Source organism: Motacilla alba, chromosome Z (assembly GCF_015832195.1).
Source record: "Motacilla alba alba isolate MOTALB_02 chromosome Z, Motacilla_alba_V1.0_pri, whole genome shotgun sequence".
NCBI lineage: Eukaryota > Metazoa > Chordata > Aves > Passeriformes > Motacillidae > Motacilla > Motacilla alba.
The window spans coordinates 69,678,219-69,749,233 of NC_052046.1; the positions used below are offsets into that span (position 1 = coordinate 69,678,219).

General features: G+C 46.7%; 1 protein-coding gene across 2 annotated transcripts; it reads left to right on the top strand.

The window, feature by feature from the left end:
- The first annotated feature begins 19,208 nt into the window (after positions 1-19,208).
- On the top strand, positions 19,209-41,082 carry LOC119695650 (serine/threonine-protein kinase PAK 3-like). 2 transcript variants are annotated; one of them, XM_038124560.1, is made up of 14 exons: positions 19,579-19,681; positions 26,698-26,735; positions 27,191-27,322; positions 30,745-30,879; positions 31,157-31,294; positions 32,415-32,595; positions 34,206-34,269; positions 34,563-34,611; positions 35,334-35,446; positions 36,111-36,228; positions 37,074-37,173; positions 37,602-37,798; positions 39,502-39,639; positions 40,989-41,082. In XM_038124560.1, the coding sequence occupies exons 1-14, from the start codon at positions 19,639-19,641 to the stop codon at positions 41,073-41,075; spliced, it is 1,533 nt and encodes a 510-aa protein (XP_037980488.1). In that variant the 5' UTR covers positions 19,579-19,638; the 3' UTR covers positions 41,076-41,082. The 2 variants fall into 2 exon arrangements, with proteins under 2 accessions (XP_037980489.1, XP_037980488.1); XM_038124561.1 differs by lacking the exons at positions 26,698-26,735; positions 27,191-27,322 and adding an exon at positions 19,209-19,346 and having other exon boundaries at positions 19,622-19,681.
- The last annotated feature ends 29,933 nt before the right edge of the window (positions 41,083-71,015 follow it).

The window sequence follows — 71,015 nt, forward strand, 5'->3', positions numbered from 1 at the left end:
TCCTGCACTCCAGCGAGCTGCAGGATCAGAGCCTATTGTTCCCACGGTCTGTGACAAATGCAATCATACTGTCTGGATTGGGAAAAGAATGGAATCAGTATTTATGGCATACGCTCAAGTCAGTGAAGTATGTTATGACCACAGCCAATTAAAGGTGTGCATTATGGATGGCAGATTATACTGGGTTGGAGAAAATTTAAAGTATGGTAAAATTGTCTTTCCCAATAATGAACCCGTGTTAGCCAACTTTCTAAAAGACAATGATGAACGAATCTGTATACGATATGCAAAATTCTTTTGTTTAGCAAAGGATAGAGATGGAATGGACCCGGAGACTAGAATGAAACAAATGACTCAAAAACTAAAGAGACAAGATTCAGAGGGGAAAAAGAAAAGAGTAGAACAAGAAAAGTTAAACGGGTTAAGTGAACAATACAAACAATTAGAACAGCAGTATGGTGACTGGGGTTTTCTGACCTCCAGCAAAAATCTTTTTGTAGAATTAATGCAAGAAATTGCCACAGAATTAGAGTTATCCAACTGTTGGATTTGTGGGGGATTAAAATCAGCTGAAAAATGGCCATGGAAAGGTGAGAGTCTAGCTCCAGAGCAATTTCTAAAATGGAACCATACTCAAATTTCTAAGACTTTAAAACGACCTGAGGGATGGATTTTAAATCGTCGAATAATTGGGACAATTTGCATCAGTAGAGAAGGAAGGAAATATACTGAAGCGGTAGGATATACCCCTTGCATGTCAACCTTAGCAGTAAACTCAAATAGTAATACCAAAACCTGGCAGCCAACACCTCCTGCTGGATATTGGAGCCTAATACAAGGGAAAGATTGTGAATGGAATGACCAGATAAAGTTGTGCTGGCATAAAAGTCCTGGAGCTAACCCTTACCAATCCTTAGATATCCTAAGAATTTACTGGGAAAAACCTGAGGCTATAAATGACCAATGGAAAGCCCCCAATGGGATATATTGGATTTGTGGACAGAAAGCTTACAGTGAACTACCCCGTAGATGGAAAGGATCCTGTACTCTAGGAATTATACAACCCTCCTTCTTTGTGCTACCAAAGTCCAAGAGCAACCTATTAGGAGCCCCCTTATATGAAAACCTAAATAGGGAAAAAAGAGAATTAAAACTGGAATTTCCAAGGGCAGGGGGGGACCAGAAATGGGGCGAGGAAGAGTGGCCAGCGGAAAGAATAATAGATTATTATGGGCCGGCCACGTGGGCTCAAGATGGAAGCTGGGGTTATAGGACCCCAATTTATCTATTGAATCGATTGATTAGACTACAAGCGGTGGTAGAAATAGTTTCCAACTATTCCTCAGAGGCCTTGGACTTGTTAAGTCGACAGCATACACAAATGCGAGCCTTTGTTTACCAGAATCGAATTGCATTGGACTATTTGTTAGCTGAAGAAGGGGGAGTGTGTGGGAAATTTAACGAGTCGGAATGCTGCATTGAGATTGATGATTACGGAGAAACAATCAGGGGTTTGGCAGCAGAAATCAAAAGGGTGGCTCATGTCCCAGTTCAAAAATGGAACTCCATCCTTCAACCCTCTTGGTGGGATCAGATACTTGGAGGGGGAACTTGGTGGAATAAAATAGGGTTCATGATATTGTGTTCCTTAGCTGGGTTGTTGTTTCTACCTTGCCTTATTCCATGTTTTATTCGACTGATCCACTCAGTTATTCAAAGCATGCAGGTTGCTGTGCTGCCTGTAGACCTGGAAGTGGCTACAGGAGAAGCTGGTCAATTTGAGGAAACTACTAAGATAGCCAAAATAATGAAATTAAAGAAAGAAGACAGGAAAGGAAAAGTTTCCCAAGTTTTGGCCAGATTTGAAGCCCAGACACGAATGAGTAAGATAAATGAAAATTTATACAAGCAGAGGGGGGACTGTGAGATACAAAGCTGTGTTTCGTGTCAGGTACATACAGGCAGCGTGTGTACTTGTGATTGTGATATGTGTGGAAACTGATCATGGGACAATTAGAGGATGAATTCTAATAAAATAACTGAGGTAGTAAAGCATGGAAGAAGGCCTTTGAACTTATCCTTTGTTTGCAATTAACTGTTATAGCATCTGAATTAAAGCTTTAAGGATGTTGCTGCTGGACAGGAACTTTCTGCACGTAGCTAAGCATTTAACAGCTTTGCAATAATAACCTTTTGAAGTATAATTTTAGAATATTGCTTGTAGTAAGGAGCTTTGAAAATATAAGTTTAGAATATATGTAAAGGAAATATGCTTATCTCAACACCTTAGCAAAACAGTAAAAAGCAGCTTGAGAAAGGAAGATGGACATCAACCCAAGGATTGATGGCTTCGACCAAGGGAAGCTGGACATCACTGTTACAAGATTTATAGTCTTTGTAATTAAAAGGTGGACCCACATCTGGAGTCCGGACCGCACCAGCTGGGAGGCCTCTTTCTTCTTTCGGAAGTCGGACCCCACCATCTGGGGATACTCCTTTCTGGGGTACATCCTGAGAAAACTAACTCACAATAGTGTATAGAATTGTGACGTAAAAATCGGGAATAGAAACTGCTGAGAAAAGCTTATGTGTACCCCTATAAATACCTGTACGCCACAACCATCGGTGTGCAGTTGGAGGGAAAACTTCCCCCACTGTACCCAGCGCTGTTTTGCTCATACTTTACCACATTAATTAATAAATTGGTTACTGCTTGAATATTGGCCTAGTCAAGCCTCTTATTTATAACACATGGGAAAGTGTTGCCCTTTGTCCAGTGAGGATAAAATCACTCTTATTTCTGCGTGGCTGAAGGGACGGGAAAGATGTCAGGCTGAGTAGCTTCAGTATTGTAGTTGAGTTGCAAACAGAGTTCCCCACTTCAAAGCAGACAGGTCAAATCAGAGAAGGGGAAATGGTGAAGAGAAGAAAATATACATATTTTTGCCCCTTTATCTGCCAACTGGTTCTTTCTCACTGTCTCTGCTTGTCTTCAGCAGATTTGGCACATTTCCGATTCTTTGAAGATAGAAGCAGCAACAGGAAGGGGCAGCAATTTTGTCAGCATTTTCATCAAAGCTAAAATCCTGTGCCTGGAAGGATGTTGCTTTACTCGAGGGATTAATTGCCTACAGTTAAAGTGAACTCCTTCTGTTGTTTTCACCAAGAGGTTTTGCATTTTTCTTTCCTCAGTAAAAATTTCTTCTCTTTTTTTTTTCCAATCAGTGGAGAGTTCCAACACAAAATCCATTCTGCAGCCAAGTCTTTTCAATGTAAACTAACAAAGGCGGTCTTGCAACAATCTGTGCTTAGTGTCACTTGTTCTTTTTATTTTAAATTCTCTCTTGAACTAGAAACAGTTTTCATAGCAGGAAAAAATAGACCTTTCATCTCATGTAGTTCATGCCCTTTTTTAAATGTCTTTACATCGTTTAACCATGAGGGCTCATGTGAGTGTGTTTGCTGGTATGGCAGAAGCTCATCCCACACACACAGTGGATGTTCTCCTTACATCCAGCTTGTCTTGAGTTGCAGCTGACACTGCCTTCTCTGGCCCTCCTTCCAGGTCTCCTTGTGAGGAGCCCAGCCCTGTCACTTAGTCGCTGCCCTGTGGGTGACATGCTGACACGAGGATTGTTGGTCTCATCACATTCTGGAGTCATTTTTTGGACTGATTGTTTTAAAGATGCTCTGTCATCTCTGTGTGCTGGCTTCCTCAGAAAAATTGAAACCCACTACCTAGAAAATGTCTTCCCAATTCATCTTAAGTAGCTTAAAACTGACCCTGAATTTCGAATGATCCACCTTGGTGGGATGGAATTTGTCTTTCTTTAAACACAGGGTAACAACCTTCACAAAAATTATCCTAGCAACTGAATTACAACACATTTTCTAATGAATAGGCAAAAAGGAGAAGACGGGAGTTCAGAAAAGATGACATCTTTCTTCATGTTTAATGGCCCTTATTTCCCACGTGTCCGTCTATGTGGTGCTTCATCAAGAAAAGCCTAATTTTGAAGACCTCCTTTGTAATCTCTGTGACTCATGAGGAACACATGAATACTAGCCATGTGCTCTACTAGGGATGAGGAAACAGGTGGCTGAAAAGTGGGTTGTCTATTGGAATCTTTAGTCACACCTACAGTATACTTTTGGTTACATTGACTTTTCCATCATACTCTGTGGCTAAGAATGAGAAGCTACCCTTAGCTGTGTTTTAAGGATACTGAAACTTTAAAAGAAATATGCTTATCTCGTGTCTGGCAGCATGATTCTTCCCCATGGCTCTTTTCTGTGGTACTGGTAGAATTTAATGTCAGTTACAAACATCACAAGGTAAATAATGGATGTTACATTTCAGTGTTTGGGCCAAAAATTGGTTTAAAAGTTAGCAACAGAAAAGGTTGTTACTTTTTAGGAAAAAAAATCCGTAAAACTGTGGTATGTGGCTTTAGATTAAGACTTTTTTTTCTAAAAATTACTTCTTTCCCCTTTAAAAATAACTTGTAAAGAACATAACTCAATGTACAGGCCTGATCATTTTAAGTATTACTGTTCCATATCTTTCCTTTTTCCCTATTTGACACTGTAACTTTTGAATCACAGTTTTTACCACTTTGAAAATGCAATTTTAGTGTTTTTTCTACTGGTGAATATTTACGAGTTCCAAGTTAAAGAACAGACAGTTCTGAAAGTGAAATATGTTTTATGTAAGTTTTTTTTTCACTAGTCTCCTGGTTTTACGTGCAACAGAGGCAACATTGAAACAGTCTACACTGACTAATTTTTGAGAAGCTGTTAGAAATTATTAATATGTTCAGTATATCTGCCATACATTAGTGTGTGTTTCAGCTGAAACTCTCCTATGGGCTCTGCTGCTAGCATGTAAGGTCTTGCAGTGTAGGAAGACAGAATTTTCACTTTCTGCATTGCACACAGCTATGTCACTGCCTTCACCTTTTCACCTCACATGCTTGGACAAATTTTGCTCCTGTAGTAGCAGTATCCCTTAAGATGATGTAGGTGTGGACATGCAGTCCCAAACACTTCCTGATCTTGTGGGAGCTGGTCCTGAATCCATCCTTTCCTGTTTATTTCTACACTATACTGAATCATGATTTTAAAAGGGTTAAGATTTTAGCTGAGGGTTAGAACCAATTCATAGTGAAGTTAGATACACCAACGATAGGTTAATGATTATTAGATGCTTAAGCTAAAGCTAATAGTTATATTATGAGCTCATTTGTAGAAGGAAGTGGAGCAAGCAAATCATTCTAGGAACATATTGAAACCAGGAGAACAAAGCCCAGCACCCAGACTCTATGTCAATCCATCATGAAGCAGGGGGCCTTGGATTGTGCCAGAGGGTCGCAGAGACCTGACAAAGACGTTCCTGACTTCATCACTGGGACCACTGACCCAATTTGAGAGCACCGACCCAATTCAAGAGAAGAATTGTGCACACGTGAAGGACTAATAACCTCATTTTAATACAAAGCGGGGATGGGAGGTGCTGGAGTTGTGCACATGTATTATTTTGGGAAATAAATAGAAGGCAAAAATCCTTGTACAGCACGGTCACGCATTTCGGGAATGACACCCCCGTGCCGCCTGCTGGTGTAATGAACGTACCACTTTCTAACTTTGGGTAGTTAGAGAGTCTCTGTCTGTGATTTTCAGTTTTAATGATTCAGTACTTGTGGCAAAGGGTGTTCCTGCCAATGTTTTAGGTTACTTAGTCTAACCATGTGAATAGTAAAAGCTGAAGAAATAAATGTGTATTTTTTTGACCAATTTATGTGTATTTGGACTTAACATAGGTGGTAAAAGAGAGAAATTTCTGGCAAACAGATTCCTGGGAAACAAGTAATAAGTAATTGAATTCAGCATATATTACTTGGATTTAGCATATATTCCTTGGATTTAGCATATATTCCTTGTCTACAGAATGGGAAAGAGAATCTAGCTCACTCTCTTCCTTCTTAGATGTGTGGTCTTAACCCAGTATAGGAATACCTAGACTCCAAATTTTACTTTTAATAACTAAAAATATTTGCATAGGAGGTAGAATCCCTCAGTCAAAGGCAGTCTTGCTGAAACACTAGATACAGAGTACCATGCTTTTGACTTCAGTGAATTCAAAACAGCTTAGTCTCTGGACTTTCAAGTGTAACAAGAGAGAACATGAAGTCTTTTATACAAAAAACAAAACTGCAAAGCAAAAAATCATTGTAACTGCCCTGAAAATGCACCGCAGTTTTGGGATGAACTCGGTGTGAAATGGTTCTTTGCTGAACTTCACAAGCAACTCCTGCCTCTTTCTCTGCATCCTCACCTGGGTTTGTTTTGTCTGCAAACACCACTTCAGGCTGTTCTGTGGTGCTCTGCCCTGACTAAAATCCCTGTACATTCTCCAGCCTCAGCTGAATATATCCATGAGCTGGATAACTGCACAGGTGTTGCTAAAACTGAAGTTGTGATGCCCTGGTTTGAGTCACTCTGTCTGCTGCACCTGCTGCTCAGGTCTGCCAGGACCATTATTCTCCCTCAAGTGAGCTGAGCTGGCGGAAGCGTGTCAGGGATATTTAAGAGCCCAGGTAACTCAAGTGGGAGAAATTCTCATCATCTGTGCCCATTCAGGCTAGGCTGTCTGTGACACTGCCAAGGGAAAGTGGCATTTGTTGCTTGGGTAGCTTCAGAAGGACTAAAGGTCATGATGAAATATTCTGGTGAGGACTGTGGCAAAGGAACAAAACTGGGATTAAGAGAGTTTTCAGTAATAATCACATCTCGTTCTGGCTGCTGTCACAGGTAGTTTAGTCACTACCTAAGGTAGCTCAGACGTGATTTTGGAATACTGCTCTTGGACTTTAGGTGGTATGGACTATTGCTCATCCAGATGTGTGGCTGTGAGCCTGTGTGTTTTTCAGTGACATACAAACTGAGAGAGGCAGACAAATTCCACAGGGCTCCTGGAGTTCAGGTGCCCTCCCACATCCTTCTGCTTGCTGGAAAAACTTCTTGCCAACCAATGGAAGATACATCTCCCTCTTCTTGTGCAGGAATATCATCTTGGCCATCTGCTGTGGGGTCTCGTGCCCTGGATTGGGGTGACCCCGAAAGATGGAAAAGTCTCTCCTCCAACCCGTGCCTTCAAAGAAAGACTCAGTAGTCTTCTGTTGTCTGGTCTCAAGGTTGTTTATTGTTGGTTATCTAAAAGATTCTTCTCCCGAACTGCTGTGGCCCGTTCAGCTGGTCAGACAAAGGCACACTGCCCTCCCAGGGGGCTGGTGCTATCTTTTATATCATATATTACGTGTTACGTGTTTATACTTTTTCCCCAATGCCTACTATCTATATTGAATGGTGACTTTCTACTCTAAACCAATGTGTGAGTGCCAACATCACCAAAGACATGGAGGTTAGGAAGGAGAAAGAAGGAGGACAGGGCACACCCAAATCCCTCCATCTTAGACCTCCTGACCCCCATGTACAAAACTTGGACCCCTGCGTACAAGGCTTAAAACCCCCCTGTACAGCACTCAAAAATCCTTCCTTTCACTTCGTGACTACTTCTACTACAATACCTAGACTTGTGTGTGTGTGGCTTGTAATTCTTCCTACAGAGTTGGTAATTTGCTCCACGGGCTAAGATCAAAACCCCACGTGTGTCTTTGGCTGCATGCCAGGGTCTCAGAGCCCCCTGCCAGCAGCTCGGGCCATCCAGGGCACCCAGAGGGATGTCCTGGGTTCCCACATCTCCCCCTTCTCTTTGCACCAAAAACACATCTTTGGCAGCCTTATTCATGGCCTGCCACACGCACTGAAGAATGCATGGCTGAATGAGCAGAAGAATTACAAGCCCTATTAAAATGTGAAAGCTATCATCTAACAAAAGTTCTATAATATCACTGATTCCCACACCTATGCAGAAACCCAAAGTCTGCAATCTTCTGTGGACTGGCGAAGCACAAGGTTTGGAATCTCTGTGCAGTCCACTCCTGTGTGTCTTCTTCTCCGCTTGTCGAGTGCTCAGCGTTTTCTTGCACTTGATAGAGTTTCACATTCTTCACTGAAATCTACCTGTGAAGGAACCCGTGGGTTTCGGGCTGTAAATCCCCCCAGCTAGCTTAGGATTTAAGCCCGCACGGATCCTACATGGACGAAGTAAAGGACGAGAAGCGCTCTTTCTCCACATGGTTCTGATGTCCTGTTTATTAGCTGGAAGGGGACATCTGCATCGTAGGGTTTCCAGGTGAAGAAGAGAGAGAATTCCAATCTCAAGGGACATTTATACCCACGGAATGGGAGGCGGGGATGGAAGGCCACAGCTAAGGGGACACAGTGAGGAGGGGCGAAGGGAGGGGCTTCAAGGGACAAATCACCTTACCAGGGGGTACCATGGGAAAAGTTCACCCAGTGCAGAACATCTAAATACCTGTATAGTGCATCACAGCACACCTGGACTTTGTACCTGTTAAAACACAAACAAATTCACATCCCTGCAGGAACTGGAGGATCCTCTCAAAATCCCAGAGATGAAGAATGGGTCTTGATGTGAAAATGAAACCTTGATCTGTTCTGTTTTGCAAAATTGCATAGAGAAATGTAATATAACAGTAATTAGAAATCAACCAAATAACACAGACAATCAGTAATACATGTGAAATCACACAATTATCAAGCACTGCAACATTGGACTGTCATCCCAGAGTCTGCGACAGCTGATGAACCTTAAAACAACAGAGAATTGAAGAAATGATGTCCGGATTCATGTTTCTCCAAGCTCCCTTTGAAAACAAGCTCAGCTGTCATATATGGTCAAATTGCCAAGTCAAAAGGACTTGAATACTCTTTGATGCAGAAAACTTCTGGGTTGATTGTCAATCACTCCATCCAAGTAGAGCTAGAGCTTGGCCAGAGCCCGAACTCTAATTGGTGAGTATCACTAAACACACTTTCTAAAACAAGACTCTTAAAAACAACACTTATGAATAAGAAACCTTAGGATTAGAAATCATTCACACCATGAAATAACAGCATAGGGATTCTTCAAATAGAACAAATCTCTTCTTCAGAGATCTGAATTTGGTCACAGTCAGGATTGTGAACCTGGATCTGGACACTGAGAGTGGAAGTGCAGCTGAATGAAAGACTGACTACCTAATACAAAATTGAAACCCAAAAAACCAAGAACTTAATGTTACAACTGAACTTTCTGCTGAAGTACTTCTGTAATAATGACTGAAGAAAACCATGAGACTGGCAATCTGGATAGAAAAAACCCAAAAACATGAGTAGTTAAGAAATCAAAAGACAGGATCCTGAAGAGACACGTGTCTTGCAGATGATCACAAAAGAGGTAAAAGATGATCACACAAAGACATGAAAGCCGGCTGTAAATACTACAACAATACCTTAATAATAATTTTTATCACAAGACAATCTTTTTAAAGCATTCATGTAACATCAACAACTATCATTATTTATCACTATTACTTATAAAAATCAAAAATAACGAAGGTTACAAACTTAATACAAACAATTCCTAAAACTCTGAACTATTGGGAAATCAGATGATGACCCCACAGACTCTTTACATGATGTTTTGTCTCCCTAGGAAGCATTTTTCACAGTAGAAGAGCAATAAAAACCCAAGAAATGACTGATATGAAAAGACCAGTTTAGAAATTCAATTAGTATAAAACCTTTTTCAACTGGAACATGGAGCTCTGCACTTGTAGCATTGTCCATGTCTTCTGCATCTGAGTCATGGTCCTCTGTCAAATGCTGTTGCCATCACTTCTGTGGAACCTGCCTGTGGAAGAATTGAATTGCCCCACATAACATCTGCTGCATTTTTTCTGGAGTTGACCCTGTTGAAAAACTGGATAAAACACTGTGAGAATTTTCAGAAGTTTCTCATCCTGCCCTTGGAAAAGTTTCCAAAACTGTTTTTTCCCCAAAAGCCTGCTTGGAGTTCTGGCTGCTGTGGTTGCCTAGCAACTCTGACAGGGTGCTGCCTTGAAGGACATCTCTGCCCTGACCTTGCCCCGTCTCTGTCTGTGCCTGACACCCACGCTGCCTGGATCCCACTCGGGGTCCGCCGTGTCTGCCCTGCTTTGCTGTCCTCCGGGATCCGCCTCCCCTGGCCCCGTGCCAACGTCCACAACCCAAGTGCGCGATTCCCATCCCGTCTGTGCCTATTTTGTGTCCGCAACATGCGAGATGCCCCCCCCCCCCCCCCGACCAGGTTTCCAGGTTTCACTCCACCAACATGTGCGCGCGCACTGGTGCTGCCGCTCCTGGACAAGCATCTGCCGCGGTTCTCTGCTCTGTCTCAGTCAGCTGCCTTGCCAGCACCGCCGCTGCAGTGTGGGAGTGGTCCCCCTGTGCCTGTTGGGTGGCTGTCTCCGTGGCCGCGCGGGCTCTCGCCATGGCACGCATCACGGGACCCTCAGAACGTGCAACCGCCGAGTCCGTGCTTCCCGCCACCGCTGCTGTCGCCGGCACCACGCATGTGCACGCCGCTGCCGCTGCTGCTGCTGCGCCTGCCCCCGCTGCCTCTGTGGCCCCCGCGCCAGCCTCCGCAACCCCCACAGCCGCCTGCGCGGGCCCCCTGGGCTGTCGGCTGACTGGTGCCGCCTCAGCATGGGTTCTGTGCCAGCCGCTGAAAAGCGGCTCCTTCTCCAGTCCTGCGATTTTCTCTGCCCCCCATCCTGCCGTCGCCTCTGTGGTGACACTTTGCATTGGTCTCTGCGGTTCTGGGGAACAAGCCACAAAGAAGGCGAAATCCCAGTCCTCCAAGCCACGCTTTCCTGTGACTGGAAGAGGTGTGCCTGGGGACCCTGTAGGTCCTGAAGGTGATAATGATTCCCCCCCCACCTTTTTGGTGAGAGTCATTTCTGTTCCTCCTAATTTCATAAGAGTAAACCTCATCTGCGAATGGCTAGATTCCCTCTCTTGTGGATGGCAAGAAGGCATCCCTCCCCCCTGACTGGTGGGAGTAATTTCTGCTGCCTACTGATGACAGGTAGCCCCTGCGGCACTATGCAAAATTGCCTCCAGCATTACTCTCTGGCGCCAAAAGTTTCAAGGCCTTTTTTTCTTTCCCTGTTGCTAAATGATAAAGGTGTCCATTATTCTCCCTGAGTTGTTCCTGGGAATAAGCTTCCCCCATGTTCTTAATTTTGACTGTTCTCACCAAAAGCTGAATCAGCACAAGGTCGGTCTGGAGATGGTCCTGGTCCCTGTCCAGCAGTTTTCAGGTGGGGAATCCCAGTCGCGCGTCTCTGGTTTTCCTCCTCTCCAAGCTGCTCTCGAGACGATTTGTCTTGGTGAAGGTCAGGATGTTTTGTCTCAAGCTCTCTGCCCCCTGTCCCTGGAGCTTTGGAGTGTGCCTTCTTCCTGGATTGGGGTTGGAGGTCGTCTGATGGTTTTGTCTCTTTGCTTCAGCCGGCCGACCCAAGGGATGCCAGTTGTCGGGTCTCCAGCCCCCCCAGCAGATGCCAGTTGCTGGGGTCTCGTGCCTCACATTGGGCACCAGTTGTGGGGTCTCGTGCCCTGGATTGGGGTGACCCCAAAAAATGGAAAAGTCTCTCCTCCAACCCGTGCCTTCAAAGAAAGACTCAGTAGTCTTCTGTTGTCCGGTCTCAAGGTTGTTTATTGTTGGTTATCTAAAAGATTCTTCTCCTGAACTGCTGTGGCCCGTTCAGCTGGTCAGACAAAGGCACTCTGCCCTCCCAGGGGGCTGGTGCCATCTTTTATATCATATATTACGTGTTACATGTTTATACTTTTTCCCCACTGCCTATCATCTATATTGAATAGTGCCTTTCTACTCTAAACCCATCTGTGAGTGCCAACATCACAAAAGACATGGAGGTTAGGAAGGAGAAAGAAGGAGGACCGGGCACACCCAAATCCCTCCATCTTAGACCTCCTGACCCCCATGTACAAAACTTGGACAGAGGGACATCCCCAGAGGGATGTCCTGGGTTCCCACAATCTGCATCTTGCAGCTCATGACAAGGGAAGTACTGGGGACCTGGACATTTCATAGACTCAAAACATCATCTCATATATTTGCTGTCCTTCAGTAAAAAATGTTTTCTTATCAGAGGAACTTGAAGACATTCTAGACCTAAGCCAAAGTAAAATAGAACAAAAAAATTAAAGCATATGTTGTCAGTATTTATGTTGTTAGTATTTAGAAAATGCAAATATTTGCAAAAGGCTCAAGTGAATAAATGAAGAAACAAACTCTGTTTAAAAGGGTTTACTCTATTAAAGCTAGGAATGAAAGTCTGCCTCCTTATGCATCCTACTGCTTTCCAGGTGTGCACCTGCTAGGGATTTTACCTTTCTGTAACTGTACATCTCAGGCTAAAACCACAAGCAGACAAACCAAGCCAAACCAAACCAAACCAAACCAAACCAAACCAAACCAAACCAAACCAAACCAAACCAATCAAATAAAAAAACTCCAGAAAAATCCCCAACCCCAAACTCAACTAAACTTATCTAAACTAACAAACAAACAAACAGGAAAAAAACCCCCAAGCACCAGCACCAACCCCCCCCCCCCAATCAAAAATAGGTGGAGAATCTTGTTTCCATAATGTTTCTCCTTTGACACAAGACAGTTTAGACTGCTTTTTGAACGTAAAAGAAAAACATACATTCTAGGTAGCAAGATTCAAATCTCACCTGAATAAATAAGAAAGGAGGACGTTTTAGTATGGCAAGAATTTTACCCTTACTCTTTAGCAAAATAATTGGTACCTTACTTTCCTGGAAACATCACTTCTAGATATGGTATTACAGTCAGTGCTGAATCAGCCAAATAGTAGCTCATTGTCTGCTGATGAATAGTCATAATTCTCAGGGTATTTCGGTGTGGGGAGATAAACAGGTGAAAAGGAGCACAAGACATTTCCTCTGAACTCCTGCTGTTTATGGGAACCGGTATGGACTTAGAGGATGTTTGTTAAAACGCTGCACTCCAGCAATCAAACTCCACACATTCAGAGGTCAGAGGCACACTCAGTACTTCCTGGGACCAGGTGAGGACTATGTGCTTCTGTAAAGCCAAAATGCATAATTACCACTGTAAGGTTAGAGCAATGACATTGTTTTAGAATTAGGCAAATTTATCGCACAAAATTATTTTGATGACAGAATGTGATTTTTCTTTTTCAGACAGCACAGCAAATGATGGAAATTGCAATCAAATGTGTCTGTTTTAGGTAAACTAGAATGCAAGGCTGATTTTTTCATTCTGAGATTTAGATCTTAATTGTATTTGTGCTGGATAAACAATTGGATATATCATTACAAGGAGAAAGAGGTGAAAATGCTTTGAGAAAGGAGGAGCATGAGCCATCTTACCATGAAAAGCAGGGGTCTCACATAGGCCCAGCTTTCTGCCACATGGCCAATCTGATTCTAATTCTGAGCCCAGAGGAAAGCAATAACTATCCTCACTTAAGTAGTGGAAAAGGAAATGTGCTTGCTTGGGTAAATTGATGTTTTTGTCATAAATCTTTGTCTGACCATGAGAGACAAAGGAAAAGACAAAAATCCTATACCACCATTTGAAAGAGGTGGGCAAAAAAAAAGGATGGATGATGGAGTTGCTCTCTTCCTCTGGTCTCAAATCAACACAACTGTTTTCAAAGTTCAAACCTGAAATCACTGTCATTCTAGATAGTTCAATTCCTTTAAGTCTGTTTTATTTATTAGCATCAATACCTTGAACTAATAACAGTTATTACAAACCCCTGCTTAGACTGGAGTGTGCTGCTTTTTGTTTTCTGACTCATAGCATGTCTCTGGTGTTCATTCAGTTACTTTCTCTGTTACAGTAAGATCTCTCTGTCTCTTTGGAAAGGTTTGTATTTGTACTCTGTTGTGTGAAACAAAGCTGGTTTTCACTGGGGGCCCAGCACAGGTGTGTGTCCACCTGGGGAAGTCTCATCACAACCGCAGCAAACTCAGGGTGTACCTACCTGCCTTGTGGAGTGTTTGATTTCCAAACACACTTTCTTCCACTCTTCCACTCTGTCTGGAAACTGTATGGTTCACACGGACAGCATGGTTCTGATATTATCTTCTCCATAATCTAAACATAAAAACATCTTGCATGCACAGTCTTATAAATATTTTACATATATATATATATGTTTAGAAGGAAACAACATTTACCTTAGGATTCAAATCACCTCTAACTGCTTTAGAATTACTATTACTCATTTGATAACTCTTCAGGGAATGTATAAAACATCTCCACCATTACTAAAGATACCAAAATGTTGTGTGGCCCTGCAAACTGGGATCCTGAGAGGCTACTGAGGGGATGGGGGAGTGGCACCAGGGCACTTGTGGTTTCAGGGCCCTTTGTGACATGCTGTGACATAGATGCTGCTGATGGGATGCCATGTGGCAGTGTGTTACAGGGCCTTTAGCTACCCACCATGAAATGGGTGCTGGCAGCAACACCCACAGTGCCTGAAGGATGTGACAGAACAAGGACACGATGAACCAGCACAGGACTCTGTGAGGATCCCCCGAGCAGCCACTTCCTCCTTGCTGACCTTTTGTTTTCTGTAGATTTCTCCTGCCCCCATGTCCAGAGCCCTCAAGGCCTGGCAGAAGCTTGGCAGAGGGAGACCCTCCAGTGTTCCTGGGCAGGCCTGGGTGAAGGAGGAGGAAAAGGAAGGCCCTGGGGCTGCCCCAAAATGGCCTCCTGAAAAGATGGAGAAGTTCCAGCCAGTGCGGGCCGGTGAGTGGCAGAACTGAGTCGCAGGGCCAGTGATTGCAGCTGGCTTGGCCCCATCCCATCCCCTGTGGACATCCCTAGGGAGAAGGGGGAAGAGGGGCTGGGGCTGATGCCCCATGGCAGTCATGCTGCATTCACTGAGCCTCCCTGTGCTGGGCCTGCCTCGGGAGCGTGGTTCCAGGGAGGCTCAGCTGTGTTCTCCAGCCTTTCCCACAGCTCCTCAGCTCTGACTGTGCCTGGTCTTTGCTAGACCTGGTTGAGGCCCTGACAGAAGACCAGAAGCACACCCGAAGGCGTTTCAGACGTAGAGCTCAGGTACCAACAGCCATCCCTGCCTGGTGCTCTTGCTGTACAGCTGAGCACCACCGCTGTGGACAACTCTCTCTTCTTGACCCTTCCCTCTGCAGACTTTTTGGAAATACGTCAAGAACGATGAACGGGAAGAGACCACCATTGCAGCCATTGAGGGCATGGTACACTGTGACCCCTATAATGCTGAGGCTTGTGCTGCCGTGCTGGATTTGCTTGCACAGACGGATACCTCCAATCTGAAGCGTGTAAGTAGCTGTGGCCAGAGCTCGAGCCTCTGGAGATTGTGTGCACCCACAAGCCAGGTCAGATGGGCACCCAAAAGCTCCTTATGCCAGCACAGTGTGGTGGGGAGCCAAGCAATTCTCTGCAGAAGCTGTGCATTTGGCTCACTCTGGTAGCAATCCAGGTCTTCCTCCATGTCTCCTCCAGGTGCCAACCATTGTGAAGTTTATCCACCAGTGGCTTGTGTCCAACAAGGATGTGTCGTCTGAGCACAGACTGGACAAGTCTCTTCTAGAGCTGACCCATGCACACCCCAGTGATGTGGTTGTGACCCTCCTGTGCTCTGCCCCATCATGTGGAAGGTATGGGGCCCAGCTGCCTTTAGAGCCCATCAGTCTGCAGACCTCATCCCATGTAAGCTGTCAGACTGATGGAGAGTTCCAGGACCCTCCAGCTGCTTCATTGCCCAGCAGTGGTGTATCAGTCATAGAGCCTGTTCCCATGCTCCCTCCCTGACCCTCAAGACTCTGTCTCTTGGCCACCTGCCCACCAGCAGGGACAGGATCACTGGCTGCTGCCAGAGAGAGGCTGTGGGCAGAGGCAGGGCTGGGGGCCAGTCTGTGGCTGTCTAGGCCACAGTATTGGGTCTGAGACCCCACTGACAGAACGTTCTGGGCTTGCAGAGCTGCTCTGACCATGTGGAAAGTGCTCGTTTCCTCGAGCAGGACTGCAAAGATGGTGCTGTCGGAGTTGCCCTGCATTCTGGAGGACTGGCCAGACCACAGCACATGTACCTCTGATGGGGGCAGAAAGAAAGTCTTTGCCCTGGCTGTGAGTTTCTCCCCAGGTCTTTTCTTGCCCCCAGGGTTACTGTTCAGTCAGCTCTCCATACTCCCTCACCTCAGCTTCTCCTTCCCTCAGAGTCACTGCAAGCCTCGGCTAGGGGCAGGTTCAGGGGCCGCCAGGCTGGTGCTTCCATGGCCCAGAGCAATGCCCAAGCATGATCTCTGGGTGTTTTGTTTTTTGCAGGCAACCAAGGCACTGTGGAAGATCATCCATCTGCCCTTGTCCCCAGAGGCATTGACAGTGGCCCCCTCCCTCTTCGTGGCTCTTCTGGTCCAAGTTTTCTGCAGCACAGAGCAGATGCCAGAATCCATCAATATACTCTGGAGGAGATGGCAGAGGAGAGAGCACTTTCCCACCAACCCCAAAAGGTGTTCCTTCCCAGGCTTTCTGTCTTTCCCATGCCCCTGGACCTTGGGCCTGGGCTTCCTGTGTGACCTGAGCCTTGCTCTGCACACAGGTTTGTGGTGCTGACAGTGAAAGCATTGCTCTGCCGTCTGTGGCTCGAGGATGTGGTGTTGGCAGTTGAACGTAAGAGAGGCTGGGACACACTCCTCAACAGTGACACCCACCACTATGCAGTGGGTCTGTTGGCCAGGTGAGAGCCTCCTTCTCCTCGCTGCCCCTGTCATTTCTCCCCTGCAGATGGGGCAACCCACACTGTCACCAAGGGATGGCCCAGCAGGCAAAAAGTCTGGGAGAAGCAGATGCACAGGAGCAGCCACCTCTGAAAGCATCAACATTGCCTCCTGTGGCCCCTGGCATGAGGGCACAGAGCAGGGCAAACTGTGCCCACAGCCCCATTGCGGGCAGCCTGCTGGGGCAGGGCAGGTTGCACTGAGGGGCAGTGACAGAGCCTGGAGAACAGGGTTCCCTGGAGGCTTTTTACAGTGTCTTACCCAAAAGCAGCTTGCTGATGTTTGGCACTGCCTTTCTCTTGATGAATGGTGGCATGGGAGGACCAGGCCTGTGTGAGTCAGTGTTGGGAGAGGCTTTCTCACCTTGCTCAGGGCTGATGTTGCCTTCTTCCTCGCCAGAGAGATGCGCCGTGTCTCCAGGTCCTTCCGTGAAATGATCACACGCTACCTGGTCATGCTGCTCAGCAGGGAGGAGTCATGCTGGCGGGTCCCTGCCATGACATTCCTTGTTGAGGTGATTCTGATGGCGAGCTTTGCCTCCCTTAGCTGACTCCTGACACTCTATCTCCGGCAGCCACAGCTGTGGGGGGAGTCCTATCAGTGGAGCTGTGGCAGAGCAGAGACTCTGCTCTGTGCCCTTGGCCCCTTGCTGTGGGGATGACACTTCCACCTCTGTTTCCTGCCGCTCTGGTGCCAGCCCTCACTCTTCCATCATGGCTCCTCAAGGTCAAAGGATCTGAGGCTGCTGAGGGCTGGAGGGCACAGCAAAGTGGGATATCTGTGCAGGGCACGGAGCCCAGGGGCTCTGCACAGCCTTTGCTGCCTTTGGGCTGGGCTGCCTGAGACCCTGCTTCTGCCCTGTGTTGTGCTGGGGTCCTGCCAGCTGGGAACCCCGTCACTGTATGATGTAACCTGTGTCTTTCAGTTCCTGCAATACCTTGAAAAAGAGGAAATGGTTGATACCATCCTGCAGCTCATGTCAAGTCATCTGCAGAGTGACTGCAAAGAAATGCGTCGCTTGGTGCTCAGAGGCCTCCTTGTGCTCTGCAAGAGTCCCTGGAAGGTGAGAAGAGCTGGCTGAACACGTGCTGGCAGCATGGGGCTGGGTAGGGAATGCTGGGTGATGCAGGATGTGGCTGGGCTCTGAGGATTGTGCCAGTTGCTCCCAACACTTTTGCCTCCCCATTCAGCTGCCCAGGTCCTTTGGGGGGCAGACTGGTGCCTTCTGGGCCCCAAGGCTGCAGCGTGGGGTTGCACCACCAGAACAGTTTTGTTAGAGTAGCCTTCCATAGCTTTGCAATACAGCCTTGTATTCCACACAGGCCAGAAGGTTGCAGAACTTTCCTGAAAGCCTCATGGAACTGCTGAAGGATGCGGATGGGGAGCTGGTTGGGCTGACCCTCTCTGTACTCAGCAAGATGCTCCAGGAAAACAAAGTGGCAATTGCTATCCCCGTTGGTCTGCAGCTGGCTGAGGCACTCCGGCCACTCTTCGACAGTGTAAGACCGTACCCTCTATCATGGTGCTGTGTGCTGCCAGGAAACTTTGTGTCCTGTGGATTTTCAGGCCCCTAACCAGGTGGGCCTGGAATAGCCAGTTCTGAGGTCTTGCCCACTTCCTTTCCAAAAGGACACCAGCCATGTGCAACTTCTTTCCATTTGCCTCTTTCGAGAGATGACAGTCTACCTAAAGAAAGAGGGAAAAAATTCCCTCTTGAAATTACCTTTGAAGATGTGTGTGCACCGGAGTCTGCTTCCACTCTTCTACCACCTGTATGATGAGAACCAGCATGTGGCAAAAGTGAGAATTCCAAGCTACCTCCTGCCATAGTGACCCACAGACTGCAGCTCTCCAGCCTCCTCCTGGCTTTGCCTGCAGGGACACAGATCCTTGCCCCAGGCTGTGGTACCATCTCCTGGTCTCTGCTGCTCTTTAGGCTTCTCTGGAAACCCTGCTTCAAGCAACCAAGTTTCTGAAGAAGAGGAAGTTCAAGCGACTTCTGGAGAGGGACCAGCTATGGAGGTGTAGTGAGTGCCTGGTAGGGATGGTTCCAAAACCCGAAACACAGCCTAAGCAAACCCTCTGCTCCCAGTACCCAAGGCCTGTGGGGCTGGTAGCTGTGCCCCTGCCCACTCCTGCACCCATTTCCACCAGCCTGCACCCCACATGCTGCTGCTTCCTGTCGGCCTGTCAGCTCACAAACTCCTTTCCAGACTCCTTCCCCCACAATCCAGTGTGCCAATGGAGCCCTGGCCCAGCTGTTCTTTGGCAGCAGACTGGCATCAAGGTGCACTATGGAGTACCCAGCCCTCTGCTCCCTTCAGACTCTGGCACCATCCAGCTGCTGTCTGAGCAGGACAGCCCAGTCCTGGGCACAGGGACAAGCTGGTCAAGTCAAGGCACAGAGTCTGTACCAACCCTTCCCTTCCTGCCCTTGCACTGTCTCCAGCTGGCGGAGGACAGAAACACAACAGACGAGTACTGGTGCCAGTCCCTGGCATACCTGCAGAGCTCACAGGAGTCCATGCGAGAGACAGCCATCAAGTTCATTGGTGAGCCACAGCCCCAGGGCCGCTCCGGTCCCACTGCAGCTTTGCCCCAGCCCTGGCTGCTGTGCTGGCAACAGGATTTAGCCCAGTGACTTTAGAGCCCTGGCTCAAGGCCACAGTCCCGTGGGGCCGCTGTCACCCTCTGTCACCCCAGGCTTTCACAATCTTGGAAGGTCCTGGGCTCAGCGCTGCCAGGGGAGGAGGGTGTGTGGCTGGGCTGGCAGCACTGGTGTGAGGGAGCTGAGTCACTGGAGCCATAACAGGCTCTGTGTTCCCAGGCCTCATTGGGCAGCACATGAAGGAACGACGGCAGGAGGAGTTCCAGATCACCTGTGATGGTGAGTGTCAACTGGGGCTGAGCAGGGAGGAGTAGAGAGCCAGGAAGCTTCAATTCCTGCCCCATCTTGTAAGAGGTCTGTTCCCTGCACAGAGGAGGTGCAGTGCAGGCAGAGCAGAAAAAGATTTAAGGGGCATATGGGATATTTGTAGCCAGGACTTTCCAGCTGATTCTATTAGCTCCTGCTCTCCCCTGGCCATGGGAAGAGCTGGATAGGAAGGCCCTCCTGGGTAAGGCAGGAGGGCTCCTGGGGACTCAGCAGATCTGTGGTCTGACCTTGTCTGTTCTTCTGTGTTCCAGCCCTTCTAGGCATGGCAAATGACATCAGCCCCTCTGTCTCAACCCTGGCAGATCAAACACTGCACAGCCTAAGAACTGTACAAAGAAATGGATTGCCTGGCCCATTGCAGCTGCTACAAGACCAGCTGCGCAGGATGTATAGGAGATAACCTTCCCTTTGAGTCCATGGCTGGCCATGCTTTGCAAGCTGTGAGCAGAGCTGATCCCAGCAGCTCTGTCTGCTGAGACCACCTCAGCCTGCAGGAAGGCCAAGGGGGTTCTGGCCTCTCCTGACCCACAAGACAGCTTTCTTTCATCCCAGCATGGAAATATAAAAACTGTTTTATCATATCACACAGGGGGCCAGGAGCTTTTTATTTTGTCTGCAAGTGTCCACAGGTCATTGGGGAAGAGGAGAAAAAGAGAGTTTTGCAGCAAGCAACCCAGCTATCCAGGCAGCATGGTAGGAAAAGTGGCTGGAAGCTGCTTTTTAGTCCTTTGGTTGTTCTGCTGAAGCTTCTGACAGAGCTGATGGGCAGATCCCAGAGCTGTGAAGAGTTCCTGGGAAATTTGTCCTTGCATATGTCTATGAATGCTCTCCCAGCCATGAACTGCCATCTGTGTCCTGTCCATATGTTACTGCCTTGATTGTTGAGTGTCTGAGGTGCCTCTTGAGGCTGCTATGGAGCTCCTTCACCAAAGAACAGATTGTGATACAACACCCCTTTCTGCTTATATTTGGGCACTGGCAGAGCCTGGACCACTCTGGCTCGAGCTTGGGCTCTTGCCAAGCAAGACTGCTAATGAGAGCAGCTCAAGGTCCTCAGCTCTTCCCTCCTGCTGCAACAGACAGACATGGCCATGGGGACAGAATGGAGCCCCATCTGCCCCATCTGCCCCATCTGCCAGGTTACTCAGAAGGATGTGAATTTTTCTCTGCCCTGTCACCACCAGTTCTGCCTGGGCTGCATCCTGCAATGGGCAAAGATAAATCCAGCATGCCCACTCTGCAGAAGAATGATAGCAGCAATCAGGTTTTCTGAGTAGGATGAACAGGACTACATACAATTTGCTGTCAGCTCCCCCAAATAAATGCTACAGTCTTGCAGGGAGAGAGCCTGGCCACCTTGCTGAAAACAGCCCCCAAGACCCTGTAATGGCTGCTCCATCTTCTCCAGAGGGAACACTGTCCCCAGCTGAGCAGGGGGCTGCAGGACCAGAGCCTGTGGATGGCCTCCTGCCCAAGGTGTGGGCTGAATTTTTCAAAGAACAGTATCATCTACTGGTCCAAAGATGGCCCTGGCTGGACCAGAAGCTGGAGGGAATAGGCAGGACCAGAGATGGCTGGTTAAAGAATTCATAGAGCAGCATCCTGCATGCCCTCTGTGCCTATGGTCAAGTTGCCAAAATCTTGGTGCCAGTACTGCAGCTTCTCCTCGACATACATACTGAACCTCTGGTCCATGGCCTCCTCACTGTCGTTGTGGGCCAGTGTAGCAAGGAGGCCCAGAGGCTGCTGTGCTCTGGTCCTGTCAGGGATGAGAACAACGGCTCTGTGGCCAGCGCCAGCTCCAGCTCCAGCAGCTCACAAGAGGAGACTCCTTCCAGCAGCTCTGTTGGCTCCAGTGTGGAAGACCAACACAGCACACTGGAAGCCACCCTCCACTGCAGCCATCCCCCACCTGCGCCCATCACTGCAGAGCAGGACCTGTCCCAGAGGACCCATGGCAGGAGGTCATGACAGTGGCAGGTCCCTCTGCCCAGGGCAGAAGTCGCAGAACCTCTGTCCTGGCTGGGACAGGGGCTGCTTACCAAGGACACCCTGGTGTCCCACGAAGAGGAGGGATCCTGGGCCCCAAACTCTGCCCAGCCCTGCAAAAGGCCACCCCACCAGCAGTGCTAGCAAGGTTCCTGCAGTCATTCAGTCAAATAAGAGGAAACAAATGTCTCTTTATCTGACACAGTCTCTGCACGCAGCTTGCTTCCCCTTCTCCTGGTGCCTTTCCCTGATCCCCACATCCTACCACTGACCAGGAGCCACAGAGCTGCTGGAAATGCTGTGTGAGCCATGATGATGGAAGAGTCACTGATAAAAACACTGGGGTGATGCTTTCAGAGGAGTCATGAATGGAAGACTGACAAACCTTCCAGCCAATTGTATGCCAAAAGTTTCCATTATTTAAATAATAGACTGCAATAAATTAGTAAAAAGAAAGATATGAAAGAAATTAAATCTCCCACAGCTGCTGGCTTTCCTCAGGCTCCGTGGTCTATGTATTGCTAGACTAACTTCATTTAGGCAGAATATTAACTGCCCTGACTTGTTGGAGATTGACCACAAGGTCTCATCTGTGGTGAGCAGTCACTAAATTAGCTCAGCAGAAGAATCTTCAGCTGTCCAAGTGTAGCAGAAATACTGAAATTCTGTGCTTCATGACTATGTAGCAACAGCTGCTGGTGTGGATTTGTCAGCGTTGCTTCATGGATTACTCCTGGGAAGGAATTGTGTGCACAGGCACAGTATGATGGCTTCTATCTCCTCTAATTACTCCAATCAGATGATGGCCAGAACTTTCAGGCAAAAAGCATCATGACAGAGTAATTTACAATATTCTCCAAACTACTCCTGTGGTTTTGATTTTCTTACTGATTAGGTTCAGTGTCTGGCCTCAAGAAATCAGTCCAGAAAGAATAGGCAAACCTCAGCTTGCAAGTTAGAGTGCAAGTCTTTAATCTGCCGTTTTTGCAGTATGTACAAACAACTTTTCAACATATTTGCAAAAAAATCTCTTAGTTCTTGCTATGCCTATCCAGAACCTGAGTCTCTCCTCATTTTATTTTGATTTGAGATCCAAACATTATTTTTTTCTGACAGGGAAGTAAGAACCAGCTGCAAATACAGACTACAAGTGTGAATCTATACTGCAGGAACTGAGCTATAGCTTGGAATTAAAGGCAAGAAGTGATGCCATGGTAAATGTGAACATTTGGTGCTGACATAGGAGCCTTCTGCAGTGCTCTACCAACCCATAGTTCACATTGCTACAAACTCTCTTTCTGGTGTTACAAAGAGTGTAGAAGAGCTGACTATAAGTAAAAAAAAAAAAAAAAAAAAAAAATAGCCAGAATGTTAATTTTTGTTAATATGGTGAACAATGAGTAATAATTCACACCTCATAGAAGTGAGTATTCAGATTTCCACTTAGTATGTGCTGGCAGTTTTAATTTGAAATCAACAGTTCTATACAAATGAAGTTATCCATAGGAATTAATTTGCTCTATGATCTAACTAAAAATGCCTCATTGTCAGATAAGTTTAGTAGAAATTTGCAAAGTCAACAATCCACAGAGTACCTTTTCATTTCTTACTTAGTGGAAATTCCGCAGGAAAGCTTTTACAGACTAATCAGTTTGGATGTAATTAAAATGCCAGTACATTTCATATAGTCATTTTGTTTTTAGAACCAAACCATAAGACTGCACAGCCTTTTAAAAAATATTTTAAAATAAATTTTCAAATCAACAGCCTGAGTAGGACTCAAAATAAAAACTCTACCAAACTTCAGCTCTATTGGAAGATTCCTTTGTCACCCTGTGAAGTTCTGCATTCACTTTCTGAAGATTAAAAGTCCCAATTATGGTGGTTTTGGTGTGGCTAGGAGTTGGGGAAGGGTCTTCTTCCTTCGTCAACTCCATGCTGCAGTGCCTTTGGGATATGGCCTACTGGCCGTTGTTTGCGCAGCCCTGGTATTTCTATATGAGGCAGAAAGTGCAATTGCATATCCAGCCAAAAGCCCATGAGGAGTGGGGCAGCCAGAGCTGTGCCAGATACAGGCCAGCAGCCATGACACAAGAGGGTTTTGGTTCCAGCCCAGTGCAGCTGGTGCACCTCTTCCGTGACTGCCTCCCCTTCCCAGGTGCCCATGGATAGTCGGTGCAGGGTTCTGCAAGGGGTATGGAACAGGGTGGGGATGTCTGCTGGCAATCGAGTGCAGCGGAGAGCAAACAGTCCAGGATGTTCCTGGAGTGTGTGACAGAGAACTTCTGACACAGCTGGTGACTGAGCCAGTGGGGGACGGCATTGCTGGACCTGCTGTTTGTGAAGAGAGAGGGGCTGGTGGGTGACAGGAGGGTTGGAGGTGGCCTTGGGCTCAGTGATCACAAAATGCTTGTGTTTGATTCCCAGAGAAGGAACGAGAGATGTTGGGGAAATGTTTACCTGCAACAAATTGTGAATTCCTTAAGGTTTAACAGAGAGCGCTTAGTTGTACATTCCCTCACACCAGTGGTTAATGTGTGCAAGTGGGTATCTGAGCCTTGAGAATAAAGACAGTGGGCCTACAGAGGAGATAGCTGCAATTCATTCAAGGACAAGAAGGCTCTTAACCATGGAAGGAGAATTTGAGGAATGGGATGTTCACCAGATGACCACCAGAGACCCTCAAGAGAGCCGTACTCTAAATGTCAGCAATTTTGGGGAAGTGATTTAAACATATCAAATACTTTGTGGGAATATTTAGCCTGTGAGTTTGAGCAAAGTCATTAATATGTCTTAGTTCCATGGATACTAACACATGGATGTGTGTGTTTCAGGGAAGTGATTCCCCACGCACCCAGCACTGAAATAAAGGAATGCCTCTTTTCTCACACTGAGCTGGCAGTGTGGATTGGGCCCTGCTTGGTAACTTTCATTTTGGTCATTTCTATTGAAGCATAAAGAATGGTTGAAATGAAACCTTTTCCAGCTGTTTCCATCTGGTTTACCTTTTGGGGGACCAAGGTTCTGTGCTGCAGGTGGCCCAGGTGTGTGCAGAGCAATGCAGCTCCACACACCCCTTGGTTTTCCCCCACAGGTTGTCATGCCTTGTTCCCAGGTGTGCCCAGCTCGGGCAGAAGAAGGAGCCTGCGGAGCAGTGGGCACCGTGCCCTGCCCAGCCGGGGCTCTCTGGCACAGGCCAGCAGCAGCAGCAGCAGCAGCAGCAGCAGCAGCAGCAGCAGCAGCAGCAGCGTTCAACCCGCTCCTGCCTGGGCTTCACCTGGGACACAGAAGCCTCTGGAAATCAGCACTGCCAGTCGCGTTCCTAGCCTAGAGCAGCTGCTGCTGGCGGGCAGATGCTGCCAGTTTGACTGCTTCCAAAGGGGAATAAAGGCAGTGCAGAGGAAGAGATGTACATACAGAGCAGCCCTGGGAACATCTAATAAACATGCAAATGTATGGAGTGATCTGTTAGGAATTACTTCAGCTGCTATGCCAATAGTGCTTTCTCTCCTGGTTCTGTGCAATGCTTTGGGCCATTTTCTTGGTCTGGTTTCCTTTGCTTTGGTCCCATCTGAGTGCTGAGTTGGGGTACAGGATGTAGGTGCTTCGTGCACTCTTGGAGTTACTCTTAGATCCCTTGAGCAACAGGGTTGGGTCCATAGGGGGAGTTTGTGCTGCCTTGTGACAGCAGAGAACTTCCCAGGCCATTTTGTGTTTGCTGTAGGGAAGGTTGGTTATTGCTTTGCATAAATTCACAGACTAACATGCTTTGTGGTGCTTTGCTTTGTGATGCTTTGCTTTGTGATATCAGGGCATGGTTGCCACGTCATCGCGGTGACATCAGAAGGCTGCCTTGGTGCGTGGAAGGCCTGAGTGTCAGAGCAGCCCTAGGGCTTGCTCAGTGCAGGAGCATCCTCCTGCTTGAGGCTCTTGTCAGTGTGCTCCTGCACACTGACAGGAGCCTTGTTTTTTGTAGTGATGGAGCACAGTGTGCAAACTTGGACAGCAGTGCTAGAATGATTGAGCAACTTGCTGGTGCAGTTTGCACTGCTTACGGCACTGTTTATTGTGCCTATTACCTGACTCACCTGGCACGTAAGTAGAGGTTTTCCCTGGGTATAACAGAACCTGGCTTTTGCATGTCTTCCTGCTCTTTCTTAGTGACTGAGTTGATTTAGAAAGAGAAAGAGCATTAGGATGCCACTGGTTTGGTAAAGCTGCTGTAAACACATTCAGCTATAAGGAGGGTGTCTGCAGCCACAGGGGCAGCATTTGCAAGGGAACCTGCAGGGGTTCTGTTCCCTCCACGGGATTGTCTGAGGCAGCAGAGTCTGTCATTTCCTCAGTTTGCTGGATCAAGCAGGACAACTTCCAAAATGCAGACTGGGAGGCCTTCTCAGAAGGCCTTCTAAAGACTTTGTAGCTCTCACCAGAACTGAGGGAAAGCTTCCTTCATTCTAAATTTTGTCATGAAAGGATTTGACTGTCTATTTTGACCCTTGACTGAGTGTTAAAATAGTGATTCCCTTTGCAGTGAAGTGAAAACTCCAAAGCAGTGATCAGCTGCTCCTGAACCCTGAAGCTGCTGCTGTGCTGTTTCACAACACAACTGTCAGAGCTCAGGGGGATTTTGGGAAAGCTTTTCTGGGTGACTGTTTTCAGCAACTCAATGGGAATTAGTGCATGCAACTTCTTTTTTTAAAAAAGTACCTGAAAGACAAGAGAACAAAATCTGCTTTATATGTTGGACAGAACTGATCATGTTTGTATTCATTTACTGGCTAAACAGGCTGAAGGGTAGGCAGAACCAAGAATATTGTCCTGTTCTCTTGCTGGCTGTGTGAAAGAACTATGTCTCCTGGAGGGATATTGAAAAAGGAAGATCATCTCTGTTTGGGTTGACTTCTTCTCTTCTGTCGGATTCACTGGCCCAGGCAGTTTTCTGACAGCATCTCGTTCATTTTCCTTGCCCACTACAGGTCACCTGAAGCATGTATTCAGCGGTTCTGATCATGAGGTGAGTGAGAAAGGAACATTTCATGTCCCTGGTGTTTAAGAATTGTGGAGCAAAGCTGTGAGCTTGGCCTTTGTCAGTAGAGGGCCAGCTGGGTAGGCTGAAAGAAAATCCATTTCCATGTCTGCAGCAGCAATAACAAAGGCATCGCTGGCTATTTCCTAATTTTCCATTTCAGAGCTTTCAAGGAATGAAAAGCTCCGTTCTGCAGAGAAAATGTTGCTTCATGATAGTACCCAGGGTGGAATATCTAAAACAAAACTATTAGCAGTTCTGTTGAATTAGCCCATTTTAATTTAGCTACAGTGACTTAGAATCTCATTGTTATCAAAGTTTCTGATTTGTCCTTAGTACAGCTGGTTGTAGAAATAGAGCTGAATAGAAAAAAAGTGCTGAATGGAAATAAGGTTATAAATGGTAGGTAACTTTCTGGCCCTCATACTGCTGTCTGTCCACAGATGACTGAACCAACAGCCGTCTCTCCTCTGGCTCCCTCTGCTCCTGGAGAAGAAGCCAAAGAGGAGGCAAATGAGAAATATGACCACAAGCCTCCAGCTGTGGTCACACCACAGCCTGAACATTCTGATCCAGTAAGTGCCAGTTGTGGGTGGTGCTGTCTTTAGTGCAAGGCAGAGCTGCAAGTTTCTGAGCAGCCAGCACTTGCTGTTGCTGGCTGAGGATGCTGAGTGCTGGAGTCCTGCCAGGACCTAGTGATTGCCCCCAGCCTGTGACAGCTGGAAAAGGGGCTTTGATCTGTCATGTTTCAGCCCCAGCTTCCTGGCATTTTGATAGGTGCCAGCCTGAAGCATGAAGGCTTCCTGTTCCCTGAGAAGGGAGCACGTCAAAGACACTGTGCTCAGCCTTGTCGGATATGCAGGGGACACTGTGGCACGGAAAGACCTCCAGACTGGCCAAGTAGCTGCAGGCACAAAAAAATGTTGGTCTGACCACACAAGCTCTTTGTGTTGCTTTGAACCCACAAACTTCTTGGGTGTGCTTACTTGGGAGTATTTCAGAGACACACTGGGGAGGTAGCGTCGCTGCTTGAAGTCAGGGAGTTTGGTGCCTTTGTTGCCAGGTTGCTCTTTTGCCTCTTCAGGCAGAGCAGCCAGTAGCAGAGCTGACAGGTGCTCTGAGTCTGCCTGTTTTTTGGTCTTTGGTAAGCTGCAAGGAGATGATTGTGTTGTCCATGAAGCTGTGGGAGGCCATTCTTGTCTTGTGTGGCGAAAGAAACAAACTGCATAGTTCTGAGCCTTCTTCTGAGGCAAAAAACAGACGGCGCATGTGTCTGTTGGTACTTTCTATTGGGTAGTCTGCTTTGAAAACTGCATTTGAAAACTGCATTGGAGCCTAGAGTGGGAGCAAAGCTGCAAGTCCCTGACTGCTGTCTTGTAATGCTAAAACCAGGATGTACACCTGGTTGAAATGCTGGATGCTGTATTTGAAGTCAAATGGGCAACTTTGTGGCTGGGGAGCTGCGTGGGTCAGAAGGAGCCAGGGGTGCTGCTGGTGAAGAGCAGCTGAAGAAGAGGCAGCCTGTGGCCAGGTGGCCAAGAAGGCCAAGGGCCTGCTGGCCTGCGTCAGCAGCAGTGGGGCAGCAGGAGCAGGGCAGGCAGCGTGGCCCTGTGCTGGGCAGCGCTGCGGCCACAGCTGGAGTGCTGTGTGCAGCTGAGGGCCCCTGTGAAGCAGAAAGCCATGCAGGGGCTGCAGCGTGTGCAGAGAAGGACACGGCAGCTGGGCAAGGCTGTGCAGCACAAGCCCAGTGAGCGGGTGCTGAGGGAGCTTTAGCCTGGCCAATGGCAGGCTGGTGAGGGACCTTTCAGGCAGACTTCCATAGATCCCTACCATGGATCCATAGATCCAGTGCTGACCATAAGGGCTGTTTCCCTGCCAAACATCCTCTCACTGCATCCAAGTGCTTTAGACACTGGAGTAGGTAACACTTTTCTCTTGTGGTTTTTTCATTTGTTTGCTTGTTTGGTAGAAGGTGAAGCCTTGTGTAATTTCTCCTTCTCCAGGGAGCAAAGGAACTTTTTCTCAATCTTTCCTGCCCTTTTCCAGCACTGGCAGAGATTCTGCTAGAATTTTAGTTTGCAAGGAGGTAGTTCTGGAAGATACAGTATTTTTGTACAAGAACACAGTTTGGGGCAGGGACATTGGTGCAGAAGGAGCTGTTCTGGTGCCAGGCCAGCCAGTAGGACTTGCACATCACTTTCAGGTTAACAGCTCCTGTGTCTTTTGGGAAGCCCAGGGAATCAGTGTGTGTTGTGTTTGGGAAATGAGCAGGAAATCAATGCCCTTGCATTCCAGCTGGTCCTCAGAGATCAGAGGAGCTGGGAGGGGTTGGGCTTCATTTCTGATTACAGCCACTTTAGCATCATCAGTGTGGTCGAGTCCAAGAGAAGAACTTGCCCGAGCACAGATACACAAAGAGTGCAGTTCCCAGTGCAATGCTCTGGATCTGATCACTTTCCATAAGGATCCACACACTTCCCAAGAGTGTGGTTTATTGAAGCAACAGGAGAGCAAGATCAGTATTGCTGCTGATCAAGGCACTGCTACCGAGTGTTGATGTGTGTAGCGACAGAAAGGACAGTATTGATTCAGGGCGACCCCCACGCAGATTCAGGGCGACCCCCATGCTTTGACTCTATGATTTAGAAGGTTAAAAAAATGCTTTATTAAGCTATGTTATAATACACTAATGCTATAATAAAACAATACTAAAGAGATACTGTATTAAAAAGATACCAAAGAAAAACTCATGACTGTCTTGAGACAGCTTTTATCTAATTAGCTAATCAATCTAAACAACTGTCACTAAAATCTAATTAACAAATCCCTTTCAGTAAACAATCTCTGTAACACATTCTACATGTACTAAACAACAAGAACAGCAAATAGAGATAAGAATTGTTTTCTCTTCTTCTCTAAGTTTCTCACTACCTTCCCTAAAAAAATCCTAGGAGAGAGAATTATATCTCTCTCTGCTCAAAGAATGTAAATACCACAGTAAAGTAAAGAGAGATGATAAAAGTGAGATCTGTCTATCTGTCTATCTATTTGAATCTTCTGGATCTGCTCCAAAGCAGTTGAAGATGCAAAGCTCACCTAAAGGCATCCCTTCAGGAGAGGAGTAGAGACAAGTTCCATTGACTGATCCTGAGCAGGCAGAGATGTTTCCCCCTCCAGAGATGGTTGTTTTTTCCCCTCATGTTTTCCTTCTCCAGCCTCTTCTGACCTGAAGCCTCCTTTTTATCCTTTAAATTTTTGCATGTCCTAAGGGGGTGGAACTATCCTATGCTGTAGATGGGGTCTGGTGACTTTGCTCATACATGTATTACATGACACATGGTTTCCTTCACTGGCTTCCCCAGGGGTGTGTAAGTGCATTCATTAATGGACCCTATGGGAGTCTCTGTTACTGCTGGTCAGAATTCTCAGTTGACAAAAGAGGGAGAAGAAACACCTTGGTCCTCTTCCTAATACTGAGGTGGCCATAGAGGCTCTGGGAGCTCCATCAGAGGATCTTTGCACGCATCCTTATCTCCTGAATGACCAGGATTTCTGAGAAGAGCGTAGATGTCAGTAAGGCAGGAATGCTGCTACAGGCCTGAAGAGAATGTGAACTTCAGAAACATGTCTCTCACAAGGGATGAGCTCACCTAGGAAGCCACCTGCAGAGCCAGGATGGAGCTGTGGGACAGGGCTGGGTGTCAGTCACTACTGAAAGACAAACAGGACATGGCAGAAGCAGAGGGAGGCCCTCACCTGACCCTTGAGAAATGCCACACCTTCCCTGTCAGCTGCCTGACAGGCTGTTGGAGCTTCAGTCCCAGATGGACCCTGATTGTAGTGCCAGGGTCACTTTGGAATCTGTGCCTCCCCTTGGGCAGAGAATGACCCAGCAGAGCAGCAGCACAGTGCTTTGGGAACATGTGGGCCCATCAGTCTTTGGCCCACAAATGTCGTATGGGAAGTTGAAACCCATCTTCTCTTGCTTTCTGTGCAGGTCCTTCTAGAGAAAGAGCAGGAGCAGAGTGCTTTACCAGAGATGCCATGCCAGACTCAGGGAGAGCTGTTCCCAGCCCGAGAGCAGGAAGAGCAGCTCAGGCAGCAGGTGGAAGAGCCCCAGCAGAATGGCCAGGTAAGCCTGACTTGCCAGGGGACAGAGGGAAGGGCAGGAAGAGGGGCATAAAACAGAGCTCTTGGGACTGAGGAGGCCAGGAGTCCCCTAGGCACTGGAAGCACAGAGCCTTGGAATCTGCAGAGATCAGCACTGGGACAGGAGGTTTGCAATGGAAGCAGAGGTGGGTAGGGAAGCAGAAAGAAGTGGTTGAATAAATGTGATTTTGAGGGAGCAAGAGGAACAAGCTGAGCATGATGGCAGCTGCCAGTCACTGGCTGTGCATTTGTGTGTACAGAACATCAAGGCAGAGCCACAAGCAGAGCTGCCCAAAGCTCAGAGCGACATTATGGCACCGAAGAGGAGGAATGAAGAAGACATGGGAAGCATCCAAGAGAAGAATCTCCATCAGCAGAGAGGCGATCAACAAAACCAGGTGAGTGAAAGAATGGCAGCTACTCGACTCATGAAACGTCCTCACCCTTGTTCTTTACAGAACATTGAGAAAGAGCTGCAGGCTGAGCTGCAGGAAACTGAGGCTAGGATGAAGGCATGGGAGAAGAGGCCAGATGAAAAAATTAAAATCATCAAAGAGAAAATTAATCTCCTCCTTCAGGGGCAAAAGGCTCTAGAAAAGCAAGTGAGTGAAATAGCAATAGCCACTGCAGTCATCAAATGGGTGGTTTCTGCCATTCTCACCTTTCCTCTACCGAGCAGCACAGGGGTGGGGTGATGCGTCTAAATGCCATCCTGCTGAGGCCTCTGTCAGAGCTGCTCTGAAGGACACTTCCTGGTCTGCTGAATTTCAGATGTTTTTTTGGACAGTGGGATTAGTCCTTTGACATCTTGGTCAGAAGTCATCCCAAAGAAGTCCTGTTGACTTCTTCCAGATCACCTTGTTTCTTGAGGTGTTTTTGCAGGTGAACATGGTCACTCACATACATTTGGAATATGAGCTACAAGCTGTCTGTATCCCTTGTGAATCTGCTCCTGTCCTGTTCTTTCCCTTTCCTCACAGTCGATGACTCCTGGCTGACAGGGACAAGCTGTAGTCTCTGACTGCTTTGTTCTGTTTGACTTGAGGTGGAAGTGCCACCATCCTACCTGGTAGCCTGCAAAGACTTCCAGCAAATGACAGGCGACCAAGAGCCCCGAGACTGGCATGAGGCCCAGGAACTGTACCATCCAGAGATGCTGCAGGATGAGCACATCCCGAGGATAGTGCAGGAAAAGAGAATTCCATGGCAGGAGGTAGAACATTAGAACAAGGAGCTGCAAACGTATCTGCAGGCCTAAGAGGGGGAAAGGAGTCCTTGGGAGGAAGTGGAGCGGTCATTGCAGCAGTCATCCTTCAGAACATGAAACTGGCTATGAACTCGAGTAAAACTAGCCTTTGGTTTTGACCATTTGGTTTCACAGGTGGACATCCAAACCAATCCAGTTGAAGAGCTCTGCATGTGGCTGACAGCAGCTTCCTAAGGGCTTGCATTTCAAATGGGATCTGGGGGCAATCTCTGCCAGTCACCTTCCTGACATAAACTCATTTCTTGTCTCAGATCTACACCGGCTCTGACACAGAAGCTGCAGCAGCAGCAGCAGCAGCAGCAGCAGCGCGGTCCCAAGGAGCATTTGCTCCCCAGCCAGAGAATTGGAGCCGGGACACTTGGTTCACTTCCCACGCTGACCCAGCTGCTGCTCAGCAACAGGAGATCGAGGATGATTCCCTGGTGCAACGGAGTACGTCTGGTGTCTTTCTTATCTGACGGACAGCGTATTGTATGCATGTGTCAGCATAGCTGTACCAAAGGGTTCTCCTCAGTTGGTGTCACAGGAAGTGCTGGCAGTGCTTCAAGGCAGCGAAAGTGCTCTGGGTGTTCTGCTGCCTCTGAGGGCAGCTTGGACTGGCTGGAGTTTTCCTGGGCTTCCCTCTCTGCCAAAGGCAGAGAAAGATTGTTCCTGGACCAGCAGAAGGCTGTGACTGCTTGAGTCCTAGCCATTGGCAGAAGCCCTGCTCAGATCAGTCTCTTGGAGAACACATCAAGCCCTTTGTGATTCTGCAGCACAACCCAATGAATCTGCTTCTTGCCCATAACAGCTGCCAATGCTGTGCTATCAGATAAGACCTGGTAGGGTTGAGAAGAGGGCCCAGTGGAATTTGTGTCTACCATCACCTGTTGGGACAAAAAGGGCACTGATCTGCACCTCAGTGTTTCTGATCTCAAAGCCAATCCTATTGTGTCCTGAATGGGGGCAACAGCATGTTGTCTGAGTGAGTCTCAGGCTCACTCTGGCTTCTTCCCATCAGTACTTGTCAGTGCTCATGCTTGGGCTTTGCCAGCCTTGTTGTGCTAGCTGCCCTGTCCCTGATGGCTGGTGGGACTGCAGAGGCTGGAGCCTTCCTTAGCTGGGAGAGTCCTGCTGCTGCCCGGCTGCTGCAGCACAGAACTGCCTGAGACAGCAGCCCCTTCTCTGGGCCGGCTTCTGCGTCGCACGGCCTGGACTCATGAGAGGGTCAGCATCTCCTGTGGGCAGCTGTCTGTGTCACGGACACCTGAGGAGCACTGCTGCCCCCTCTGCCCTTGCCTGCCATGAGGAGTTGGGAAGATGGGGACGTGTGCGGTGCCGAGAGGGCGAGTGCAATGGGAGCGACTGATCCGCGCTGTCAGGGTGAAGAGAAGCAGTGGGGTTCTTCACATGGGGCACGGGCCAGGGCATCTTTGAGCTCAGCCTGCTCATAAAAGGTGAGGGTCCTGATGCTGAAAGCCCTGTCAGGATTGGTTATAGCCCAAGCTGCTCTGGTTTACAAATGCAGAGGCATTCTTCTGTCAAACTGGTGCAAGGTGGAAAAGATGGGAACACTTGGCAATATTCCTCCTGTTCTGAACTTGGCATCTGTTCAGAGGAATTGATTCTAGACATCAAGGTGGATTCAATCTTAGCAAGTAGGAAACCTTTTGTTGAATCTCACAGTGTTTATTCCCAAGAAAACAAAGGCACTGTTAGTTCCAGCTCTCCTTAATGTTTCTAGTTGACAAACTTACTTGCCTTGGTAGGTGTTCTCTTCTGGTCTCTGTCTCCTCTGAATGTATCTCCCTGTGCTTCCCTGTGTGTCTACTGTCAAGAGGTCTCTCACTTCAAAGGACACTAGAAATCAGTCTCTGTGCCAGCCACTTGTGCTGCGGAGCTGCTGTTTTCTTGTTGTTGTTCTTGTTCCTGTTCCTGTTGTTGTTAGCCAGCTGTCCACAAAGGGAGTGCTCAGAGCCCCAGACAGTGGGGCTGCCTTTTGTATCTCCTAGAAGGTGGGATCTCTGCTTTAAAGTGAACATCTTGCATTTTGTTTCCCTCAGGGAGAATGGTGGAGATGGAAAATCCCATTAGAAAATACATTGAACTGGAAAATATTGGCAGTGGGTGAGTCCAAGCAATGTTAATTTTACAAAACTATGCACCACCAGGTTTTTTGCTGGTGGAATAGCTATAAAGTGTGAAGTCAGACAAGCTGCAAACGTGTTCAGGCACTGGGCTTAGATTGTCAGTGCTGATCAGAATTTGTAAGTGTGCTCAGAAGGCATTGTCAAAGACATCTCCATGCTTCCAGTGTCCTGCAGGTCTTAGGCATTTACAGAAGAGATCTCCTGGGTGGGCTGGCTTTCACTGCAAGATCTAAATGGCTTCTCCTTTATTTGCTGCTATTTTGTTTCTAGGACTTTTGGAGATGTTTGTAAAGCATTCGACACTGCCACAGGAAGAGAGGTAAATGTCAACAGCTGCCGCAGACTCTGTCACACTCGAGGGCTTTCCCCTTCAGGTGTGAGCACCTGGGGCTGGAACTTTGGGTAGAGCTGTGCTGAAAAGGCACAAGAAGCACAGAGTGGTACCAGCCTGCAAAACACATTTGGGACTTTGTCTTCCTCAGCTGCTGGAAGGAAGGCACGGAGGGCAGCGCTTCCTTGCAGAGAAGGACGTGCTCACTCGCTCTCCATTGCTAAAACAAAGGGGGTGCCTTAGAGCACCTCCCTGCTCTTTGGGGCTACAGAGTCCTGAATTCTCATTTCTGCCTGCCAGCAAATACTTCTGAAAGTTACTGACAGTTCCTTAAGCCAGCTGCAGTGCTGCACTTGGCAACTGCACCTAGGGAGAGACCTGCAAGGCGTCCCTAAAAGCCCTAAGCCCTGCCCACAGCCCAAGATGGATCCACAGAGGATTAAGGCATGGATTACTTCTTTTGAATCCCATACAAAGCAGCAGAGAGTGTGGTCAGAGGTTGGGGTGTGATAGTTGAGGCCACGTGTCCTGTGACTGGCCCCCAAGGAGCAGAGAAATGGGCTTTTGGAATGTCAGTTCCCATTCTGATGTCTAATCACAAGGCAGTTTGGCACAGTTTGGCTGTGTCATTCCAAAATCACTCGCTCCATGTGAGAAATTGTTCTCATGCCACCAGCTTTTAATGTTACTGATTTTCAAAATCATTTTAGGTGGCCATAAAGAAAATAAATCTTCAAGGATTGATCAGAAAGGAAGTAACCTTTAATGAACTTATGGTCATGAAAATTAATAAGCACCAAAACATTGTGAATTATTTAAAGAGGTGAGTGGTTGTTGTTTTATCCCAGCAATGTTTGTTTACATGCTGCAAGCATGCAAAGTTAAAAACCCACTTTGGTCACTGGAAGAAAATAGAGCTGGTAATTATTGGTTAATTATTATTTCTCTACTTATCTTCAGTGGATGGTAATAGAGTGCATTTTGTCTGCATTAATCTACCCTTGTAAATGCAGTTTGAAAATTTTTCAAAAACCTGGATCAGCCCTATCTTACTAATTCAACACCCTGTAAGTTCACTGCCTCCACATTGTTTTGAGGCTTGATTTTTTCAAATTTTTCTCAGCCCCTTTTAAGTTCTCATAAACCATCCTAGAGAAGATTTCCCTTGGATTGTTGTGCCTTTTCCATTACTGGGCATGCCAGGATGACTAGGTGTTTATTTCTAGAAATAGCATGTGCGACAGATTTTTTTTATCTGGGCTGGTACTAAACTGCACTTTTTGCTTGCTATCTCTACATCTCCTTTTTCACAGCTGTGCCTTTCTCCTTGAGACTGCACAGATTGCAAACAATGCACAGCCGAGAGGGAATCTTCATTCCTTTTATTCTGTCCTCATCAGAAAGGCATCCAGAAACAACTGTTGTGGTTTCCAAACAGCAACCTAGCCATGCATGTTTATCTCCATGCCCTTGTTTCCTTCTTTCAGCTACCTTGTGAATAAGCAACTCTGGCTGGTTATGGAGTACATGGATGGAGGCACTCTGAGCGATGTCATCAATGAGACTCACATGTCTGAAAGAGAGATTGCAGCCATCAGTCACGAGGTCAGGGATCCCACCTGTGCTTCGGAGGGCTTGGGCAGGATTGTCTGGGAAACAGGGGCTTGGAACTGGAGTGATTTCCTGTGCCAAGCTTTGTTTCTGTGTTGCTGGTATGCTATGGGCAAGCAAAAGCATCTCAAGTGAAAGGCCTGCCAGTGCCACTGCACTCATTGTACTCTGTTCCTATACTCTTAACTTCTTCTCTTGTATTCTCACTCTCTCTCTTGTATTTGTATTTGCTGTTTTCCACCTTGCCTCTCTAACCATTTTTCTCAAGGCTCTCTGCACTGCATTTCTTGCCTGTAAAAGCAAAGGTGCTGGTGGCAGGACTTGAAACTAATGGCAAAGAAAAAGAGACTCACTTCTCTCAGTCCTTAACTGAAAAGGATAGTACACACAAAAAACAGTGTTTGCTTCAGGAAGGTGACTGATGTGATCCTTCCAAGTCTGTGCTGAGGCCAGCAATAAAATCTTTGTCATGCAGCCTCCCACCCAAAAGAGATCCCCTTCACACCAAAGGAGGGACTTTTTCTTTCTTGGCAAAACCCTTCATTTGTTCTCTGCATGGAAAAAGCGCATCCACTGCAGCAGGAGTCCTCCTGGCTGGTTTGCAGAGGACAGTCTAGAACAGCAGGTGCTGTTGCTCTTTCAAAAGCTGACATGCCTTTCCTCAGAAAGGTCCTGCTCTGCAAGTGTTGCAGCAGCAAGCTCTTCCTCTCAGTGGCACTGTAGTCTGCCATTACTCTCCATTCCCCTGGGGAAAGGGAATCTTTTAGAGCTGTTTCCTTTCTTGTGTGATGAAATCACATCACTCATTTTTGCCCTCCTCTTTCTCTTTTCTCTCTCAGTGCCTGCGAGGACTGGATTTTCTTCACTTGAACCACGTGATCCACCGAGATGTGAAGAGCAGCAACATCCTTCTCAGAACCGACGGCTCTGTCAAGCTGGGTCAGTATATTCTTGGTCAGGTGCAGCATTCCAGGGATGTGGGTGTGGGGCTGCTTTGAGTGAGGATTCCCAAAAATGGTGCATGGGACACTGTGAGCTGATGACTCAGTTGCAACGTGCACAGAGGTATGACAAGGAAGCACAAGAAGTCAAGAGTGGTGTTGGTCTGTGTGTGTCTCTTCTAGAGGGAGGGAGTTACAAGGCTAAAGCTTCAGAAAAATAAAGGCCACTGCTGGAGGTAGTGTAAAAAATTAGGGGTTTCTTTGAAGTGGCCAATTCCATATTTTCTTGGCTAAAGCCCTGAGGAAATGAAGCAGGGGCTGATTTCCAGCAGATGACACAGTGCATTCTTAGACTGAGAGTGGGGAATTCTTTTGCTTGGTTTCCTAACTGGAGCAGGCTTTCATGGTTTGCTGTTTTCTCCACAGCTGACTTTGGCCTCTTTGCTCAGCTCACTCCTGAGCAGAGTAGATGGAGCTCTGTGGCCGGCACTTCTGGGTGGATGGCACCTGAAGTGGTGACAGGTCAACCATATGGCCCCAAAGTGGACATATGGTCGTTTGGAATCGTGGGCATCGAAATGGTAGAACGAGAAGTTCCTTACTGGAATGAAACTCCTGTTTCGGTAAGGTGCAAATCCTCACTGATCCCGCTGTCTTTCTCACCTGTTCCACGTTCTCTGTTCCGTTGGACAAAATCCCATTGCCATCTGCTGGCAGCACTTCCACCAAGGTCCCCTTCTAAAAATGTCCCTGCACCACATCAGCATCTGCTGTAGATTTGGTTGCATCAGAGGGGAAGTGGAAGTTCAGAAATCTAACCAGTTCGGAAACTTGCCATTTTGGCCTCCAGCCATGCCTGATATTTCTCATTTGCTTTTTGAACCCTGTTGGAGCTCTGTCTCTGAAGGAAAGGAATTTTTCAGTGGAATGGTTGGATGTGTGATAAATATCCTTCAAAATGGAGATAGAATCTTCCTAGTTTCAACTTTATAGAAAAAGAAAAAAGAAAAAGAAAAGGAAGTGGGAAAAGGAAAAGGAAAAGGAAAAGGAAAAGGAAAAGGAAAAGGAAAAGGAAAAGGAAAAGGAAAAGGAAAAGAAAAAAAGAAAAAGTAAGAGAAAAAGGGAAAGAAAGAGGAAAAATAAGAGAAAATAAAAGAAAAAGAAAAAGAAAAAGAAAAAGAAAAAGAAAAAGAAAAAGAAAAAGAAAAAGAAAAAGAAAAAGAAAAAGAAAAAGAAAAAGAAAAAGAAGAAAAAGGAGGGAAAAAACCACCAAAGCAATGCCCAAGCAGTTCTGCTTGCTTTTTCCTTTATTAACCAAAGCACATCAATTTTCCTCCAAACTGTACCATCTTTTCCAAATCATATGGGTCTTCAAAACTTTCAGGTTTTCAAGTCAACTGTACATTGTTTAGTCATGTGTGTGGGTGCCCTGGATAAGTTTAGGATGTGTTTTTCTCCAACTGCAGTTAGAATTGTACACCAAACCTTTGGCTCTTTCTTGGTACTTTAACAAGTTGATGAGCTTGCAGCCAGGTGCTTGGGCTGGGATCCAAGGTGGGCAGTTGACACCGGTGCTGTGTTGCTCTACCACAGGAGCAGGGCCATCCCTGGCCTGCACAGTTCTAATGGCAGTGAGGACTCCAGCTCCCCACCATGTCTGGTGGCTGAGCACAGCTGCAGAGGGACAGGATAAAACCCCTTTGTGACCTCTGGTGGTGTGGGAAAAGTGAAGAACATTTTCCTCTGGGTTGAAGAAAAAAATAACAGAGTCTCTGGTCACATCTATTTCAGTGCCACCAGCAAAGAGCTGTTACTATTGTGGCAGGCGTTTTCATGGGGTCTCCCAGACCTCTTTCCATTGTTATTTCCGTCTATTTTTTTAGATGGATTCTGCATTTTTTTCAAGAGGAGAAAAAAAACTTGATGATTTTTGTTTTATGGAAGCTGTGCTAAAGGGATCAACAAGCACTGCAGGTGCTTTCATGTAATAATCCTTGGAAATAGTATAGATAGAGCAAACTCCCCCTTCCAAATAGCCTGTCATCCTGGTGTGAATCCTCAGAGAAGCAAAACGTGCTTTTGGTGATGTGGTTCCCACTAACTAGGTCAGGCAATGAAATCAGCTGCCAAGGCAAGATCTGCAGGATGTTGGAAAAGCTGTGGCTGCATCAGGTTTGGGTTTTTGGTTGGTAAAGGAAAAGTCATCTCTGGGTCTCTGCCAGGGCAGAAACTGCCTCTGCAGAACAGAGGTTAAGCAAAGGGATCTGGGAGAGCAGTTACAGATGTGAAAGAAGCAGGTGGAGCCTCGTGTTTCCTTTTTCCCCAGCCTCAACTCCTGATAGCCATACGAGGGACACCAAAGCTGAATCAGCCCAACCTATTTTCACCTTGCCTGCGTGACTTCCTGAGCTGCTGCCTGCAGACAGAGGTGACGTGTCGCTGGTCTGCCACAGAGCTCCTGCAGGTAAAATGCAAAGGGGCTGCAGGTGAAACAGAGTATGAGGGATGGGCTCCTCCTCCACTGAAGTCCAAGGCATCAGATGAGCCCCCTTCCTCCTCACCTCCACTCTTGGTGCTCTTCAAATTAAAACAGTGAGGAATCCTAGACTGGGCTGGGCTGGCAGGGCCCTGTAAAGGTCCTCTGGTGCAAGTGTCCTGCAATGAGCAGGGACATCTTTAAAGAGATCAGGTTGCTCAGAGCCCCTTCCCACCTGCCCTGGAATGTTTGCCCCATCCCTTCCCAGGGATGGGGCACCTACCAGCTCTAAGGGCAACCTGTGCTAGGGTTGCACCATGCTCCAAGTAAACAAGACCTAATCTGACTCAATCCCCATTATATATTATAAATACTATCCCATGAATTATTGCGACTGACCCTGTTAATAAAGGTGTCTCCTACTTCCTGAGAGTCCCCTTTGAAATACTGGAACATAGCAATGAAGTCTCCCTGGGGCCTGTTCTCCTCCAGGCTGCATAACTACAGGTCTTTCAGCATGCTCTCAGAGGAGAGGTGCTCTGTCCTCTGACTGTTTCTGTCGCCCTCTTTTGTAATTTGGTGGGGTGTTCAGTTTTCTCTAATGGCAAAAGAATTGAAGTTGAGCTATTCAGGGTACAGGGACATGAAACGGTGGTGGAGGAGCCCAAGGAAGCCAGTCCCAGTCAGAGATTTGGCTGTGGGCAGGAGGGGCTGTGGGGGGCTCACTGTGGGCCTCTGAGGGGCCCTGCTTTGTGCCCCCCAGCCCACTCTTAGGGGTTTCTGGCACGCAGACAGGGACAGCTGAGAGGGACTTGTCCCAGCCCCATCTGCTGCCTGGCACACTCAAGCAGACGGGAGCTGTGCCAGGGTTACTGCCAGGTGGTGTGGCAGAGAGGGAACTGCAGCACCCAGTGCCACTGGGCTGGCCCTGCTGGCAAGGAAGGTGCCGTCCAGCACAGGAGGGGCAGGGCATGCAAAGGTAGACACTGCTCTGTCTCCCTGTGGAATTCAGCACAGTGCCTGTAGATCAAAGACAGGGACCAATGTGAGGCTTTGGAGTTTCTTGAAAAGAAACTTCAAGGACAGAAAGCACCATTTCTAGAGCACTGGCAGGGCAAAAATCCCAGCGAGATGAAGACACCTGGAAAAATGGATGAGTGGGATTCTGGGCCAGCTCTGCCTGTGATGGCAAGGTCCTGCACAAAAGATGGAGGCGCAGATGGTCCCATTGGTCTCCTTTCTGCATCCTTCTAGGAGCCAGAGCTTCCTGTGAAGCACTGAGCTTGGAAAGTCATGGTTCATTGGTTTTTGTTGATTTTTTTTTTTCCTTTGGGCAGCATCCATTTGTAACATTTGCTGAGCCTGCATCCAGCCTGGTACCACTGATTGTTTCAGTGAAGAAGAGGAAGGAAACGAGAATGTGACAATCACAACAGGACTATTTATTCCTCAACCACTTTAGAGTAGTATTGTAGGTTAGAACTAAGGGTTAGGGTTAGGGTTAGTCTTAGGGTTAGGGTTGTTAGGGTAGGATTGTCTAATAGGACTGCAGAGTAGGATTGGAAATGAATAAAGTTTCTGAAACCACAATTCACCTTGAAGATTCCCTTCCTTCTCACTCTGTGAATAAGCCTGAGAACTCCTTCTGAATTGTCTGTTGTTTCTTAAAGGTGGAAAGTGACACAGTGTCTTTGGCACGGTGTGAAAGTGGGGAAGGCTCTTTTTCATTCATCCTCTCCAGACCACACTGCCTTTGTAATGTGGCCCACTGGTCTGGTTTTGGCCAGCATTGGTACTTCTATTTGAGGCAGAAAGGGCAATGGCATTTGCAGGCAGAACCAAAGAATGAATGGGGCAACCCGAACACCCTGTGTGGATTCAGGCCTTCAGTTGCGACTGGAGAGCATTTAGGTTCCTGCCACTTGGATTGGTATCCCTAAGTGCAATCTCTTTGGCTGGAGGAGAGCCTTGCTCAGGTGAGAAAGCAGAAAGACCAGAGAGGCTGCTCTGGAAGGTCTCCTGTGGTGCAGAGCTGCCAGCGGCTGTGAGGTGAGAGCGGGCCCGGCCTTGCCCAGGCTGGAGCCCCAGCAGAGCCCCGGCAGAGCCCGCAGCAGCCCGAGCCTGGGCAGAGGCAGGCTGCAAGGAGGCCCTTGGAGCTGCAAGCGGCAGCAGCCGGGCCCTGGTGCCTCTTCCTGGGAGTGGGCAGCTGCAGCAGGATTTCCTGTGGGAAGAGGTAACACTGCTGACATGGCCTTGGACTCCAGGGGCCCATGGCTGTGCCCCTCAGCACAGGGGTGTCACCCATGGTGGGGCACAAGGGGATGGGAAAGGGCATTAGAAGGGAGAGAAACCAGTGTCTAGGGACTATGTGAGGAAAATAACAATTTATTTCCTTTTTATTGAATAAAGGGTTGCAAGAGCCCTGCTAGAGCTGCTGGTGGATTGGCCTCTTGCTGGGGCCCCTCCTCTTTTTGGGACACCAGGTCCACTGGGCAAGTGGGCCCTGTTCCAGCTAGAAGCAGAGGTGCTGTGCCTTCTGCCCTGGGCAGAGGGACCTGCCACTCTGTCCACAGGTCATCCTGATGCTGGTCCTGCCCTGCAGGGATGGGCACAGGTGGGGAGTGGCTGTGAAACCCAGGGCAGGGGCTTTACCATTGACTTCTCTCAATGAGTTGTCTGGAAATGACAGTTTTCCATCTTCTGCTAACCAAGGCTGTCAGTGTTTCTGTGTTTGTATTAATGAGAAAGGTAGAATGTGGGACTGTGGTTTAATGGAGAGCAAAGCAGTGTCTGAATTAAATTGATTTCAATTCTTTCTTTCATGGTATTTTGTCTGTGAAAAGTGGCTGAAAATCAAGGACATCTATCGCAAAAATCACGGCAACCCCAGACGAGGGGAGAGAAAAATGACAAGGCATCTGACTCCATCTTCAGAAGGCTGATGAAGTACTTTATTCTATAAATCTAAAATTGAATCTGCCATGCACTCATCTTGTTCACAACTGCATTTATCCATGACTCTCGCTGACTGCTTGTGACTGTCCGCAGACAGTCCAACACAGACACACTCTTGGCCCTGATAGGGCCAGGGAACAAAACATCCTCCCTTTTGGGTAAACAATCTCCACATTCCATTCTACTTTGGCACAACACAGGCACAGCAAGTGATAAGAACTGTGTTTCTCTTTCTCTGTTGTTCAGAGAACGTGAGTCCCAGCTATATTCCTGGGAAAAGCTCTGCCTTGCTTTTCCCCATGAGGAGAAATGTGGCAACACACATCTGTTTGGAATCCGCTGTCTGTGACGTCGATACTAGCCAAGTAACCCTTCAGAACCTTGAACTGACTAAGCGAATGCATGAACTCTTTTAGCTTTGTTTAGAGGGAGGGAACAAACCAAATACAAACCTGTTTTCTGAATCCTCGGAAAATCTGACTTATCCAAGAAAGTATAATTTGGAATGTACAGATTTTCTGTTCAGCATTCATTCAGATGCCTCTGAAGCCAGACCAATAATGCTCTCTTTAATGATTTAACACAGCTGATTGACATCAAACCGCTTGAAATTTTGGCCTCAACTTTCAATGATATTTTGAATATGAGAATTTCCATTTCAGGGAGGAACAAAATGCATTTGCACAGTTTCATTATGTTTGTTTTTGTTTTTGTTTTTTTTTTCAACACACAGATTCTCTCATTTCCCTTCTTTACCTTTAAGCATTAAAGTCAACCATCTGCTTTGGAAATGCAGCTCAAATGTAACTCTTTCTGCTATTTTGCTTAACTTTTTTTAGGGGCTGAAAATATTCAGTTGTAATTTGCTTTATAGAATTCTTTGTCACTGTGGGACTGGAAAAAGATCACAGGAATTTCTCCCATCATAGGTTTTAAAATATTTTTAAATGTTATTATAAGGACTATTTGGCAACATTTAATTTTTGCTTTCTGTGTAACTTTATTAAATCTGTACTTTAAAACAAGTGTTACCTAGCAGGCTTTCAGTCCAATTACAGCAGTTGCTTTTCAGCAGGCTGATTTTCCTGTAGGACTAGACAAGGAAAGTAACTTAGGAAGTTGAGTTTTCCACATTGTTGTGGTGTAGGAATGGTATTGCATAGTTTAGTGCTCACACTGATACATCTCAGACCATGTGCCACTCACTGACTTCCCCACCACTTTCCCTGTGGCAGGATGGAGAGAAAAGCACAAATAGGTAAAGATCATGGGTTGAGATAAGAACAATTTACTGGTGACAGCAGTGAAAAAAGAACACAAACAGTAATAACAACACCAAAAGCAGAGTGTACAAGAGGGGAACAATTCACACATGATCATTCATCACACAGAACGTGGCAAACCCCATGACTCGCAGCACACCACTGAAGGAAGAACAAACCCCTTCCATTTCTCCCTGCCATGTGGCAAGTGGTATCAAATTACCCCAAGGCCCTGGCTGTGCTCCACCTGGCTGCTGCAAAGATTTCCCTCCTGGTCGGATCCAGGACACAGGATCTGCCCTGTGGGTCCTGGCTCTTGCTCTGAGTGAGAGACCCCCATGGCATCTGCACCGGCAAAAGGGACTTTAGGACAACCTCTCACTTATTGACATTACCCCCTCTACCCCCGCCCCACCTCCCTTTTTTCCTCCCGAAAACTTTCAACAGAAGTAGCACGTAAGTACAGTTCTGCACATACTGAACTAGCAGGAAGGTGTGATAAATAGGTGTGATTTGTGCTGACAAAATTGAAACAGTAATCAATATTGATACAGTAATTAAATTTGGAAATAATAAAACAGTTAAAAGGTAAATGCTAAAAAAAGGAAGGGGGAGGAGAGGTCCTCCCTTTCTCCTGCAGATGTTCAGAACAGGAAGAAGCAAGAGATAACTATTACTAAATTTATCTAGAAGAGAGGAAAATTTGGTTGGACACCAGGAAAATGTTAATTATATGAGATTTATTGCTTTGATGTTGGAACATAATATTGGCTTATATTATGTTAGCTTTGGCTTATACTATACCAGCTTGGTGCACATGTGTAATCCAAAAGGTGAAATAAAGGACACCTGAGGAAGAGGATAAGCCTTCTTCAAGATGACCCCCAAAGAGTGGTGTGACCACCGAAAAGGATGGTGGAGCATGCGTGATGAAGGTGATGATGAGGGTGGAGATACAAGTGTGACAAATCCAAAATGGGAGGAGATGGTGATGACATACAGCATAAAAAGAGTAATCGTAGCTTGATAACCTTGTACATGAGATGGCAGGGGTCCAAAAGCCCTGCACTCCGTACTCCGTGCGTAGTTCACGCGGTTATTTGTTTGCTTATCCGCTATCATAAGAACCAAATTATCCCTTATTCTAACCAAAATATATTGTCAATATTTTGAGTGTATTCAATTTTATATATATTAAGCTACTTAATTAAAATTGCTGCTACATTTAATTTTGTTTGGTTTCTTTTTTAATGGGATAATTGGGCAAACATAACAAAGGTGACCCACATGTCACTCTAGGCACATGTGCAGCAAGGACAAAGAAAGTTTTTGAGGGGCTGGGTCTCAAGGCATTCACTCATGCAATACGAGCCCTGTTTCTCAGAGGCGCAACCAACAGTGAAGCAGTCAAGCATGGAGAACAGGGGGATCTCCTGAGCCAGGGAAACCCTGGAGGGAGCAGAGAGATGCAGACACCGGGCAGACACCGAGTAACACCTGCTGCTAGTGCACAGGCACCGCGGGGACACGCGCACTTTGGTGTGAGTTTGCTATGCTTTACTGGCAGAGCCAGGCCTGTGTCATGGCTGGCACTCTCCGGGCTCTGGCTGTATGGGGTCGAGCCCCGTGCTCGGCTCAGTGGTAGCGGCGGCGGTGTCCTCGGCTGCGGTGCCGGCGATATCCGCGGTGGCGGAACATGGTCCGGCGCCTCCTCCGCACGCTCCGGCGCCGGGAGCGCCTGCGGCTCCTGCTCCGGCTCCTGCTCCTGCTCCAGCGTCCTCTCCCACCGTGGCAGGGCATGATGGTTTTAGACGAGTGCTGAGTGTGTGTCTGCCCTGCTTTTTTATACAGGTGCAGGTGTGGAGCACATTGTAACAGAGCCAACACCAGCCGTGAGGTCACAATGGAGCATGCAGTGCATATGCATTCTATTTCTCAGAAATCATTAAATATGCATAAATTGCTCGAGTCTGCACAGGTAGTCTCTGAGGGTCTAGTTGGGGATTTGTAACTTTTACACAGGGCTCAAGGCAGTAGCTGTCTTTAGCACCACGTCTTTTGTTCCAGGAGTACCACATGTTACTTTAAGATTCTGCTCAGGAATAACAAGTGACCTCCTTCTTGCTCTACCCCAGGTACAACTGTGTGTGGCACATAAACTGTCACTTTTCTCCCCATTTATTTTCAAGTATATTCTATCAGTCAGGACCATGGTGGTTCCTGCTCTGAAGTGCACTGGCAATCCCTCAAGTACATTGTTTAGTTTTGAGAAATATGCTCAAAATACCACAGGGTTCCTTCCTTCGTTCCCATTCTTTGAGCTAAATATGGAGTTACTGTGCAAGGCAAAGGCATTTGTCAGAGTCTCTCCCAGGTCAGGGTGACCCCGAAAGGTGGGAAAGTCTCTGCTCCAACCCATGCCTTCAAAGAAAGACTCAGTAGTCTTCTGTTGTCCGGTCTCAAAGTTGTTTATTGTTGATTATCTAAAAGATTTTCTTCTGGGCTGCTGCGATCTGCTCAACAGGTCAGCCAGAGGCACACTCTGCACACTCTCTGCCCCTGAGGCTGGTGCTATCTTTTATACTAAAAACTACGTGTACTGTATTTACAATTCCGTTCCAATAACTATCACCTGTGTTAGACAGTCAGCTTCTATTCTCAACCAATCTAAAAGTGCCAACATCACCCAAATCATGGAGGCTAGAAAGAAGAAAGAAGAAGAACAGGGCACACCAAAATCCTTGTGATTATCTCTACTATGCTACCTAAACTTGTGTGGCTTGTAATTCTTCATACAGAGTTGGTAATTTGCTCCATGGGCTAAGATTGAAACACCACGTGTCTTTGGCTGCATGCCAGGGTCTCAGAGCCCCCTGCCAGCGGCTCAGGCCATCCAGGGCACCCAGAGGGATGTCCTGGGTTCCAACAGGCACTCATGTATGAACAGTGCAAAGGGTTCCATCAAATCTGGAAACTCAGAGCAGGGGTTGTCATCAATGACCTTTAAAAGATATGGAAACGCTGTTGGACATTCCGGAGTCCAGTGAAACAACTCCTTGGATTCCTTTCCTGGATCATACAAAGACTTTTCCAATAGTTCATATCTGGGGATCCATATCATCACAATCCAGGCATTCCCAAAAAGGGACACAGTTCTTTTACAGATCTGGGCTCTGGTGTTTGACAAATTGCTTCCTCCCTTTGTGTCCCCAAACTACACTGTCCTTGTGAGTGTGGCAGCCAGGAGATCATACATGGGCAGACATGGACATGGATGGTCTTCAAAATAAATACAAGATGCCATTGAAAATGAGCTTTGGACTGTAATATTCAGCCCATTTTCAACTACATGCTTTATTACATCTCCCTGTAATGACTGGACAACACTTATTTTTGGTGCCAGCTGACTGAAATATGGAATAATCTTAGGTATGGAGGAAATGACAAAAAAACCATCATAAACTGAGTATAAAATGCTTTTCTACATGTGTCAGTAACCTCAATGGCCACCTGCAGTCAGCACAACCGTCAGCCTCCAATTTTGTTCAGGGCCAATGCTGGCCTTTCCATGTCAGCTCCTCCTGCAGAGCACATGGGGTCATGCTGACTTGTTTCCTTTTAGGAGACTGGGATGAGGAAAGGTCGAGGGTTTTGTCAAAGAGATGATATTTAAGTGACCGTGTATGTGCTGGAAGCCTCACAGACTGACGGGCCCATGACAGGATCACCCAGTGCTGGCAGGGTTAGAACCTTGCTGCCCTGGTTAGAGGTGTTAAGCTGCTCCTTTGCCTCAGAGAGAGCCAAGTGTAGCACTTTTGTGCAGAAACACTTCATTAGTCCTGGTTTGCACAGCTGCAGCTACTGGGGTTGGTGGAGCGCCCCTTTCTGCACTTGGAAATGAGCAGAGTCAGTCATGGGACAGGGCAGGGCATTCCCTACCTGTGCCCATTGTGGAATCCCTCTGCCCCAACTGTGTCACGTCCCGCTCCTCAGTGAGATCCCAGACAGCCTGAAACATAAAACTGCCCATCTCCAAGGACATGTGGCCATTGTCACTGGCACACGGCAGGACCGGTCAGACCATTTGGCAGCGGCAGCGAGAGCGGAGGTGTCAGAGCGACAGCGAGTGTTTGTCCACAAAGGACAAACATCCAGGATCACATTTTCCTTACAAGTATTTTCCATTTTGCAGATTTTGCAGCAGGATCAGTGGCTGTGTGGGAGCGAGAGCAGCCGAGGCAGAGCGGGATGGCAGATCTGCGGGCCTGGGCACAATCCAGTGTGTTCCGCAGGGCCCCAGTATGCACTGCGTCCCGCAGGGTCCCCAACACCACTGCGATGCCCGTCAGGGTGACCCAGAGGTCCCAGGACTGAGAGGTGAGGGGCAGGTGTCGGGCTCTGCGGGTCGGCAGCGGGTGGGGGCTTGGCCATGGTGTTGGTGTCAGGCGCTGCTGACCCCGCGGGAGCTGTTGGGCAGGGCTGGGGCCCCACTGGTGCTCCAAGAGCCCCTTTGAGGCAGCTGCCCGGGTGGAAGGGACTCACAGGGGTGACACAGAGGAGGTGTCCATGGAAGTGGGAGGTTACCCATGTTGTGGCATCCAGGAAATTCCTGCTCTGGGAATGGCACGTGGCCAAAATGCCTGGATTTCTCATTGTTCTATATTTATATCCAGGTCCCCAAAACTGTAACGATAAATGAAACCCTCAAACAGTAATTTTTCAGTATTAAGAGTAGGCATAATTATATTCCCAGTGGTGGTGCAGAGTGGAGAACTCCAGCCACATGCATGCCACTTTCAAAGCTTTTCCACCTATTGATACATTTTTAGCAAACCAAGAAATGACTGTGCATTGGTTCTAAATTACATAATTCTCCTCATTATTTAGTGTTTCATCTTGTCTTGGATATTGACATCTCCCTTCTAATGCCAATTAGTCCACATTTTTCAGTCTCTTTATTATCTTTTTTTCCCAGAAGAGTTGATTTGAACTCTGAGGCTGAAATGTCTTTATTAGTTTCTTCTTTGTCTTCTGGCTACTCCAACGTGTTCTTGGAGGGCTATGAAGTCTAGATTCCAGGTGTCCAGCCTTTTACACTCTCAGACTTTGTTCCTTGAAGGTTATCAGGGTTAGTTTAGCAAAAGTAAAAGTTTTGGTGATCTAACAATCCAACTCTGGCAATGGACTGTCAAAAGGCACTTAGCTACCTTCTCTCTAAAGAGGAAAATTACAATGCTAAAGACTAATACACTGCTTGTGATCAACATACTGCTTATGATTAATTAAACAATCATGACAAAGGTACTTAAAATAATAAATTAGGAAAAAATGTATGCTAAACAAGCAATGACAAGCTGCATAAGTAATCCAAGCTGATGGGTTTGGTACTTTTCAGGATTTTTTTCCATTCCTCTATAAAATGCACAGGTGCTCTTAGAGCATACTGATTTGTTAAGCTGATGTAAAAGCATGTCATCCTCCCCACAGATTCCATCATTTCCCTCCAAGCACAACGTGCTTAGGTGTTGCCATTTGTATGGATCTGTTCTGAGCGCTGTTTCCCCAGGGAGCCTGGCTCCAGGCAGACACGAGGTGCACATTCCCCTTGCAGGCACTCAGTGGTGCTGCCTGCAGCAGGGAGCTGAGGCAGGTAGAGCCAGCTGCCCTGAGAACAACAGGCTCTCACCCGGCTGTGGCTGCAGTCACCTGCCTGCAGGGACATCCCTGCCCCTGCAAGTGCAGCTCTTGCTCTGCCTTAGCCTAGTGCTGAGCATTTTAAGGCAGCATCAAGGTGGCTTTTTAGAGAGACAAAACTAAACCTCTGAATTTCTCATTGGGGGCATTCTATTTCACATGTGAATGATGATTTGTGTGATTCTTGGTGGTGGTCTACTTAGATCCTAAGAGAATATTTAACATTGAGTAACTGGGATCTGAGGACTGGCATTAGTTGTGGAACTTGGGCCCACTTCTGCTTTGGGCTGGCACAGAGAATCTCAGGTGAGACAGCTCTGGTTGCTGGTGGGGTACAGGGTGCCTTTGCAACATGATCCACACAGTACCAGTTAGGGACTGAGCTTTGCACAGAATCAGAGAATATGCTGAGTTGAAAGGGATCCACAAAGATATTTAAAATCAGCTCTGTCCCCAAGATTTCCATCATCATTTTAAATCAACTCTTTTGCCTACTCCCACCTTCCCGTTTGACACTTCTTTTTCTCTTTTCCTTTCCTTTGGGAAAAGAAGCAGATAGGAGAAGAGCCAAAGCAAACGCTTCAAGCAAACACTGAGGAAAAGAGAACAAAGCCCATGAAGCCTGCAGAGAGGGAAGAGAATCCTTGCGGTGCTGTTTATCGGCAACCCTACAGGGACAGGGTGATTCATTTACTTGCTCTGAGGACTTACAAGAAGCCAGAGTTACTTGCTCGCTTGCAGAGAGATGGAGTCATGCAAAAGGACAAGGGCACCCTTGGAAAGATCCTTCAGCAGGTGAGATTGTGGAGTTTATCAGCAATTTTTCTGCAACACTATTCTTTTGTTCCTAACTGTCACTTGTTCCTCCACTGTATAGATTAGATACATAAAGAGCCAGTTAGGAAATGCTCCCTGTTAAGTTTTTCCATCAACTTCATCCAGAGGTGTCAAGCTGCAAGTCCATGTGACAAAAAGAAAAAAACTTCAAAACTTTTGGGGCATTGTTGTTTTGCTAGAAAAGCTGGCAGTGAGGAACACTTTGTAATGTTGTTGCTCCTCATGCCATAATCCATTTTCTTTCTTTTCCGTGCACTGTTTAACTGCTTCATGGAGTAACTTCACAGGGGTTCCTTGATTGTGTGAAATGGTTTGTCATGGCACTTAAAATTTCCTGGGAGAAGTTCCAGAGCAGAGAAGTTCAGGACTGCAGAGGCCAGTATTTCATTTGAATGGAGTTGGTGGCCTCTCAATGGTACTTGGCTTCTCTGGGATCTGGGAATTGCCTTCCAGGGAAGGGTGTTCTTGGCAAATCCTCCATGATAAAGATAGTGGCCAAACTTTGAGCAGAGGGTTTCTTTGCTGTCATGTGGTTTAAATCTCCATCTTGCTTGGAACTCTTTTATTCAGTAACTTCTTCAGTGCTCCTCTGAATTCCACAGGTATTTCCTTATTATAGCCAGTAACAGGATGCAGAGGCATTGAAAGATGCAGTGGTTCTTTCCTTCCTTTTTCAATCTTCCCCGTTCCCCCATGGCTGTTGCTGAATGATGCAAGCATTAGTATATCAAGTAGGAACACTCCCTCTTTAGCTAGGAAAAAAGTGTCTTGGAACCTAGTCAGGGGAGGAAAATTCAATACAGTTTCAGTTGACCCCACAGTGACTTTTAAGAACTCCTTCCCTGAGCCTGTGAAGTTTGTTGCTGGGTTTGCCCAGGGCAGTGGCAGGGCTTTTTCACCCTGAAGATGTTCACAATATAATGAGAGCCATGTTCTGCCATCCCAGCTGAAGTAGCCCATTTAGATTGCAAGTTGATTATAAATTTTCAAAGTTCAGCTCCTAAGAAGATAAAGGATGAAGACGGTTTGTCCTGTTCCATTGCAATGTTTGGGGAGATTTCCCTGGAGACAATGTGCTGTAAGGGGTGTGAACTGTCTCCAGGTCCTTGTTTGCATTCTGAAAGGGCTGTGTGAGCCGCCCTGCACCCTGAAATGCCTTGCTCAGGCTTTTGTGGACATCAGAGCATGTGGGGGTTTATTTTGTATATATCTCAAATTTATACAAAATCTAAGCTTGCTGAGATCTGGTGCACACACACTTTCTTCCCTTCCAACCAAACTTGAGTTCTGCTTCTAAGAAGTGAATTCCTGATTCTGGGTATCTTTGCTACTTCTACTATTTTTTTTTCAGCTGTGTAAAAATATCCAATAGACAATCAAGACAGATGTGAATTATCAATGTTTATCATGTTTTCCAGGAGAAAAGTCAAAGTTGTGACAGGTGTTGGTGGTGTGTTAGATGAGTTATTCAGTGTGTTGCAGGGGTCAAACTGATGGAGACTTTCCCAATGGGCTTTTGTATGGAACTCTGAGCAGGTGTCAGGTGATGAAGGCTAAACCAGCACTTTTGATATCAGTGGTCTTGAGGTTTTACTACCTGATTTTACCTTTAGAGTAGCCTTTGTGTTTGTCTTGAGGAAGATATGAACCTCATTTCTTTTCAAAGGAATACAGCAAAGCATGTGCACGGCCTTCTCATGGCAGGATGTTGCTGGAATGAACCCTGGCCCTGCCAGATGAAGAAGGACTCTGGGCCTGACCCTCTCTCCTTACACATTGTAGCACTAAATGTTGTTTTCAAAGGAACTCTTGCTAGATACTAATGGAGGTACTTGGTTGTTTCCAATTGTTGAAACATTAGTATTACCTAAAACTAATGTGATAGAAGAAAAATTAATCTCTGTACAAAAAGATATTGTTTACTTCAAACTGGGTGCTCACAACCAGCTGTTCAGGACCATTTAGATTTCTGCAGTTTGCATGCAGCAAGCATAATGAGAATATGTTTGCTGAAATGCCCGCCTGTAGGTAGCCAAGTGGAATGCAAAGGAGAATTCCTTCAGTCTGAAGGAACATCTATTTCAAAACCTTCAGACTGATTGGCCTGGCTACACTGAAATAGACAGACAGAATTTGAAAACAATACTTTCTAGGTAAGTGCAGTCTTTTGGAGTCTTTTTGGGGGGAGGGGAAGCCCTGGGAAATGAAGCCTAGATTGTTAGAATATGCTGAGGCAACAGGGACCTGCCAGGATCCAGGCCCTGCCAGGATCCAGAACACCACGAGAATCACACGCTGTACCCAAGAGTGTTGTCCCAACACTTCTTGAAGCCTCCTGTAGTGACCCCTGGCCTGGGGAGCCTGTTGCAGTGCTCAAGCACCCTCTGGGGCAGAACGTTTTCCTGATATTCTGCCTCAAGCTCCCTCAACTCAGCTTCATGCTGTTTCCTTGAGTCCTGACACTGAAGGTCTGTTTTCCCTGAAAGGAACAAATTTTGACAGTTGATATTTAGGCATTGTAACGTGAAATATGGGACAATCCATACAGAAAATCAGCTCCATCTCAGATCCCCACCAATGCCAGCCAAGCAACATCTCTGGGACCTTCTGAGAGAGATGCTCCAGCAAGACCTGCTCAGGTGCTTTGTGCATTTTTTAACATTCTGGACTGTATAGTAAATTTTAGCAGACTTGCTGGTGGTCTAAAAGCTGTCATGTGAATGTGCAGGATCATCCCTTTTGGATGCCTTTGATGGAGCTCCTGAAGAGAGTGACTTTCTCCCAAAGCATTTTAGCTACAGACTTGAATGAGATAGAGCCTGTATTTACCTGCAGTACTTCCTGGTGTGAATGCTCTTTTTAGTGGAGAAAGATGTGTTTTCAACCATGGCCAGTTCAGAAATGCTGCTTTTTCAGGATGGGAGCAAAAGCTGATCCTGATCATAGGGTAATGAAAGAATGATGTTGTTATTGTTGCAGAAACGGCCTCTGGCTTCTGACTTTAGGAGTCCTGTGATGAGCAAGAAGAGAAGAATTGGCCACCAGCACAGTCATGTGCAGCCAGCAGCTGGTGGCCACTTTTCTTCCTTCCTTCTGCCTTCCACGTCTCTTTGCACTTTGGGCATGTCTCCAAGTGTTGGCTCCGTTTCCCCCTGCACCCATGTGGTGCAACCAACAGAAAAATTTCAGAGTTCCAGCATCCCAGCAGCTGCCAGGGAGCAGATGGAGATCCCCAATTCAAATGGGAAGAAAAACAAACTGGGGAGGCTGAAGCAGTTGCATCGCTTGGATTTCGATGAAGATATTAATGTGCTGGTTTTCCTGACTCCCGTGTGGATAACTCGAAGATTTGGTGTAAAGATTTGGTTCTGAAGAGAAACTTCTGCCCAAATTAAGGCGCAAGTGTGACCCTTTTCCACAGTCAATAGTAAAAATGGTATTGAACAGTATATGCAAACTAGGGAGATGGAAAGAAATAAGAGAAGAGTGGCAGGGTGAGGGGAAAAGAGAGACATTAAGTAGGAAGATATCATCACCACATGGACCTTCTGTTGTCCAGCCAGTTCTTCTTCACCCTTGGTCTTCTCCATGGTGGGGTCCCCAAGTCTCTCTGGACGTACCGCTTTTGTACTGTCCAAGACTGAGGTATCCATAGGGTGGTCACAGCTGACTTTGGGCTGTGAAGCCATGTAAGCAGTGATTTTCCTTACCCACAGTCTCACCAGTGGAGGTTCTGTCTGGTGTCCTAATTCCAAACCTTCACCTCTGTTAGGCCAAGGCTTAGTGCTTTTCTTCATTCCATCTGTGCTTCTCTCAAATTCCTGTTGTGGTGGCTTATCTTATGGGAACGTCCTTCTTTGAAAGTATTCTGCAATAGTTAATTGTGCCTTTGCACCTTGTGAAAAGGGAGCTTTGAAAGCGGGCTCTGGATGCATGAAGGCACTGCTCTACATGACTGTTCTACCATTATTCCTGCTGTATGGTCATGAAAAATCAAGACTTTTTATTTTTTTCTGCCATTACATTAGATTGTAACTCTTAATTTAAATACCAAACCAGCAAAGCCCAGAACCTGTGCTGCCGGAACCTTGTGGAAAACTACACTGCTTTTTAGAAATTCTTGCTCTAAGTAGTGCAAAACCAATCAAGAACAAAGAAATGTGAAATAAATTGCTGTTGGGAGAACCTGGTTAAAAGGAAGAATCAGGCAGTAGATGTCACCACTGCAGCCTTCTCTGCGGCCACGGGAGCTAAACAGTGCCAGCCAGCTGCTCCTGAAGCTTGGCCGGAGGTGGCCACAAGATTTGCCACCCCTGAGTCCTCTTCGTGGACCCCAGGTGGGGGTGCCATCTGTGGCATGGGAAGCACAGACGAGGGGAGGCTATGAGGATCCAAGGTAGAGGAAGGAAAGAGGGGACACTTGCCTGGCTGTCAAGGAGACTTTATTCCTCAATGGGATCAGGGACAAATGTCAGGGGGGAAAGGCTTGGGGAGGAACTTATAAAGGGAGTGGGCGTGAAGGGAGGAAGCACAGAATTATCCAATAAGCTCCAGACATGGGAGGAGTACAGAACATGGCTGGACCAATGGGGAGCATACAGAGGAGGAGAGAAGCCCGGCAGATGAATCATACACCAATGTACGGATGATTGACACCAAAAATTCTCAAAATAAAAGGGGGGGAGGTGGCCAACATGACGGACAGGGAGAGTGGGCTGTACCACAGGGGAGGGGAGAAACTTATAAGGGCAAAAGGGGAGGAGTGGAAGAACACTCGGTTTGAGGCACAGGCTATTGGTGGGAAAAGAAGGTGAAAACGACTTGGAACAAACCATTGTGAGGGGAACATATAGGGGGAACTGGGGACCAAACCATTCTTTGGAAGCAAACTTATTAACAGAACCTCACGTTAATATTCCTTCAAAAACATAATGCCACAACCACAACATTTTTATGAAAATCCTTTGCTAGGATTTTCTTCCCTGAGAAGCTGAGAAGCTGAGGAGCCTCAGTAAAGAAATGTAAACAATAACTATCTACTGCTGTGGAATGCAACAGGTGCTTCCTTAATTGGTCCATGTTAGGCGTTTCCACTTAATAACCAATCAAGGATGCAGTTGGGTCAGACTCTCTGGTCAGTCACGAGCCTTTGTTATTCATTCCATTCTATTCTTGTCTAGCCTTCTGATGATTACTTTCTCTCTATTCTTTTAGTATAGTTTTAGTTTAGCATTTTTAATATAATATATATGATAATATAATAAATCAGCCTTCTGAAAAATGGAGTCAAGATTCTTGTCTCTTCCCTCATTCTGGCTGCCCTGCAAAGGCCACAACTAGAAATCCACATGGAATGGATTTTTTCTTTTCATCTGATTTCTTGTAAAATGACAAGAGCTGACTGAGACACCACTTCTTCCATCAGCAGATTTTCAAGACTGCATGCTGAAAGAAGAAACCTGTCACACATGTATTGCAGACTAGTTTACTGAAACATGTCAGTCAAATCTCAGTGATTCCATGGCTGTTCATTGAACTCAGCCTTTTCATGGAAACTCCAAAAGCTACAAAACCTGGGCTGTGGTTCCTGGAGTTCTACTTTGAACTGGGCTGGGAGTTCCTCTCCATCCTAGCTGCAGACTTTCATTCTTCAAAAGCTGTAGAAGTGGTGCAGACTGAAAACAACATTGAAAAGCTAAACAGAAATGCATGAAGAACACTTGATTTCTGATGACAGGGACACACCCGGTAGGGTAGACTTCAGTTGCTTTGTTAAATCTGTGGGTTGCCTCTTTTGGAGGTTGATCTTGCAAATTACCAGCTGGGTTTAGCCTGGAGGCAGGTTTGGAGTGTGCAGATGCCTCTTGCCAGTGAGATGGTCTTTCCACATTTCTTCTGGATATAGACACGGTACCCGTAAACCTTGGCACGCCTTTGGAAGGATTTCTGCTTGAATGTATAAACACGTCAGCGGCTTTCTTCGGGAGCCAGTTACCAAATTCTGCCCAGCTGGTGAAGAAAAAATCTGTTCTGTGTTTCAAGTTGGGGCTTAGGCTGAAGCTTTCATGTGGACTGAGCCATGAGAGCAAATGCACTTTTGGAAATTAAATGCTCACAGCAAAGCTGTTCTTCCAAGTTGTCTTGAACATACTGTGACTATTGGTATTTCTGTCCAGTTTTATTACCACTTTTACACTTCTTTTTATACTTCTGCTATACTGTGTCACAGTTTTAACGCTAAAATCACCAGAAGCAAGTGGAACATCACACGACAGCTCTTTCCACAAGAATTAAAGCTCAGCTGTGGCCTTTGGAGCAGGCGCGGCAGGGCCCTGGGTTACACTGGATACAGCCAGGGATGCTCCGTGCAAGGCTGAGGGCAAGTCTGGCCCTGCAGGGGAGCAGTGCAGTGAGGCCTGTGCTAGGGCTCTTGCTAGCCAGTGTCACTGGGCAGAAGCCAGTAGTCCAGGCTACTGCTTCTAAGGGGCCTCTCAAAATGTTGCAAGGCATCTGTAGTTTTCTTTTCAAACTTATCCTGCACACTAGTCATGTGCACCTAGCCTGGGATACATCCTTGGCACAAGTTGTTTTCCAGTCCTGGTACTGAATTTCAACTTCTTAAAGATTACTGCTGGTAAATATTAATCTCAGGATGATTTGAAGGATTTATTCTGATGTAGAGGGAGTTGTTGTCATCCAAAACGATCCAGATCTTCAGGCTCAGAGGAGCAGAAGCATTGGTGTGAGAGTGTCATTGCCACTTCATCTTGGATTTGTATCATGAGCTTGATAAACCTCACGCCTGTTGCTTTGAGGGAGAAGGGATTGAAGAAGGTTTCACTCCCATCAGTGGCTTTAAGCATTCATGAATTTTGCCCTGCTTAAGAGTAGATGTGCTCTGGGTACTTCTTGTTGGCGTTTCAGACTTGTGTAGAGTTTTTTTGTGTCTGTATTACAAATGCCTCAGTTCCATGGTCAGTGATGTTACTGTGGTCCACTAGAAGAATCAAATACTGTCATTAACTCTGCTTTGTTGTTGGACAGACAAGAATGTAGCTCAAAAGTCCAACTCTGAGCACTCAACTCCATAAATACATTCCCTTACAAAAATATTTTGTAGATAAATTTTCACAAGTAAATGTAACTTAATTTTTACCTATCTAGGAAGATGATATAATTTAGCAATGTTTCTTCTCTTCCTGAAGCTGCTGTATTTCTTTGTCACTTGACATTTGAAATAAGCACAAATCATTTCTAAATGTGCTCCTCTTGGTAATGAAGAAAACCTCTACCATATAAAGTTTTAGTAACTAATATTAGAGAAATGTGGCAGATTCCTAGAGTCACCTGACTGCATTCTCTTGAAGCACATGAGCTTGAAAGTAGAAACTGTCAGTCCCAGAGCGACAGACTCAAAGCTTGGGTGTGTGTATTTGACATTACCCTGTGCTTGGTGTAAAATGACACATCTGTTTTATGGACTAGAAATGTACTGCAATGTTCTCTTAGAGTTCATTCATAGAAACATGGTCTCATTTTTTCCATTTCATTAGAAAATATGTAGCCATTGTCTCCTTGGAGCAACACCAGCACTACAAGGATGACTTCAATGCAGAGTATGAGGAATACCGGAATTTACATTCTCAGATTGACAAGATCATAAAGAAGTTCAGACAGTTTCAGGAACAGTGGAAGTCTCTGACTCCAGGCTCCAAAGCCCATCAGGTAAAGAAGGATAAACCCATGAAGACTGTGCTTCATCACAGCAGTGTTTGGGATTCCCTGGAGCTGCTCTGAGAGACAAAGGGAAACTGTGCGATTGGCATATATGCTCAGACGCTGCTTGGGCTGGGTCTGATTTTTTCAAGACCCTGCCCAAAAGCCCCTGTTTGAGTGGTCTATGAAGAAACAGCAAGAGTCTTAGACCATGAGTCTTAGAGCACGTGCTCCTTCTGTTGCCTGTTGAGAGGCTTAATTGCAGATTTTGGATGATGCTGGCAGATGGAGATTTGTTTTTGCAAACCTCCCAGAAGAGTGGTGGCCGACAAAGAAGAAAATCTCTAGAGTCAGACTGAGCGTACTTTTAGTGTTTTACCAAAGTTTACTTTTTATAGTGCCAGTGAAATATTCTTCATATTTTTTTTCTTGAAGATGCTGCTTCATTGAATCCTAGCAGATTATCAGCAGTTACAACAGGTACATGTGCCACCAGAGCTGCAGGGCCATGGTAACTGCTGAGTCTGGCTCAAGGCTTTTTTAAAGCAAGGGATGTCAGATTCTAGACTCTGCAAAACTGTTGGCATGCCCTAATTTTCTTTTCTCCTTCACAGGGTAGTCCCAGCTACTCTGAAATGAAGAGCAGGTGCCAGTACCTCCACAAAAAGCTGGCCCATATTCAGAGCCGCATTTCTGAATTTGACCAGCAGTAAGTGGAGTCCTGGCACCAGACATCTGCTTCAGCCTGCCGATATCTGTGACCTCGGGATTTTTTATTTCAACTAGAAGATTAGGATTTTTAGGATTATATAGCTTAGTAGTGAACAGTAGGTTCTTTTAGCACAGAGTAGTAGATTCTTTCTTAAAAATGGAGAATTAGTTCAAAGAAGTTTAGTAAGTTTAAGATGTTGAAATACAATAGTATTGAACGTTAACAATAAAGAAATCTTGACATTGGTATTTTTTTCTCTCATTGCTACTTGTATCATATTTGGAGTGTCTTTCTTCTGGTCAATTCTGTTCTTCAAGACTTAAGCTTGTCCACTGAAACAAATTTCTCAGTAGAGGGTGGAAGCCCACTACCTCTACTATGGCGTTGTGCTCATTTGAAGAAAAGATTGTGGCAGATGGAAATTCTTTAGGATAAGTTTAGGGGTATTTTTTGACCTTTCTTGTTAATGCAAACTCTTTCCCTAAGTGGTCAAAGGCTTAGAAGTTTGGACAACCCCCTCCCCAAAGGACCTTGTTTTGGAGGGTTGCAGAGGAGTGCACATGGGCTGCTCTAAGCTGTCAGCTGAAGCAGCTCTCAGGACAGCTTGTAAATCATGGCCTCACCTTGACAGTGAGCCAAGGAATATGCATATCTTTTACAAGACTTTTGTGAAACACATGGAAAAGTGTTTGAGGCAAGGCACGTCAATGGGTTTTAAAGAGAAATTGGGTTCAAGTGTTCCTATGGAAAGGCTGTCTGTTTCTTAGCATTTTTTAAACTAGTCTGTCTCAACAAGCCTATCTAGAGAGATACAGACTTTGATTCCTGCACAGACCTATGGGGCCTTTGATATCTAGTGTTTTTCCTAAGTTTCCTGCAATGTATTCATTCAGCTGACACAGTGGAGGTGTTGCCAGCAAGGCTGTAACCTTCTTTCAGGGAAGGATATGAAAATGTCTGAGGGAGGATAATATTTGGGAACACTCAAAGGTGGCTCTGACTGCCCCTTTCTTCCTTGGAGAGTGTTCTATAAATTCCTCAATGGTCTCCATGCCTATGATGTTAAGTCCCCAAACCTGAGAGATCTTGGGGTGTTTTGTGATTGAATACCCGGGCTCTTGCTCTTCTGTTCTTCAAGTGAAGTTCAACAAAATGTCACCTCTTAAACCCTGAAATTTGGGTCCATTTTTGCCCAGGTCAGGGGTTGCTCCTACAGCTCTGCAGTGCAGCAGCCCCAGGAAAGCTGCCATGAGGGACATGGGGTGAATTGTGCTGGGGAGTCTCCCTTGGCCTGGTGGTTGCTGCTGGTTGACAGAGCATGAAATAGTGCTGCTGGCGAGAGTGTGGCCTGAGACTGAGAATTTTTCATAGTTACTCCTTCTTAACTTAGCTTTCCTTTTATGACATTTCTTCTAACTAATTCTACACATCATTAAAAAGTTATATTTTCATGCTTTTACAAGTCTAAGCTTCAGATTCTCAGCTGACTATTTTCCTCTCTAGTTCCTCTTGTGATGAGGCGGGTTTCCCTTTGGGAAAGGTGTATCAATGCAGTGATCCCATCCACTTTTACTGCAGGAAGAGTGTTTAGGAACACTCAAAATGGTCCTTTCCACTTTTCTTTAAGTGTCTGTTGCTGTGCTTTCTGACATAGACCCAGTCCCTAGGCTGATGAGGATGTACTTGAGCATCCAAAGTCATCAGGGATGGTCACACCAGAAATTTCTGCAGAGATGAGAGCACATTTCACAAAGATGGTAAAAAGGCACTTAAATAATCATTTCCTGTCACATGACTTTCTCTAGAAGGGATAGGAACTTGGTAAGGTCTTCCATAGAGCATTTCATGTGGGCTGACTTTTTCTTTCAAAGCCACTGAAATTCTGATCCTCAGTAGTGGCAGGGGAAGCACTTTTAGCTACTTTAGTGACGTTTCCTGGCAAATTTTACTAATTTCTCCCTTTAGACTCTGATTTTTTCTTTCAGTCTTGCTGCTGGGCTAAGACCTCCATGGGCAGAGTAGGTCTCATTTAACTGGGAGTGTTTTCGCATCAATTTTGTACAGTTTCAGCTATGAAATTAAAATCTTTATCTGATAATATTCCAAAAGGAATCCCTAATCTTAGTAGTATTTTTTTTCCACTGGAGGTATTTCTTTAGTTAATGGTGTGACAAGGAAAAGTCTCTGGCAGAAAATGTGTCCAGAAAACCCTGTAAATACTTATATATACTTCTTGTTGAGTTAACTCAGAAAAATGTCCTTGTCATTGATCTCCGGCACTACTTCCCTCTTTTGAGATCACTAAGGGCAGTCTTTTGTAAAACTGTGCATTGCTCTGTAAGCAGATTTTACATTCCACTTGCCACAGTCCCTGTCAGCCTAACCCTAAGTAGCTGCCTTTCCAAATTGTCCACTGTACCTTCCATAGCCCAATGGGTTTCTTTATGTTTGTCTTCTGTAGTTTGTGTCATTATTGCTTGAGGCACTCCAACTTGTTGATTTGTTGCTACCCACCACCCTTGAAGACCAAATCAGACATTTAAGGATTTTGCTGAATGATTATTTTCATCATGGTTTTCCGTGTCTGATTTGGAAAGGTTCACAACTCTTTCAAGAGTTGCCAACAAGATGCTTTGTTCTGCCACCTCTCCAGCAGTTTTGTCTGCTCATCAGTCACCTGGGCTTGAGTGAACTGGTGAACTTTGCAGTGCATTTATTGCAACCTTAGCAAGGAACTAGACGGTCCCAAAGCTGTCCATAATTTGATTGGAGATGCTGGTTCCTTGCAGAAAGATTGAGGAACATAGCAGGGTTCAAGGCAGTAGCTGTCTTTAGCACCATATATTTTGTTCCAGGAGTACCACCTGCTACTTTCAGATTGTGCTCAATTCTGCCCCTCTGCTCAAGTAAAAGCCAGGAACAGGATATCCATGGATGTTATGTCCCATCATTGGTAGTGTTCAGGGTCAGGTTGGTTGAGGAACTGAGAAACCTGGTCTAGTGGAAAGTGTCCCTGACCATGGCAGGGGGCTTGGACTAGATGATCTCTACAGGTCCCTTCCATCCCCACCCTTTCTGTCATTTCATCATTTCAGGGCACATGGGACAGGAGAGAAAAAGAAATGAAAGGTGATCATGGCAGCGAGTTAATGGGGGGATCTTCTGGGCCACAGACGTGCAAGGAGCTCAAGATGAAATCAGCACCTTGGGCAAGAGTCCTCTTCAAGCATGAAATGCATCTCCTGGACTCTCTGTGGCCTTAGTTACCCCAGGAAAAAGGGAATATCTTGGTACTCCAACATTCCATCTGCTGCCTGCATATTTAGACAGTTCAAAGTCCAATTCCAAATGAAATGGAATATAACTGCATAATTTAAGAAGCACTTTTTCAAGCAAGGAGAAATATCCCTCCCCATAACACCACAAAGAAGTCCTGATGAACAAACTTCAATCTTTTTCTATGTCGATAGTGAAGCAGAAAAGAATAGCAATGGACATCCTCCGTTTGCACGAGTTTGAAGAGACATCCCTGCACCCTGAGGCAGATCCACGTGGTGGTTGCACACAGCATCCTTGCCTCACACCTGCCAAGCCTGAAACCAGGAGAAATTAGTTCCTGGTTTCAGAGAGAGAAAGAGACGGAAGAAGTGCTTGTGCTGATGACTCTCGGGGATGACAACAGCCAGAGGCAAGAAGGGATGATAGCAGCAAGGCCCACGTGGTGATGGCTCCTGGGCTCTCCAGAGTCATGACAGGGATCCTCTGGCCCTGTAGCCCACTCTGGAGGGCCAGCAACTCCAGCTCCTTCCTGAGATCACTCCCACCAGGGGTCAAAGCCACCCCCCAGCTGTGCCGCTGTCCCCAGAGCAGGACCAGCCCCAGGAGGAGGCAGGTCCCTCTGTCCAGGACACCAGCCCCAGACCCTCTGCTCCCACCCATGGTGGGCACTGCTCACCTGGGGGGCCCGGCGGTCCCTAAAGAGAAAGGCCCCAGACCCTAAGGAGTGTCCCCACCCCAGCAAGAGGCCCCCCTGCCAGTAGCACTAGCAAGGCTCTTTCAATGCCTTGTTTTAGAAAAAAAGAAAGAAATTGTTGTTATTTCCCTCATAGAGTCTCTGGGCTCTGCTTCCTCAGCCTTCCCCTTGTTCCTCACCTTGGATGGTGCCCCTGTCCTGTGGAGCACAGCCTTAGGCCCAGGGCCATGTGGGCAGCACCTTTTCCCACAGGAAATCCAATGCTCCAGTCTCTTTGGATCTCTCTGCATGGCATCTTGTCCCTCAAGAGAGTCAACAGCCCCTCCCAGTGTGAGATCAGCAGCAGCAGCCTTGAATTGGGACATTTAACTGTACCATCCCAATCTTTGAAAAATCCCAACCTTCTCCTCCAGCCGAGCTTCCAGCTGTCCCTCACTTGGCCAGTTCCCAGGAGGTGTCCCACAACAGCCCAGGGAGGCCCACAAGACCCTGCTGGCAGCCTGGCTGCCCTGATTCAGACTCCTTTTCCTTTATTCCCACAGTTCCGTAGGTTGAACAATAGGAAGGGGCCCGTGTTTGGTCAGCAGTGAAGTGTCAGACTGCATCTTGCTGGCACAGTGCCCTTGCCAGTCTTCAGGGTTCAGATGGGGAGGACAACTCAGCAAAGGCAGGAGGAGACAAGGAGCTGCAGCCCTGAGACACCATTTGTGTATTTGCAGATTTCCTTCATTCTGGGCCCACATGCTGTCCTTGTCACCTCAGGAAGGATGCCAGCATGGAGGCCCAGCCTTGTCATTGTGCAGATGAAAGAACTGCTGCAGAAACAAAAGGCAAAGAGAATTCCTTCCTGAGTTTGGAGCCCCCCTAGACAGGACCCATTCTACTGAGCAAGCAAGGCTGAACAGTCCCACAGCCCTAAACACAGGTGCTAAGTGTCCTTGTGCTCATCGCCCTCGATCCAGCAAGGCTGCAGAGAGGACAAACGCTGACCTTTAAACCAAAAGGGACAAAACCTTGCACAGGGTCTGGCCTGAAAGGCCTGGATGTGATGGCCTCTCCCAGGGAGAGAGACGAGAGGCCCTGTGAATGGACACCAGGACTGTTCCCTGGAAACCATGGCAAGGTGTCAGGAGCAGGGATTAGAGACAGGGCCAAGGACATGTGATGCAGTAATGCCACTTGCTGGGTTATGGGGTGTCCCCAGATGGCTGCATTAGAAGCCAGATAGCTCAGTCCGGAGCAGAACTGGCTGTCTGAGCTCTAAGCAGCGCCTGGCCACCAGCCGCCTTAGCAAGCTTTAGTGATCGCAGCTCTTGTGATATTCAGCTCATAAGTGATTTCAGCTCTTGGCTTGCTAGGGACCGCGGGCCGCAGCAGGCATTCGGCTGACATGGGAAAGAGAGGAGGAGAGGCATACGAAATTCCACAGAGATATCTTTATTGGTCTTCTTGAGGACTCTTCTGCTAAGGGGTTCAGGGATGGCTCTTCTGATGAACTGGGCAGAAACAGCGGTTTATATAAGGTAAAGGGGAATTGAGAATTGTCCAATGGTAAGGGTTAAAGGAAAAGTGACCTATAGTCTTACAGAGCGATAAGCAAGAGTCCGAGAGTGGGAGAGAGGGGCTCCTAAGGTCCAGTCATCATGACTCAGCATTTCCTATCTTAGGCTGCCGAACACCAGGGGAGGCTTGCAGGCCCTGTGCCTGCTACAATGCAGGTGGCTGAGAGAGCATCATGGAGATGTAAAAACTGAAACTAGGAAACAGTATTCCCTTTTTTCTCCTGACACCATGTGCCTGCAGGGATGGGAGGCCTGCTGTGTCATCACAGTAATGAAAATGAACTTTCAGATACAATAAAATGGAAACAAAGTCATGGCGTTAAATCTGGTTATTAGTAATAATTCACCTGAACTTCAGGTATGCCTTCTTTCCCCCAAGAGCCAAACACACACACCCTCCAAAAAAATGACTACATTTTATCCCCTTTCCTGGCCAGGGGCGGCCCCCGTCCCCTTTCTCATTGGCTGGGTACTCAGGAATTTCTGTTCTCTCCTGCTACCTACTTTTCTGTCCCCTCTTCTCTGATCCTACTTTCTTTTTGGTCAGATCTTTAACCTGGCTGCTTTCCCAGCTCACAGCAACACCCAACAAATTAACTGGAGCAAATCCAAACAAAAAATAACAACACACAGAACCAACAACTTTCTTTTTTTTTTACCTAAAAACTTTTTGGCTTCAGCAAAGTATCACCTCATCTCTCACAACAGGGTAGAGGACTCTGATGTCACCAACCTGTGGATGGTGACATCAGGCCTTGCTGGATTGTGACCTCACGTTCCCTCACTGCTTGTCTTGGGGTTCCAAGGAGTTTCAATGCTTTTTGTGCTGTCAGAGAGCAGTGGGCTGTGGCATCACAGGGGGATGGATTGTGACATCGTGCCCCTCAATTCCAAGGAATACTTTTGAAAACTGCCTCCCAAAGTGAATCTTTCTCCATACAGATGGACTGGCAAAACCCATGTATGATCAAGTGATAAGATAGAGTTTGTACTCTCACAATTTTGTTTTCCTCCTAACACCTGTGAAAACCTCTGGGTTTTTTTCTGATTTTCTTTCTTCTTTAGAATCTCTAAGCAGAAGACAGGAATATTCTTGCCTGTTGGAAAAATGCCATAGCAATGGGCTGTTGATTAGGCAGGCTCTTGTCCTTACCATAAAGAAGACACTGAACGACCAGACACATCAGGGATTTTGTGGGAGGAGATAGGAGACACAAAACCTGTTTCATTCTTTAAGTTCTCTTGAATAATTCTGCAAGTTGGCAAAGTGCACAGAGATGCAGTCACTAGAATGAGGCCGTTAACTCACGTCTGGCATCCCTAAGCCTTTGCCTCAGAGTTTTCATACAGTTTGTAGGTGAGGGATGAATGCAAGATTTGTCTAATTAGTAAGGGTAAAGGTTCACTTAGGGTTTGATGTGTGGGGATCTCTGCAGTCCCAGAAGGCATGCTGAGACCAATTGCTTTGGTTTCATTCCCTCACAGCAAAAAATAAAGGAAAAAAAATGATGAGGTTCTTTCTGGGCCATGCTGTGGCAGCTCTGCTCTCTCAGCCTTTGCCTTGAGCCCGTTGCTTCTTTTCCCTGAGCCCTGATCCCTGTCCTCAACCAAGGGCCCAAGGAGCCCTTTCCAGGGCTGCAGAGAAAAGCTCCTTCAGCCATGACCATGCAAGAGCTTCTGGAAGAGTTTCTAGTCTCTTGCTGTCTCTTAGTTAGAATTGTTGTGGATCAACTTGGAGCTGTAGAGGCACAAATTTTCTGGGACTATTCCTCTTCAAATTTATTTTGTTCTAACCCAGAAGGAAGACAAAGAGGAGGTTCTCTGCTGCTGCTAAGTTATGCTTGCAATTAAGGTAATAGTAGTCATTAAGTTGGGGGAAGCAACAAGAGCAGCGCAGTGAGCACTTCATGCAATACAAGTTAGAAGCCGGCCCTAAAGATCCCAAGTTGATGTAGTTACACAGCCTGGCTTTGCCCAGGAAGTTTGTGTTGTTTTGTTGTTTTCTTTTCCTAGGAATGCCCCCACCTCCCTGCTGAAGATCAGAAGAACCAGTCTGGGAGTGGGGCAGCTGCCTGCAGTTTTAAATTGAGATGTGATGATCATTTTTCACTTAGGCTCTGTCACCTTTGGCAGAGATACAAGAGGCTTTTCCTTCCTTTTAATAATGGGGGTGTGGGACAAATGTTCTCTTTCCTTTTTATAGAAACCTTCCTAGAGTTGAGATGGAGCTGTGGGAGAGCCAATGAAATTTTGAATTGCCACCATAGTTGCTTCTATTGACAAGTTACTAATGTTTGTGACTTGTCTGTATTCTCATCACAAGTGACATGTTGGGAGACCAAATATGAGTCAAAGAACTTAATTTTATTTTTTCTAATGAAAAAAAAGTGGGGTAGGAAAACTCCTATGGATGTATAATTTTTCTCAACATAAACTTCTACATATTTGAAATCACATTAACCTTCCCAGCTCTGCCTTGGAGGTTTTAGAATTATTACGGTCTGGCTACATTTCTCAGATTTCATAATAAAGAAGTAAAGAATCCTAACAGAAAACAAAAAAATGCCCCATGAGGAATGGTTCTCTTCGCCTTCCTCAGCTCCTTTTCGGTTGCAAAGCTGTCACCTCAGCAGCAGTGCCCTCAAGGCAGTGAATCTGAGAAGTGGCAGCTCTCTGGCCCACATGGTGCTGCTGGCAGAGCCGGCTGCTGCCTACTCAAGGCTCAGGTAGGCACCTGAGCTGCCTCGCTGCACAGCCAGAGCCATCTCGATGCTGCAGTGCAGGCCAGAGGCGCCGCTCAGCCGGAAGCTGCAGGACTTGCCGGAGGGCAGCGCCGTGAGCTGGCAGTGGCGCGACTGCGGCAGCAGCAGCCAGGCCGACAGCACCAACGTTTGCACCCAGCGGCCGACTTTCTCCGCATCCAAGTACGAGCCCGTGCAGAGGGTGTCCAGCAGGTACCACTCCTGATCCCTGGGCAGCTGGCCACCAGAGGCGTGCAGAAAGCACGTGTGCCCCAGCAGCTGCTCCCCGCAGCACAGGCACTCCAGCGCCACGTGGATGTGGCCGCTTCCTGCTCCTCTCCGGGCTGAAGGAGTGGCCGGGGGGTGGCCGCAGGATGACCAGCGTGCGGTAGGTGCTGCTGTTCTCCCAGACGCTGCAGGCTGCAGGGTTGGTGTCCGTCCCGGCAGCTGGGTGCAGCTCCGGCATGAAGCTCCTCCGGGAGAGCACTCGGCAAACACCGAGGAGCTCGTCCACCAGCTCCTGCAGCACCTTCGTGCTGGGCAGGCCCTGCTGCAGAATCACAGAACAGCTGGGCTTGGGAGTGACCTTTAAAGGTTGTCCAGTGTCACCCCACAGCAATGAGCAGGGACATTCCCAATGAGATCAGGTTGCTGACAGCCCAATCCAGCCTTATCCTGGATGTGCCCAGTGGTGATGGGCTTGGCACAGCCAAAGTGCTGCCACCCCAGTCTCCACCCTTGCCCTGCTCATGCTCACTGGCCTTGCTGCTGAACTTCATGATGACAATCTTCTTCTTGCTGATGGATTCCTCCTGCACACTGTGTCTGGCAGAGCCACGCTTCCATCTCCTGACCAGCCAGAAGGCCAGAGAGAGCAGAACAGCCCTGGTGAGCAAAGGCAGCCACAGCAGCTGCCGTGCAGAATAGATCAGGCTTTCCACAATGGAATTGTTGCCATCAATCTCCTGCAGGAGCCAAGTCATTTCCTGAAGCAGATACTTCTCGTGCTCCTGCATCCATCTAGCTTCATTTTTTTCAGTTTCTGAATTTGCCTTCAGACCAGCCTTGGTGAGCCAAGGCAGCCACAACAGCTGCTGTGCAGAAAGGAGCAGGCTTTCCATGATGGAATTGTTGTCATCCACCTCCTGCAGGAGCCAAGTCATCTCCTGATGCAGAAATTCCTCACACTCCTGCATCCACCTGACGGCATCCTTATTTCATGTCCACTTTCAACCCACTGGGGGTGCATAACAGGGCCAGGATGAAGGCCAGTGTTGGAGACACAGCCTGGTGGGAGAAAGGGGGTTCAGCACATCTGGCTGGGAGGGAGCAGGGGGCTGGCAACCCCTGCAATGTCCCCAGAGCCTCTCTGGGCGCCTGCCACACTGAGAGCCCCAAGCCACTCTTTCCCCAGCCCTGGGGACAGTGCCCTGAGGGTCCCAGCTCTCACTCTGGCTTACTACTGAATTATATTTGTATTATTTTATCTCAATTAAAATTGCTGCAAAATTCTAAGTTTGTGATTTGTGAAATTAGACATATGGGACCACATTCATAACAATTTGGTACCGAAACCCGGGAACTCCGGTCCTGGGGAAGGACGGCTAGCCTTGGGAAGGAGCTCCGCACCCCTTTTTAGGTGTTGCCGAGGTTAGATCAGACTCCCTTGGAGAAGGAGTTCCAATTACGATAAAGCATAAGCAAAAGAAGCTAGTGGTAGGAAGTGCGCAAACCCAAAGTATTATGGGTGCTCTTACCTCTGCCCGGCACTCCCCCAGCCCCTAGGAGTGCCGGGCAGAGGTAAGAGCACCTATAAAACTTTTTTGTGCACAAAAATCCTCTTGAGAAAAGAAGACTGTGAGGACCTTGAGGTTGGGTGGGCGAAGGCAGATGTGTGTTTGTCTTTGTGTTTGTGTATATGCGTAGGCACGCTTATGATGTGACCTCACATTCTGAGGGCCACAGTAGTCACACGATAGTTGCAGTCCCACGAGGAGCTCAGCCAGCTAAGGAGGGAAGCTATTGTTTCATTGTGTTAAGTGTTTTGACTTGCCATTGCTCTTCCTGTGCAGGGGTGAGCAAATGTGCTGACTCAGCTGTGTTGTGCATATCTAAAGGATAAGTAAGTGAGTGTGATTTAATTTTAGCAAAAGTAATAAAAAGGACTTAATAAGTGAAAAGGAGGATTGTGCAAGTTGCAGCTAGAAAGTGTGAGAGGCAGGAGCATATTGGGGTACGTGGAATCAGGCGGGAGCAAGTGACTGACAAGAGACAAGCAAGTATTAGAGGGGACTAAACCACGAGTGAGAAGAGGGAGTGAAGATTTCCCAGGTACCAGGAACTCCTAGTTATTTACCTGCCAGAACTAGGGCAAGAGAGGTGGCATCTTGTACCTAGGAGCGAGTGCTCAGGAGGGAGGCTCGCAGGGTTACTCAGAAACAAGGGGGTTTCTGTACAGGGTGGGGAGCAATTCTCTGTGACAGTCCCCTGGGGATGGTAGTGAAGTTTTAACTTTTGCAACATTTTTACGAGCTTTGCATGAGCTTTTAGAAATGAACCCCAATACTAGATCTTGGGGAGACATAATGGACATATGAGATGGCTTGCAAAATTTAGGGCAAGAGCTACAAAAACTTGTAGAAAAAGTGCAGAAACTGTTTGTGTGCAGAGATTGTACATGCATGAGATTCAAATATAAAGGAAGGGAAAAGAGTAGGGAGAGAGAAGTCTTTAAAACAACAAGAAAATGCAGAAGGGTACTAACACTGAAGGATTTACAAAAGCATTGAGACATCAGGGTAATCTAAATTCTACCCCTAATGACTCGAGACTCACCTGTTCTTGTTGCCAAGAGAAGGGACACCTGTAGAAATTTTGCAGGAAAAGAAAGCAGGATAAAAAGAGGTTTTGGGGGCAGTAAGGGTGTCAGGGACTTTATTTAATGAGGACTGAAACACCAAATGGGCCCTAGATAAAATTAAGAATTGGTCCTCACCAGAAAGAAATAATATTTTTAGTAGATACAGGAGCCTCTAGGACCACCATAAGAAAGTTACACCAAGGATGCAAATGAAGTTGGGGATGCATCTCAGTAATTGGAGTTAAGGGAGAACTGTTCCTAGTCCCTGTGATTAAAATTGTACAAATTGAATCAGATGACAAATTTGGGGTAAATGACTGGGATAAATTATTTCCAGAGACTGGAAATAATTAGGAAGAGATTTAATAATAGCACTAAGAATTAAGATAACATTCTCCTCTCCCCCATGAAAGAAAACTTATAATCTAGAGATTAGTGACACTGTATAGTATTCCAGTGAAATAAGAGAGTTAAATATTCTGTCCATTAGCGCTGATGTACAGAATAACCTCCCCTGAATTAGAGACAAATATACAAAGCCCCGCTCAGTTTCTCTAAGGGGTCCCAGGGGAAGAAATAATACATGACTGCATAGAGATCATAGGGCCACAAAGAAAAATACATTCAGGTTTAAGAGAACAGGAATTACAAACAGGAGAGAAATTCTTTATAGAAGGATTATCTCGAGTGATAGATGGGAAGAGAAAATGTGGGAATGCTATATATTAGTAGAAAAAAACTAGAGAGAAAGGAAAACCGGTCCCCTTAGCCCATCCTGGGCTTGCATTATTCTGTGAGATACTATTGAAAGATCAATAAGGGACTATTTACATAGACTTGAAATATGTTTTGGAATAGTACACACCTTTAGAAAAATTTAGAAATAAAGGGGATTTATAAACATTTAGGGAGAAGGATTAGTACACCACGGATTAGTTATTTTCATTGTGCTATACCCTTGGCAATTGGCCAAAACCATAAAACTGCATCAGACAAAGTTTAAGAAATAGGGAGGGAACAAGCAATGAAAGAATAAGCAATGCAGAAACAAG

Coding starts and splice junctions, on each gene's coding strand:
- LOC119695650 (XM_038124560.1), top strand. CDS start 19,639: ATGAAGGAACGACGGCAGGAGGAGTTCCAGATCACCTGTGATG. Junction 26,736..27,190: donor TCAGCGGTTCTGATCATGAG/GTGAGTGAGAAA, acceptor GTCTGTCCACAG/ATGACTGAACCAACAGCCGT. Junction 36,229..37,073: donor TTGCAGCCATCAGTCACGAG/GTCAGGGATCCC, acceptor TTTCTCTCTCAG/TGCCTGCGAGGACTGGATTT.